General features: G+C 38.5%; 1 protein-coding gene across 1 annotated transcript; it reads right to left on the bottom strand.

Moving 5' to 3' along the window:
• Positions 1–11,155: 11,155 nt before the first annotated feature.
• SERPINB2 (serpin family B member 2) lies at positions 11,156–35,524 on the bottom strand. The gene is made up of 8 exons (XM_020995781.2): positions 35,374–35,524; positions 27,812–27,988; positions 23,999–24,121; positions 19,243–19,371; positions 17,406–17,523; positions 14,906–15,048; positions 12,494–12,658; positions 11,156–12,145 (listed from the first exon to the last, which is right to left on the bottom strand). The coding sequence occupies exons 1-8, from the start codon at positions 35,467–35,469 to the stop codon at positions 11,741–11,743; spliced, it is 1,356 nt and encodes a 451-aa protein (XP_020851440.1). The 5' UTR covers positions 35,470–35,524; the 3' UTR covers positions 11,156–11,740.
• Between the last annotated feature and the right edge of the window lie 36,318 nt (positions 35,525–71,842).

The raw sequence follows: 71,842 nt of genomic DNA, 5'->3' as shown, positions 1-71,842 counted from the left end.
TGGATGGCTGCTCTAGGATACAGAGAACTAATAGCTGATAATTAGATTGTGTTCTCAGGTGTTCAAAGTGCTTTGTGTTATCTAATTTGTATTTCATACAAATGGATGCTGTGAATGGAACACATTCTGACAACAGAAGCCCAGACCGCAGGAAGCAGAGAGCCAATTCTTCTCCATGCCCTCATTCATAAAATTGGACTGGAGGATTTACAGCAGAATTCATAGACACAACCATTGCTAAGTGCAGCCTTCCTAGTCTTCCATCCAAGATGAGAAATCTTAAACTTTTTGTTCTGTATAAAAATATACGAAAGAAAATGAAAAGAATAGGGGTACAAGGAGAAAGCAATCTGTTCAGGTATAAAAATCTTTTATAGATTTCCCCAAAATTCTAGAATATGAGCTTCTTGAAAGTAGGGACTGTCTTACAGTGTTTTGCACATAGTAAGAGCTTAATAAACGCTTCATTCATTCATTCTTTCACTCGTTCATCATCTCCGATTTTCCTCTTGACAGATACTGTCATTCCTTCTGGGAAACCACCCCAGAAGGTGGCTTCTGACTTCTGTTAGCAAATATTTTTAACCCACAGCTTCTTCTGAATCTATTATCAGCCATAAGAATTATATAGAGGCACTAGAGAGAAAGGTAATTCATTCCCACTAAGAGTAGTATATAAGAAGATAACTCATGTGGGCTCTCTGTTTCTAAACTCAGAAAGTATAGTGGATAGTTGAGGCAGTTATCTAATAAAATGGGTTAGTTTTCATTACGAGGCTTTGGCGGGGCAGAGGGGCAGTGCTGAATTATATAAGTAATTGCTTACACTTCTATATTTTTCTTTGTGTCTCATCTTCATATTCAGGTGTTCTTTGCTATCTTCTCCTCCATTTTGTAAAGTCCTGCTCTTTTCTGTCCCTGGAACCTTTCGGGAAGAATCCTAGGATACAACTGTCAGACTTGTGTTGATTAGAGTTCATGGATCAAAACTTTAACTAGGCTTTTTTGAACCTAAGGCAAATGCCACAAACTATGTCTAGGATAAGTTGGTGGAAAATCCGGGGAAGGCAGGCCCTGGGACATCAGTTTAAGGCTGCTATTCACCCAGGGATAGTGGGAAAGGGGAAAGGAGGAATAGTTCACAGAAAACCATGGTGTGGTGACTTTCTATTTTGACAAATTAACTGTCTTAACTAGATGATAAGTTATGTTTCTACACTGCTGAAAGATTACAAATGCTTTTGGTCACACTTTCTAAAGCTGATGGCTAACTAAATTTAGCAACCTTCAGCAAAGTCCCTGTAACTATGCCCTGGTCACAGCTCAGTCTTAGATAAAAATAACTTCTGCTTTCTACAGGTTATAAATTATTGGCCTGACTACTAAAAAATACATGCTAACAGAATGATGTGTGTAGATATTTCTCCTTTCTACTATACAGATAAATCGATAGGTTTATCTATGTTTTTCATTTTTCAGTTCCAAATATTTTTAATGACTCCCCAAAGAAGAATGGGAAAAAGTAGATTTTTTTCCCTAAATGTGTGGTTTTATCAGCACGAAGAGCTTCATGGTATATAAACTCTCTTTACCTTGGATAGATCAGTAATTTATCTGTAACCTATGGTTTTAGTCAGGTGCCTGGGGCATCAAAAAATTAAATGGTTTACCCTGAGTCCCTAAAAATAATGATGATGATGATGGTAACAGTAACAGCTAGCATTTATATAATTTTTAAAATAATTAATCCATCTGAGATTCATTTTTACTCCATTCTATCTATATTGTATGATTTGGGTTTTTCTATTTTATTTTTTATTTTTAGTTCCAAATTCCCTCCATCACTTCAGCCCTTTCCCCACCCATTGATAAGATAGGAAATATGATAGCTATTATACATATGAAGTCATACAAAACATATTTTCACATTAGCTATGTTTGAGGAAAAAAAAAAAAGAAAAATAGTGAAAGTGAGGGAGAACCAAAATGGCAGAGAAAAGCCTGAAAGTTGCCTGAGCTGCCCCTTCAAACAACTTTAAACAGTTCCCTTCAAATCTAGCCTCTAAATGAATCCTGGGGCAATAGAACCCACAAAAAGATTGGGTTAAACAATTTTCCAGCCCAAGATAACTTAGAAAGACTGCAGGAAAGATCTGTCTCACTTGGGTAAAAGGGGAGCACAGTTCAGTGTAGGTAGTGTCTGGGCAAGCCATCAGGAGGCTCTTAGCCACAGTACAGGTCAGCAACATGACCCTACAGTCCTGGCCCAGCAGGTCATTGGCACAGCAGGTCATCTGTGAGGTCTCTAGCCCCAGCACATCAGGCAAAGTGCCAGCCCCAGAACCTCTAGCACAAAAGGCTGGGCAAGGCTGGGCCACCCTAGTGCTGTAAGCAAACCTCCAGCCCCAGAGGCTCTGGCACAGAAAGCAGGTGACCAGGCCCCCAGCTGTCTGCCTAAGAAGCTTGGGACAGTGCCCACTGTACCCCAGGAGCAGAACTCTAATTTAAAACTGATAAAATAGGCTGGAAAACAACAACAACGAAAGCCCTGACTACAGAAGCTACCATGGCAATAGGGAAGATCAAAACACAAACTCAGAATAGGACAACAATATCAAAACACCTACATGTAGAATCTCAAAGAGGAATATGAATTGGTCTCAAGCCCAAAAGTCCTCTTAGAAGGGCTCAAAAAAGATTTTTAAAAATCAAATAAGAAAGGTAGAAGAAAAATTGGGAAAAGAAATGAAAGTGATGCAAGAGAATCATGAAAAAAGAGTCAACAGCTAGGAAAAAGAAAACAACTCCTTAAAAAATAGAAATGGTCAAATGGAAAAGGAGGTACAAAAGCTAACTGAAGAAAATACTTCCTTAAAAATTAGAATTGGGCATGTGGAAGCTAATGACTCTGAGACATCAAGAATCAATCAAACAAAATCAAAAGAATGAAAAAATAGAAGAAAATGTAAAATATTCTTTGGAAAAATTACTGACCTGGAAAGTAGGTCCAGGAAAGAATAAATTAAGAATTACTGGACTACCTGAAAGCTATGATTTAAAAAAAAAAAAGCCTGGACAACATCTTTCAAGAAATTATCAAGGAAAATTGCCTTGATATCCTAGGATCAGAGGGAAAAATAGTAATCATCTCCCAAATCTACCAATCATCTCCTGAAAGATATCCCTAAATGAAAACTCCAAGGAATATTGTGGCCCAGGCCCACACAACATATGACCTATAAGGGCTGCTTGTGACCTGCCAAAGTGTCCCTCAGACAGTATGTTGTGCAGGCTTGTTTATATCCTCTACATTATTTGCTAGCCACCCGAAATCTTTTTGTGGGACAAAGGTTATGCAGGCCTGTGGTAGCCAAATTCCAGAATTATCAGGTCAGGGAGAAAATACTGCAAGCAGCCACAGAGAAGCAATTCAAATATCAAGGAGCCATAGTCAATATTGCACAGAGTTTAGCAGTTTCTACATTAAAGGATTGGAGGACTTGGAATATGATATGCTGGAGGGCAAAGAAGCTTGGATTACAACCAAGAATCAACTAACCAGCAAAACTGAGTATAATCTTTCAGGAGGAAAAAAAGGATATTCAGTGAAATAGGAGAGTTTCAAACTTTTCTGATGAAAAGACGAGAGCTGAATGGGAAATTTGCTCTTCAAATACAAGACTCAAGAGAAGCATAAAAACATAAACAGGAAAGAAAAAAAAATGATTTATCTAATAAGGTTAAACTGTTTACATCCCTACATAGGAAGATGATAGTTGCAACTCTTAAGAACTGTATCTCTATTAGGGCAATTAGAAGGGAGTATATATAGACAGAGGGTGTAGATATAAGTTGACTTTGATGTGATGATATAAAAAAATTAAAAGGTGAAAAATAGGATTGTACTGGTAGGAGAAGGAAGGGGGAGGCAAAATGGGGTAAATTGTAATACATGAAGAGGTGCAAAAGACCTGTTACAGTGGAGAGAAAGAAGGGAAGGGTTGAACATTGTTTGAACCTTACTCTTATTGGATTTGCCTCAAAAAGGGAATAACATATACATTTACTTGTGTATAGAAATCTTATCCTATAGGGAAGTAGGAGTGGAAGGGGAAAACAAAAGGAGAGGGGCTGATAGAAGGGCAGATTGGGAAGGTGGTGGTCAGAAGCAAAACACTGAAAAGGAGGAACAGGGTAAAAGGAGAGAGAGAAAAAAAGTATAAACAAGGGGAAAATAAGATGGAGAGAAATATATAGTTAGTAATCATAACTGTGAATGTTAATTAGATGAGCTCTCCCATAAAACAGAAGAATAAAGTGGATTAAAAACAGAATTCTAGAATAAGTTGTTTACAAGAAACACATTTGAAAAAGAGAGACACACATAGAATAAAGGTAAAAGGCTGGAGCAGAATATATTATACTTCAGCTGAAGTAAAAAAGCAGGAGTAGCAATCATGATCTCAGACAAACCAAAAGCAAAAATAGATCTAATTAAGAGACAAGGAAAGAAACTACATCTTGCTAAAAGGTACCATAGACAATGAAGTAACATCAATACTGAGCATATATGCACCAAATGGCATAGTAACCGAATTTTGAAAGGAGAAGTTAAATGAGTTACCAGAGGAAATAGTAAAGCTGTAATAGTGGAGGGATTCAACTTTCCCCTCTCAGAACTAGATAAATCTAACCAAAAAATAAGAAAGAAGTTAAGGAGATGAATAGAATTTTAGTAAAGTTAGATATGGTAGACTTCTGGAGAAATCTGAATGGGAATGGTAAGGAATATACCTTTTTCTCAATGGTACATGGCACCTACACAAAAATTGGCTATGTATTAGGGCATTAAAAAAAAACAACTCACAACCAAATGCAGAGGAGCAGAAATTTTAAATGCATCCTTTTCAGACAATAAGATGATAAAAATCATATCCAAAAAAGGACTGTGGAAGCATATATTAAAAAGTATTTGGGAACTAAATAATCTAATCCTAAAGAATGAGTGGGTCAAAGAAAAAATCATAGAAACAATCAATAATTTCATCAAAGAAAATGACAATAATGAGACAACATACTAAAATTTATGAGATGTAGCCAAAGTGGTACTTTGGGGGAAATTTATATATTTCTAAATGTTTACATCAATAAAATAGAGAAAGAGCAGATCAATGAACTGGGCATGCAACTAAAGAAGCTAGAAAAAAAAAACAAATTAAAAATCCTTAATTAAATACCAAATTGGAAATCCTGAAAATCAAAGGAGAGATTAATAAAATTGAAAGTAAGAAAATTATTGAACTAATAAATAAAACAAAGAGCTGATTTTATGGAAAAAACAATAAAATAGATAAACCTTTGGTTAATTTGATTAATAAAAAAAAGAAAACCAAATTACCAGCATTAAAAATGAAAAGAGTGAATTCACTACCAGTGATGAGGAAATTAAAGCAATAAATAGGAGCTATTTTGCCCAATTGCATGCCAATAAATCTAACAATCTAAGTGAAATGGATGAATATTTACAAAAAAAATAAGCTGTCCAGATTAACAGAAGAGGAAATAAAATACTTAGCCCCATTTTAGAAAAAAAAATTGAACAAGACATCGATGAACTCCCTAAGAAAAAAATCCCCAGGGCCAAATGGATTTACAAGTGAATTCTACCAAATGTTCTACCAAAATTCTACCAAAAAATCAATTACAATACTATATAGGCTACTTAGGAAAATAGGTGGAGGAGTCCTACCAAGTTCCCTTTATGATATAAATATGGTGCTGATACCTAAAACCAGGAAGGGCCAAAACAGAGAAAGAAAATTATAGACCAATTTCCCTAATGAATATTGATGCAAAAACTTTAAATAAAATATTAGCAGGGAGATTGCAGCAATATCACCAGGATAATATACTATCACCAGGTGAGATTTATACCAGGAATGCAGGGCTGGTTCAATATTAGAAAAATTGTCAATAAAAAAAATCCCAACAGAGATTACATGATTATCTCAGTTGATACAGAAGAATCTTCTGACAAAATACAGCACCTATTCCTATTAAAAATACTAGAGAAGATAAGAATAGATGGAACTTTCCTTAAAATGATAACTAGTATCTATTTAAAACCATCAGCAATCATTATCTATAATGGGGATAAGCTAAAAGCCTTCCCAATGAGATCAGAGGTGAAACAAGAACGCCTAATATCACCACTATTATTCAATAATGTACTAGAAATGCTAGCTGCAGCAGTAAGGGGGAAAAAAAAGAAATTAAAATGATTAGAATAGGCAGTGAGAAAATAAAACTATCACTCTTTGCAGATGATATGACAGTATATTTGGAGGTCAAAACTTTTTATAATATTCTATGTTTTGTATGAGATGAGCAGCTAGGTGGCACAGTGGATAGAGTGCCAGGCCTGCAGTCAGGAAGACTCATCTTGCTAACTTCAAATCCAGGCTTAGGCACTTACTAGCTGTGTGACCCTGGGCAAGTCACTTAACTGTGTTTTGCCTCAGTTCCTCATCTATAAAACGAAGTGAAGGACATGGCAAACCACTCTAGTATCTTTGCCAAGAAAATCCCAAAAGGGGTCACGAAGAGTCAGACACTACTGAACAAGAACAAATTGTGAACTAATTAGTTCCATTGATCAACCATTTTATTTCTTATCCAGTACCCAACTATTTTGATTACTACTTTGTAATGTAATTTGAGATCAGGTACTGCTAGGCCCCCTTACTTTACTTTTTCCCTCCATTGATTCCCTGGATAGTCTTGACCTTTTATTTCTTCATGTGGAGTTGTTTTTTTTTCCCCCTCATACTACAGAGTAACATTTTGATAGTTTGATTGTAATTGTAAATTAATAAATTAATTTAGATAGTTTTGTCATTTTTATTATATTGGCTGAGCCTCCCCATGAGCAATGGATATTTCTCTAATAGTTTAGGTCAGTTTTTATTTGTGTGAAGAGTGTTTTTATAATTACGTTCTATAATTACATTCATATAGTTCCTGTGTGTGTCTTGGCAAGTAGACTCTCAAGCATTTTATACTGTTTGCAGCAATTTTAAATGGAATTTCTTTCTATCTCTTCCTGCTGGGTTTTGTTGGTAATAAATAGAAATGCTGATGATTTGTGTGGGTTTATTTTATATCCTGTAAATTTGCTAAGTTGTTCATTGTTTCAACTAGCTTTTTAGTTGACTCTCTAGGGTTCTGTAAGTATACCATCGTATTATCTGTAAAAAGGGATGATTGTATTTCCTCATTGCCTAAGCTTATTCTTTTAATTGCTTTTTCTTGTCTTATTGCTATAAGTAGACTTTCTCATACAATAATGAATAACAATGTTGATAATGTACAGCCTTACTTTATCCCTGATCTTATTGAAAAGGCTTCTAGTTTATCCCCATTACAGATAATGCTTGCTTTCAGTTTTACATAAATGCTATTTATCATTTTAAGAAAAACTCCCTCTATTCTTATACTTTCTAGTGTTTTAATAGGAATAGGTATTGTATTTTGTCAAATTTTTTCTGCTGATTTTTTTTGTTTTTATAATTGATATAGTCAAATTATGCTTATTGTTTTCCTAATATTGAACCAGCCCTGCATTCCTGATATAATCTAGCCGGGTCATAGTGTGTGATCTTTGTGATTTATGTTTGCAATCTCCTTGCTAGTATTTCATTTAAAATTTTTGCATTAATAGTCATTAGGATGGATCAAGTGAGGGCTTTTTCAGGATAGGGTAGACACGGCCATGTTTGTTGGCAGTAAGGAAACAGCCAGCAGACAGGGAGAGGTTGAAGATAACTGAGAGAATGGTGCTGATCAAAGGGGCAAGCTGCTGGAGAAGACAGGATGGAATGAGATCATTTTTCTGCATGTGCAGTGGTTGGCCTTGTCAAGGATAAGGTCACTTCTTTATGTGAGACAGGGATAAAGGAAGAAATTGTGACACAAGGCATCTGAGTGATGGGACATGAAGAGGAGGAGAAAAGAGGGACAGGCTCAGTGAATGGCCTCAGTTATTTTCAGTAAACTATGAGAAAAGGTTCTAAACTGAGAGAATGAGGGGAAGAGAGAGCAGGAGGTCTGGGGTAAGATGAATAAGTTTGGAAGAGTTGCTGTGGAAAAGGGGATAGTGAGTTGATTAGGAAGGTTAGCAGTACTGAGGGTCCAGTTGAGGTGATGTAAAAGAAATTTGTAGTGGACTTGGTTATAATGGTTACATGATTTTCTCCACTTTATTCAGCAGTGCATGTATAGCAGTGAAAGCAATGGATGATGGGAGAGATCCAAGGCTGAGGTTTGGCAAGGCACAATTGGTGAAATGATAAGAGGACAAGGAGCTCAAGAAGAAGGCAGGGTATAATTGAAATAGGAGAGTGTGGCTAGTACAGGAGTGATGCCCGGGGAGAAGAGTGAAGGGCTGAGGGATTGGAGGTCATAGTGACAACAAATAGCAAGGTATGGTAGGGAAGACAAAGGGAAAGATAAAAAAGCTGAAAGACTGGGATCAAATAAAGGAATTTCAGAGTTCACGAACGTGGAAACGATGCATTTGTGGGAGATGGCAATATCAAGGGTATGACCATCTTTGTGTATGACTGAGGTGGGGTGGAGGAATAGATCACAGGAAATCAGTGGTTGGAAACTGAGAGTTTATGGTGTTGGAGGGAGTATCAATATGTGTTGAAGTCCCCTAGTGTGAGGGCAGAAGTTGGGGAGGAGAGAGAAATTTAAGCCAAATGTTGAACTCATTAAGGAAGGAAGGAGAGTGTCCTATTCACTACAGGCATTAACTACCAAGATTTTGATTGGTGAGATAGACATGGATTATATGGACTTCAAAGGATGAGAGTTACCAACTGAGAGTCATATGGGGGAGGGAGACTGAGAAGTGACAGAGGGAAGTGAGGAGTATTCCAATTCTCCCCCCTTGGCCAGTGAATCAAGGGGAATGAATTGAAGTACAAACAACTCTGGAAAGGGTGACCAGGGAGGTTGTGCCATCAGGGAGGAGGCTAGTCTTTGTGATAGAAGATGGAAGGAATGTGAAAGGAGAAGATTTAAGACAAAAGCAAGTTCATCATGTATGGAGTAGGGATTCCAGAGGGCACAGTGGAAGCAGTGGGTAGCATTTGGTTGAGTCTTTGGAGTGGGTGAATGGAGGAACGGGAATGAGGAATTGGGTAGTGCGGGATGGGGAATGAGGTTTGTATGATGAAGTTCAAAATCACCGATATGGGAGAGTATGATTAGGTGGGAGTTTATTAGTCATAAGTGAAAAGTGCCTCTCCTCCTCCCACTGGATACTGGAGATCAGGCAAATAACCCATGTAATAGGATAGAAGGAGCCAGAATTGTATCTCACACTCTCTTCTCTCCTCCCCTCCCCTTCTCATATGCCATCCTTTCCACCAAGCCATTTCTGAGGTTTCTCCACCACCACCACTATTGTGTAGTTATCTCCTTACATTGTAGTGTGTTTTATGTCTCTTTTTGTATCCTCAGAGCTTGGCACAGTGCCTGACACTTAGTAGGTACTTAGTAAATATTGATTAATTGATTGATTGATCCATTGTAGTTAGGTCACAGTCATCATAAGCTTCTTTGTGATATGAAGTAATTTTCAGTTCTTCAGAGACTGTCTGGTTCCAGATCTCATAGCCATAAGATAATTAAAGTGGAAAAATATGGTAGCCTTTTCTGATCTCCATGGTTCCCCTCAGGTGAATGTGACCTTTTTCTTTTCAGATTCCTCCTAGTACTTTGCCTGGACCTCTCCAAAACCTGTGACAGTGTCAATCATCCTCTTCTCCTGAATACCTTCTCCTCACTAGGTTTTCACGATGCTGCTTTTCTGCTAGTACTCTTCCAACCTGGCTAACTACTCCTTTTCAGTCTCCTTTACTTGATTTTCTCTCAGACATGCCTACTAACTGTGGGCAGCCCCCTCCCAAGGCTTTGTCCTCAGCCCCCTTCTCTTCTCCCTCTATACTATCTTCTTTGGTGATCTCACGAACTCACATAGATTCCATTATTATCACTATTCAGATGATCCTCCAATATCTTATTCTATTATCAGCAGACTTTTGGACAGTTGCAACTAGGTATCACAAACTAAACTTGTCCAAAACAGGACTCCATCTTTCTTCCCAAGACCTAGTTCCTTCCTGGCTTCCCCATCCTTGTCAAGGGCACTGCCACCAAGTGCTGTCCTTCACACATAACACCTTATCTCCCAACTCTATGTCTTAATGATCACCCTCCTCACCTCACCTTCTAGTTTATTTGGCTTACTTCAAGATTCAGATGAAATCCCCACCTTCTGTAAGAGTACTTTCCTGGTCTTTCCCAAATTCTCATGCCTTACCTCTGAGATCACCTGCCATTTATGCTGTGTATGTCTTGTATGCACATAGTCATTTGCATGTTGTCTCCCTTAGGCAAACAGTGGTGCAGTGGACAGAGCATTAGGTCTGGAGTCAAGAAGACCTGAGTTCAAATATGGACTCATACTTAGTAGCTGTGTGACCCTGGGCAAGTCACTTAATCTGTGTGTCTCATTTTCCTTGACTTTAAAATGGAGATAAAAACATCACCTATCTTAAAGGTTATTATGAGCATCAAATATGACAATATTTGTAAAGACACTTAGCAGAGTGCCTGGCACATAATAAGTGCCAACATAAATGCTTATTCCCTTCCCCTATTAGAATGTTTGCTCCCTGAGGGCAGGGACTGCCTTTCTTTTTCGCTTGTTTATATAAACTTACTACTTAGCACAGTGATCAGCATATTTTGTTGTTGGGGTTCAGTCGTTTCAGTCATGTCCGCCCCTTCGTGACCCCATTTGGGGATTTCTTGGCAGAGACACTAGAATAGTTTGCAATTTCCTTCTCCAATGGAGCCATTGGATCTATTTTTTCAGACAATCTGAGGTGAAGTGACTTGCCCAGGGTCATACAGCTAGGAAGTGTCTGAGGCTGGATTTGAACTTGGGTCTTCCTGGCTCCAGGCCCAGTGTTCTATCCACTGAGCCAACAACTACTTATACCTAGTATATAGTAAGGATTTAATAAATGCTTGTTGCCTATTTACTTGAAAAAAAAAAAGTTACATTCTTAATGCCCATGGGTCTAATGGAAATATAACAAATAGCTTTATTGACATTATTTATATTTGCTTTGCCATTTCAGTTACATCTCTGTGCAGATATTAGAAATCTATATGACATATATTAACATATAGTTTAATTTTCCTTCAAAAGTTTTTTCTTTGTACATTTTAGTTACACTAATTGAGTTGATGAGGAAGGATATTTTCCAACCATTAATTGCAGAGAATAATGACTGAATGCATTATTAGCAGCCATTTTTCCTATTGGCAGACTGTGGCTTCATTGGTTTTATACTCATATAAATGGCAGTTAATATGTATAAAATATGATATTATAAAATAATAAATAATGCAGTAAAAACTATATTCTACAATAAAATAACAGTGAACAGTCAAGCCAATGCTCATCCGCTTCAAGTGTTCAAATCATCCTTTCTATTTCTGTTAAAGCAACTAGAGCAGTTAATCATTTCTAATCTACAAAACTTGCTCAAAGAAACAGGAACATGATGAAAAGCCTCTGGGCTTTTGTGCTGCTAGATAACAATTTTGAGGTTTGCTGCTCGTGGTATAAGATCCTGTGCAAAGACAGAATGTTTCCGTTTTAGGGGGAGCAGAATCTGCCAAAGAAAAGAATAGTATTGGTTTTGTTATGCCTGATAAAGAAAAGGAAAGGATGATCAGCCACAAACTGCAGTCCTACGTGGCCAGATCTCCCTGTCATGACACCCCCGGTGCCAGCAGCTGCCTCCGTGCCCTCTTCATTGACATCTACTGCAGCTTGGTGGAACACTTGGGACAGAAAGAGATCATTTCTCTCTGACATTCCTGAAAAATTGGCTTCACTTATGCTAAAGGCATCTTTTATTCCCATGCTCTGCAGGATGGACTTGAGTTCATAATTCTTTTCCAGCTTGAACTTGGGCAGGAAAACGTGAACATCATTACTCTCCATTGTGACTTTTTTGATCCACTCATTAAGTTTTTTGTAGGTTATTTCTCTTTCTAGCTGCAGGAATAAAAATAAACACAAGGCATATCAATTTTTTTTAAGTCATTAAGTTCCAGTGTTTAAAAATGTGTTTTTCTTCTACTTGAAATGATTTTAGCCTAGTCATCATGAGAATGAAAATGAGATTTAGTAGCCTTGTAAAAATATTTGCAGTAAAATGGAATTTGCAGCATTTTTCAAGGCATTTTATTTAATGTTTTGGATAAGAATTTCAGGTAAAAATATTTTTCACGTAGCACTGTTTACACATCTCCATGCGCACATTTCCTAGGAATAGATGTGACCAATCTAATGAAAAATACTTTTAGCATTAGCCACTACTGATTAAAGTCTTCATTTCCTTACCAGTTCCAACCCAGTAGAAGAGTCATTAATTTCATCAGGAAGCAGGACAAACATGCTGACATCACCAGCATATGGGAGTTCTAGAATCTGAGCCTTCAGTTCCTGTATGTAGCCAATGTGCAACTTATCTTGAAGGTACATCATCTGTACAGGTTTACGCTCAGTCTAACGTATGGCAAAGAGAAATAGGATATTTGAGAACTGGCATATAAATTAAACACTTTCTAACATTAGACATCTTTTCATTATACACCTCTGATGAAAGTCCAGAACCTTTAGGGACTTGATACAAGCTTGCAGAGTTAGGAAATATTCTTCCATAGGCAAGTGTCATAGTGGATAGAGTGCTGGACCTGGAGTCAGGACAATCAAAGTTCAAATCTGGCCTCAGACCACATACTTTCTAGTTGTGTGACTCTATGTAAGTCATTTAACTTCTGTGTACATCAGTATCTTTTAAAAAATGTTTTATTTATTTTATTTTTAATTTATGATTGTACATGTAACTGCAAATCTGTTATATACAACTTGCTGTTTCATTTAAATATATAATAAAGATATCATGTAATTTTAAAAAAAATTTCTTCCCCCCTCACCCTACAGATGACTGACTACCATCAACATGAGAATAATAATAGCCTCTACCTCCCCAGGTTACTATGAAGATAAAATGAGATATTTGTAAAATGATCTGTAAACCTTACAGTGCTATATACATGCCAACTATTGAATAGGTTTTGAAAGAAAAATTGCTAATTATCAATGGTCATATGAAGAAATGCAAATTAATGCAACTTTGAAGTATCACTTTGTACCCATAAGTTGGCAAACACAGAAAAATTCAATGTTGGAGGGGCTACAAGAAGACATTTATTCTAATTCATTATTGGTGAAGCTGTGAATCTAACCATTCTGGAAAAAAAAGTTGGAACTATGAAACAAAAGTTATTTAATTGTTCATTTAATCTGACCTAACAATCTCAAAACTGGGTTTGTATCTTGAGGGAAGCTAGTGGCAGTAAGGAAAGACCCATCGGAATATCAAAATATTCACAGCAGTATTATTTGCAATGACAAAAAGCTGAGAAAAAATTGTGGAATGATTAAACAAATTTTAACATATAACCATAATAAAATATTATTTTGCTAGAAGCTCTGAGGGAGTTGAGAAGAATCATAAAATGTAAACAAAATGGGGCAGCTAGGTGGCGCCGCAGATAGAGCACCGGCCCTGGATTCGGGAGGACCTGAGTTCAAATTCGGATTCAGACATATAACACTTACTAGCTGTGTGACCCTGGACAAGACACTTAACCCCAATGCCTAACACCCCCCCCCCCAAAGAGAGAGAACAAAAGAGAGTTAAAAGAATATATGAACAAAGACTACAACTATGTAAACAAAGACAACATATTGATACCACAAAACTCCAGTCAAACACAAGTGACAATGTGGATACCAAATGATTGAGGTCATGGGGCCTTTCTGTTAATAGAGAACTAGAAAATTGAAAAGTGACTTGTACTGTTTGTCATAATGATGAAATGAGTTCTTTGTGGGGGAATCTTTCTGGGTGTTTGTTGAGCAGTATCTGTTGTGTCAAACCAAAATGTATCCAGTTAAAAAACTGATAAAAAGGGATGTGAAATTGGACTGACATGTAAATGAAGCATGTTATTACAGACGTCAAGAAAACTATGATCTAACTAGAGGCAGTCAATTAGAGATGGTAAATTGGGAAGTTTTATGAAGACTCAGATTTAAGAAGGGACAAATTTTTGCTTTTCATAGAATAAACAAAATGTCTTATTTATTACCATTACTTAGTATGTTGATTGACCCTTACTGCACAATACTTGAAAGATTGAAATTAAAATCAATTCAATATGCATAATTAATTGCCTACATTAAAAATACTATATAACAAGTACTAGAAGTACAACATTTTGTTTAGTTTTCTTTTGTTTTTAATGGATACCACCTTGCCTTCAAGGCAGTTATAGTCTTTCTGATAGGAGCAGTGAAATATATACAAATAGCTACAACACGTATCAGGAGGTGTCAAATCTGTAGAAAGAACTAGATGATATCAGAGGCTACTTCTATTTCCAACTCCTGTGAAGCCTGCAAAAGACAGATCAAACAAAATCTCCAAGGAGAGATTGCTTCAAGCTGGAAGGATCCTGAATGGCTTCAAGGAAAATATGGCACCTAACTGGTCCTTGAAGGAAGGGGATTGGGGGATTTCAACAGTCAGAGGGAAGGAGATGGGAATCCCTTTCAGGGATAGGGGTGTGGGGAGGCATGAGTCAAGTCAAGGAAAATCAACAGAGAAGCCAATTTGCCTTAGTCCATTTTCCAATCTGTAGGTTATAATAATGTGATGTGAAATCTTATCATATTTTTCCATACCAAGGTCACTCGGAAAGGCTGTGGTCTCTTTGCTTTATTTTGGAATGGAGTTTTCCATTTTCCTTTGAAGTAAACGGCATTTACCAGGACCAATCTGGTCTCATCATTCACAGATCCTTCAGGTAACAGATCTGGAATTTTACCTGTAGAGAAGGATATACATTTAATGAATTATTATAATCATCATCATCTCATTCTTATCTTTTTTCTAGAGTTCAGATAGAAATGGTTCTAGGACAAATCACTCTTTTGCCATTATTTTTTGCATTTAACATTTTTGGGGACTATCATGAAAGTTATTAAAATGACTGTCTTTTGTAATAAAATAAGAGTATTGGAACACACATTCATCTTACTTAGACTCACTGAAAACAAAGGACAATTCCAGTGGCAGGATTCGGAGGGTGTGCATCCTCTTTCCACATGGTTTTGTTTTCTCTTGCTAGGTCTTCATGGTTTGAAAGAGTTTTACTCCATGCACTTTGGAAATTCTGAGTATTGGGGGTGGCAAACTATTCTTAAATTTTTATGGAGGGACAGCTAGGTGGCTCCTTGGATAGAACATTGACCCTGGAGTCAGGAGGACCTGAGTTCAAATCCGACCTCAGACATAATACTCACTAGCTGTGTGACTCTGGGCAAGTCACTTAACCCCAATTACCTCACCAAAAAAAAAAACAATAAAATAAATTTATGGACCAGCGTTAGCCCTGTACAATTATGGGCAACACCTTTGTATGTAATGATGCCCTCGTTCGAGTATAGTTTATTTGTTGAATTCCCAAAGAAATCTAAGGGCCTGCATTTGTAGTGCAGGGATTTGTTGTCTGTGAGTTTGTAAAGGATAGTGAGCTTCTGGTGTGTAATTCTAGCCACCTCACCTTGTCTTTCTAGGTAACTGGAAGATGCTAAATGTTTGCAGCCTGCAGATGGAGGATAAAGTAGCTGTGTTCGCTTGAGTAGTACCATCAAATTCAAAGAGGCTGTTTAAATCTGGCAAACCTTTTGACATTACCCTTCTCCTACCCCCTGAAACCAAAGACGTTCTCCAGGCTTTGCTTTGTTTTGTTTTTAAGTTTGTTAAATCCCAGATAAAATGAGAAAAAAATATTTTAAGGTTTTATTTCTCCATCCAATTTGGAAAGGCAACTTTAACTACAATGAAGATTGTGTCCCCAGATGTTTGTGGTTGGAACAGGGTACCTAGAAAGGAGGGAGTGAGAATTCATTCAAGAGCACAGCCTTTACCTCCCAAAATTCATCTTTTGTCACCAATGTCAGAGATAGAATATTAGCCATAAAAGATAAAATCCTGGATTAGGGCAGTGAAAGTGGGATTATAATGGGATGAATAAGAGATAGCTCACCAGTATAAATGATTAGGTGACTAATTAGCAGTCATCTAATCAGGAAGCTAAACATCTAGGAAGGGACGAAATTTAAAAAAATGTCTCTAAGCTTATTTCTGCAATTTCCCTTCCTCATATTTCACGTAAGTCACTCAGGGTGTGATTTAAGCCTTTTGCCCCCTTGTTCTAGCCTCAGTGGAAATGGAAAATCATCATTATCATGCCATGTTTGAAAACCTTCAAGTCACCTTTTAACATTCCCTTCTCCAAGCTAAATAATCTCAGTCCTTTATGAATTCCAAAAGCACAGAAGTACTCATTTTAAAATTTCTTCCACAGGGTCAACACTATTTTTATAATAATATTAAGATGTTATTTTTATATTAAAATACTCCTCCCTTTTCTATCTACATATCTGTGTGGGCCACATTTTCTCTTATACTTCAACCAAAACAACATGTTATAACAGTTTAAATGCAGAAGTAAATTTTAAAACGCAACCGTGTTTCTTTTTTGGGCAGCTAAGTGGTACACTGGATAGAGCGCTGGGCTTGGAATCAGGAAGACCTGAGTTCAAATATGTGCTTATACACGTACTAGCTGTATGACCCTAGGCAAGTCACTTAACCCTGTTCGCCTCACTCTCCTCACCTGTAAAATAAACTGGAGAAGGACATGGGAAACCACTCTAGTATCTTTGCTTAGTCTTTGTTTTTCAATTCAACCAATCAACTGAGCATTCATTAAACTCCTAATATATGCCAGATACTAAGCTGGGGGCCAGAAAAACAAATACAAATAACAAGATGATCCTTGCTTGCAAGAAGTTTACTTTCTAAATTCAACAACATCTAAATTATAAATGCACTTTTTTCAATTGTGAAAGTGGTATAGTAGCACTTAGCACAACAGTAAGTATTCAATAAATGTTTGTTTCCTTCTTTGCTTCCTTCCTTTCTATTAAGCCCCTGTTAAGAACAGGACACTGTGCTTGAGTAGATGCAAAAAACAAACTCCCCTTGCTCTAAAGAAATTTACATTTTACTCGGGGAAATCTGTGAGAGTCAACTTCAAGGATGTATAAAAATGTCACTGAGTCATTGAGTCATAGCTTTTTAATTAGAAAGACACCACTGTGAGGATTTTCCTACCTTTTGTCTGAGTTTCAACCCAGGAGTTGATCTCTTGTCTAGCTTCATTCGCGTCTTCCCTGAAGTTAACGGGTTGTGGCTCTGCAAAGTAATATTCCTTACAACGCCTCAGGTATTCCTTAAAAGCAAGAACATCTCAAGGTTCATATGATTTTTACCTGGTCAGGCTAGAGACATAACTGCAAATCCTGGACCTGTCTTCAAGATCAGGAGCTACGAAGATTACATAACAAATATCTGCTAAGGTTGGTTGGAAGTGAGGATGGCAAAGACTGCCTTAAAGCAGGTAGTATGCTGGGAAGGTAGCTACAGAGATCTTTCCCCTAGAAATCGAAATATCTTCTTCCTCTTGCCCCCTTCCCATCTACTCTCCAGTCATTGTTTTTGGCTGTAACATCATCATCATCATTATCATCATCATTATCCTCATCAACAGCAATACCAATATGATTTCTACTATATTCCAGGTACTGTGCTAAGAGCTTTTACATATATTATCTAATTTGATTGTCAGAACAAACTTAGAAGGTAGTTGCTATTATTATCTACATTTTATAATCAAGGAAACTGAGGCAAAGAAGGGGTAAGTGACTTGTCCATGGTCACATAGCTAGCAGGTATCCAAAGCTGGATTTGAACTCAGTTCTTCCTGACTCCAGACCCAGCAGTCTCTCCACTGTACTAGCTGCTTCTCTTGATTGATTGCCTTGGACACAGCATTCAAGAGGGGAAGGGAGACTTTGTGTGTATGGTGGGAGAAAGGATAGCTAGAGCTAAGTGAGAACAATGCCCTTCTGGATCCCTTACTGTTTGCCATGTGTGATGACTACAATCAGAAGGAGCAACGTGGGCACAGGTATCCAATTACCAGCTGCCATTGCCAAGGGGAGTGTGGGGGCATGGGGAGAAGATATCCTTACAGAATCTTGTGGAGCTCTAATCACCTACTTTACAGGCTTAGAAAGCCATGCTTTCTTCAGTCATATTTATTACAATTAAATACATGAGAATGTCAGAGTTTATTTCCTGTAACTGTGATATCAGTAAAAGGCTCTACCATGGCTTACAAAAACAAAGGCAAAATAGAGTCATTCCAAATAAATTACATCTAAGTATGTCTGCCAGGACATTAGTCACTAGATAGCATGGTTACAAAAATTGTTAGTTGTATGAAATGAATTTATTAATCCAAAAGGCCTTTTAATTTTTCTGCAATTTGATGATTTTGATATTTTCCATACCAAAGTACAGAAATAATGAAAATATCAATATGATATGTTAAATATAAAATGAAACTGCTGAATTTACCCATTATTATATGAAAAGGATGGGGACTGAACCTGTGATTTCATTTTTATGGGCAACTGCCCGGTGAGGAAATACCCTCTATAAGGCAGATTAGGACCTTCCCTACAAGTCATAGACTTAGAAAGTAGTATTTTAAAGTTAAGTCCAAGATTTGTCCAAGATTCCACAGCCCATATGTATCAGAAGCAGAAACTGAACCCAGGTCTACTGCGCTTCAAGGCTTCTGGGCTTCTTTACCCATTATATTACACTGTCTAGGATAACCTAGAAATACTCAAGTACAAAAAGTTGGAAAATTATCTGACATATTTGCATTAGTCTAACCTATAGTTGAATGAAAAGACTCTATAGAAAATACTGAGCCAAATAGGTTGAAAGTTTCTCAGGCAAATTCTTGACTAGAACAAAATTTTTGGAGGCCAAAATTATCAATTTTCCCTAAAACATGTCTCATATGGCTCCTTTTTTTTTTTCTTCCTTTTCCTACTCCCAGGGTACCAGGAATCTCTGTTGGATGGATTTCACTTACTTCCTTGAATCCTGAGGACTTCTCTCCAAAGAGCTTATTGGCACTTTCAAGAAGATAATCATCTGAAGGTTGGTTGATAGCAGCGCTGAGAGTTTTGAAAGAGGAGTGGGTATTGTTTCCAGCTTGTGCCTTTCAAAATAAAAGAGAAGGAAGAAGAAGAAGGAAAAGGAAGAAAGAAAGAAAAAGGAAGGAGGGAAAGAAGAAAAGAAGTTCTTTTTAATATATTCCATGCCTTTTCTTCAGTTGAACAGAAAGTTTTAAGTTTAACAATTTTTTCAGAGCTATCTTTCCTTAATATATTTTGCCAAGAATATAAAACAATGAAATAAAGTTTGAAAATATGCTCACTGAAGTTATGGTTCGGGATCTTACTGTATAATATAGGATAAATGTTGAGTCAGATGCAACAAGGACAGATGACACCCATGAAAATAAAAATTAGAACTCTTTCAAAACCACATAAATTATTTTATATCCCTTGGGAGCCTCTAAGTACCCTGAAGCTATACCCCATTGAAGTGCTAAGTAGCCTAAGCAAGCTCTTGCCTTTTCTGATGTGATCCAGTTTCCACTAAGAAATATGCCTGACACAGGAGGATCTACTTATACAATACCAAAGAGCTGCCTATAAATTACAGTTCTCAGATTGAGGTCTCTATAAATAAATAGGATCGATGCCCCAAGCAGTCTATGGGAGGTGAGGGCCATTTCTACCAGTTCTGTGGCAAGCACAGAAAACTCGAGGGTATGAATATATTTCTTTCTTTCCCTTTCTTTTTCTTCTTTCTTTCTTTTCTTCTTTCCCTCCTTCCCTCCTTCCTTCTCTTTCTTTCTTTCTTTCTTTCTTTCTTTCTTTCTTTCTTTCTTTCTTTCTTTCTTTCTTTCTTCCTTCCTTCCTTCCTTCCCTCCGTCCCTCCCTCCCTCCTTCCTTCCTTCCTTCCTTCCCTCCTTCCTTCCTTCCTTCCCTCCTTCCTTCCTTCCTTCCCTCCTTCCTTCCTTCCTTCCCTCCTTCCTTCCTTTCTTTTTTGAATCACAACATTTAAGCTACAAAGAATTACAGATCTAGAGCTGGAAGAGACCTTAGAGGCCATCTAGTCTGCCTTCTTATTTCCTAACTGAGGATATTTAGATCCAGGGAGGTTGTGATTTGCCCAACATTACACAGAGGCAGGATTTGAACCCAGCTCCTTTGACTACAGAATCAGTGTTTTCCCCACTATCTCACGCTGCCTCCTTTTGAAGTCTTTTCATCTAGCCACTTTGTTTTGAAGATGAGGAACCTGAAGCCCGTAGAAGGGAAGTGACTTGCTTAGTGTTGCACAGATGGTAAATTGCAAAATTGGGATTGGAGTCCAGGTCCTCTGATTCCAAATCTAGGGCTCTCCCCACTGCCTGAAGCAATGCATTACAGAGCACACTCTGCTGCCTCAAAAAGCCTAGCATTCCCAGAGATGGGTCAGCGGCAACATGTTAAGGCTCTCAGGAAGGTGATGATGGCTAAGGATTCCTAAGGAGGCCCACAGGAGTTGGTTATAATCATCAAAATGCTTATAAGAGCACCTCCACCTTGTCCTTATGCCTAATCTGTCTAGCCAAGACCAAGCATTGGAGAAAGACAGGGACTGTAAACATCTTTTAGCCAGCTGAAATATTGACATAAAAAATGGGAGAGGGAATTTGATGCTGCCTTTGCATCCAGAACACCTGGGCTCTACACTTACTAAAATCCCACCTTCTACCTGAAACCTTTCCCAATCTCTGTCTTTCTAGTGCCTTCCCTATGTTAATTATTTCCCATTTATCCTGTATATAGCTTGTTTGCATATAGTTGTTTGAAAGTTATCTCGTTTATTAGACTATGATGTCCTCAAGGGCAGAGATTATCTTTTCAAAAAATATTTTATTTTTCCCCAATTACATGCTAACACAATTTTAAACATCAATTTCTTTATAAGATTTTGAGTTCCAAATTATCTCTCTCCCTTCCTCATCCCCCCAAGACAGTAAGCAATTTGACAAAAGTCGTACATGTTCAATCATGCAAAACATATTACCATATTAGTCATGTTGTGAAAGAAGACACAGACCCAAAGGGGGAAAAAAACATGAAAAAAAATACAGAAAGTGAGTAGTATGCTTTGATATGCGTTCAGACTTCATCAGTTCTTTCTCTGAAGGTGGAAAACATTTTTCATCACTAGTCCTTTGGAATTGTCTTAGATCATTTCATTGCTAAGAACAGCTAAGTCATTCACAGCTGACCATGGTACAGTATTACTATGTACAATGTTCTCCTGGTTCCACTTACTTCACTTTGCATCAGTTCATATAAGTCTTTCCAGGTTTTTCTGAAATTCTCTTTTTCATCATTTCTTATAGCACAGTAACCCAGGGAATATCTTTTGCCTTTCTTTGTATCCACAGTGCCTGGCACATAAACAGGCACTTAATAAATGCTAATTGTCTGATTGAATGTTATCCATGTGACCTTGGAAAAGATACTTATTCTCACTGGGCCTCAGTTTCCTGATCTACATAGATCAGGAAATGAGGACATGAGACTGTCAGATCTCTAAGACTCCTTGTTCTAAGTCTATGATTCTAGGACATAAGATTCAGAAAACAAGGACATTTTGTGCAGAGAGGGCCCCTTTCCTCTCCCCCATGTCTAAGGCACCCTGACTTTCTAGATTTCCGTAAGAATCTCAACTTCTTTTACCAATCCCTGAGCTACAAAATACTCTGGGACCCACAAAGACTTAACTATCAGAGTATGTTAACAGTCCTAGCCTTCTACTCTCCCAAAAGCCATTGTTTTCAAAACAAGCCACCTCATCTGACTAGGAATCAGTGGAATATCGGATTGAAAGAGTATAGCATTAGAATCTGGGTCTGGCTCCTGGCTATGCTACTTGTTGCCTATGTGACCCTGTAAAAGCCACTTTGCCTCTTGTCCATCAGTTTCTTCATCTCTAAAATGAGAGATATGAGTGCTATGGTCTCTTCCAGCTTTTAGAATCTAAGACCACAGTCAACATAGTAGAAAGATCTAGAGGAATCAGGAGACATGCATGGGTTTTAACCCAGGCTGTGTCACAAACTAGCAATAGCTTTTCTAGGATTCCAATTCTTCATCTATGAAATGAAGAGTAGATGATCCTCATTTGTATTATTTAGATTGAAAGACTCTTCCAGGTCTAACTTTCTATGAGTTCTAAGATGAATCACATTCAGTGAAATGTGAATAGTTATCTCTTGGCCTTTCTTTTTCTTTCCAAAGAATGAGTTACCTTTGGGCATATGTGCATTAAAATATTTCATCAAAATGTCATTGGATATGTGAGTAAAAATATTTCTTGGCCTTTCCTATTTTAAACAAAATGCAACATTTTAGATGTAATTCGGCAAGTGCACAAGTGTTTTGTTTCCTAATTCGAACCTCGTATTACAAAATAACGTCTGTTAATTTTTATCTACCACAAAAACACACAACCCTTAAGGCAATGGGGCCAACGTCCTGCTTGTCTATCAGTAATTGTATTGAACATATATTAAGTGCTTTACTACGTGCAAAGCAATATTCTGAGGACTACAGGAAATACATACGTAAAGAAAACAGGACTCCAGTCCTTCTGGAGCTTTTATGTAAATATTAATTACAGAAACTGACTCTAGAGTCCTGTAGCTTCTATGAAGTTGCCGTGTATCCTGAGCAAGTCAGGTAAGGCCAAAGGACATTTATATTCTGCTTGAACACAGGGATTATCACTGGGGTTTTCATCAGTATTTACAGTGAACTCCTCAATGAGGAGACTCACACTGATGTAAGTTAGTTATCTTCTCCTAACTTTATCATTCTAAAAGTTGCCTAGAACTTTTTTTTTCAACTTTTTTTTTTGGAGGCAATTGGGGTTGAGTGACTTACCTAGGGTCACACAGCTAGTAAGAGTCTAAGGCCAGATCTGAATTCAGGTTCTCTTGACTCCAGGGCTGTGGCACCACCTAGCTGCCCTTAAATTGCCTAGAACTCTTTTTTTTTGGGGGGGGCAGTTGGGGTTAAGTGACTTGTCCAGGGTCACACAGCTAGTAAGTATCAAGTGTTTGGTCTGAGGCAGAATTTGAACTCAGATCCTCCTGACGTCAGGGCCAGTGCTCTATCCACTGTGCCACCTAACTGCCCCTAGAACTCTTAAAAGGTTAAGTGACTTGCCCAGGGTCATGTAACCAGTATGTGTCAGAGGCAGGACTTGAACCCACATCTTTCTGGCTCTCAGACAGTTCTCTATACACTAAGCCACAGTTCCTCTCACCTTCATGGTTTGTTGCTTACGTTGTCACGTTTGATCGACAAGACAACATCGTAGAAGCAAGTAGCATAATTTTGTTATTTCCCTTTTTACAGTCCCAAATTACACAGCTAGGGAATAAGTGGCAGAAATGGAAAGTAAATCCAGGTCCTCTAACCCCAAATCTAATTCTCTGTTTTATGCTACCACACCGCTTCCTTGTATCCTACTTTACTTCTTGGGGCCTTTGTTTGCCCAGCTATAAAATGAGGACATCAGACAACATGATGTGTAAGGTTTCTTCGTTCTAGCATTTTCTGTGATCCTTTTGTGCCAGTGGGTGGATGGGATATGGATAGGGAAGGGGAACGGTAAGGAAGAAGAAGGAAGAAAGAGAATCACGGGCAGGAAAAGGGAGAATTAGGGTTGGAGAGACAAACAAGATGTGGCATGGCTAGAACTCAAAGTACCTTTTGAATGGCCAGAGGGTAGTGTTTCCTCTGGATCTGCTGCATCATCCCACAGTCTATATCCTTGCGTATGGCATGAGGCACGTCAACTTCATCTCCTCCAGCATTATTAAACTGAAGTACCTGGGATCAGAATTAGAAGAGAGATGGAGCCAGAGAAAAAGAAGCACATTGTGTATTAGGCACCAACAGGACTGTCTTTTTAGACAATCTGCTTAATGGTATCCTCCTCTGTAACTTAATGTTTACTCCTCTCTTTTTAAACCTAATATTGTATTAGGAAAATAATCACAGACATCTAACACTCATTTTCCTTTTGTACTCCTGGGAGGTCCTAAGAAAAGTAGACAAAGCTTATGTTTAGGGCTGCCTCCTATAAGCTGAAACCAGCTGTCCAATCCCTAGAGGTTTGCTCATTCTGGCCAGCCCCCTCCTCTCACATCTCACCCAGGTCCCACTGAAGCACTTGAACCCTCAGCATTCACAACTGTCCAGGGAAACCTATACGTCTTGCTGTTCTTCCTGATAGGGACCCAGAGGTCAAGTAACTAATTTGAAAAATTCATTCATTGGCACAATGAATAAATGACTGATAGTTTAACCACAGCCTTTTTTGGTGGGGAGAGCAGGGCTACTTTAGTTATCTAACACACTTGTGTAACTTCGATAATGAGAATTTCCAGGCTCTGGAAGACAGGGGCATGGAGCTTTTTCATGTCAAGGGGAGACATTTGATGGACCTCCAACAAGAATGTGCTGGAGCCAACTTTAACTGGGGAGAGACAATTGTTAAATTTTCAGTGCGAGCATTTACGCCATAGAAATTAGCAAATGCTACAAATCAGGGCTTGGTTTATTCTGTTGATTGTTGAAATTTAAAGAAGCCATGAAAAAATATTAATAAGGCAAATTAAACTTAAAAGTGTGCTGTGGGTACATTTTGTTTTTCCTGGAGAGATAATTGTTAAACATTTATCTTGCACACCCTTGTGCTCAAATCACACTTTATAGACTTTGGCCCACCGCTTTTTGCATTGGGACTGGTCCTATTCCCCTCTCCTCTTGGGTTCCTTTTCCTGGTTCAACAAAAGAAACACTCCCCCAGAAGAGCAACTGCTCCTGACTGGAATCAGAATTCTCTTGGGCCACATGGAAAGTATATTAAGAAAAGTCCCTGGATGCTCAGAAGAATAATAAGTCAACAGTAGCTGAGTTGGCCCCTAGCCCATCACAGGACAAAATCTTCTCTAAGTCTGCGAGGCCCCAAACCTAAGAATAGAGCAAACTTTTCTTGCCCCTTCTCCTCCTCTGCTGCTTCCATAAAGTTATATACTCAGTGGGCTTTTTAAAAAAAAACTCCCTTTCTCTCTTTTGTAAGGAATAAATGAGACCAATGATGTTCAAATGTAAAAATAACTCTTTTCTGGAAATTAAAAAATGCCTCTCTCCCAGAGTTTGTCCCAAAGATCTCGAACCCTTTTTGTAATCACTGACTAACTGTAAGACAGAGGTTGTGGCATGTCCAAGTTGAGCCAATGCTTAAGGCTAACTTAGTTACAGAACCTTATTTTCCTTTTAATCATTAGATTGTTTCATTCAGTACTTTCTCTGCCCTTCTTAAAACTTGTTCTGATTGAGTAAAGACAGCAGAACCAAGAAAAAGATGCATGAATACAATAATGTAAATGATAACACTAAAAAGCATGCAAACATTGATAAATTATAACAAACAATATGAGACTTAAGAAGGAAATTCACTTTTTTTTCTCAAATAGAAAGATAGTGGCTATGAATGTGGAGAAGGTTATACAATGCACTAAAAAACACTTAAGCAAACAAAACAGTTTACACAACTGACTCACTTGTGTGCCGTAGAGGTTAAGGAAAAAAATGAATGGTTAAAAAAAGGTAACAATAATATTTTTTCGAGATTTTAAAATTGTACATATTTTACTCTGACTGATTTTAACATTGAAAATGAAGACCCTGATATTACTTAAACCTACATTATTTTCTGTTGAATTTCTTTATTTTTTTTATGGGCAAAAAAGGGCAAAAGGGAAGAGACATTACACAATGTTAGTAGTGTAGGGATATTGCGCAAGTGATCTTTTTTGCAATTCCCTATATTTAACCTATAGCAAACGCAAAAAAAGGATTAAGTTTCAACACAATGAGATGGGTAGGGTCCATTCTAAATGGGTCACTGTATACCAGGGGGAAATTATTTTTCAGGAGCAGTATGTTATATTCTAGGAAAGAAACAGGGCTGAATTGGAAATGTATCTGGTGTAGATGGAAAATCTATTCCTTCAGTTGAAAGAGTGAAATAGGTAAGTTTCATGGTGCATCTGCAATTATTAATGTGTTAATTAGGTAATCCATATGGGATAACGAAGTTAGATATGACTAAAAATGGCCGATAAACTATTAATGAGGTAATGTTTGTGCTTGGGTCACTAATGCAGAAAATAGTAGTGTTGATTCTAAACTTGTCCAAGTCATCCAAACCATGCCCTACAACATGTGGTAGTTAAGCTGATCATGCCCCTGTTCTCTGTGCATAGGCCAAGTTTGCTACCTAAGTCTGTATCCACTCACCAAGACAAAGAAACAATGAGCCTGAAACAAAATTGTCAGAATTTTGCTTAGAGTTCACCCTAGCTTCCTTCTCAGTAAAGAGGATGTAAAGCTACATTCCTTCCCTGCTTCTTAAGGTGGTGAGAAGGGTCAAATAATGGAATCAAAGAGGAATCTTTGAGAAGTCATCTGTATACCAACTCCTTTCACCAATGAGGACGTTTAGGTCCAGGGAGGTTGTGATTTGCCTATGGTCACATCATTAGCTGCAGAATTGGTACCTTGTCTCCTGACTCAATATCTTGGGCACTTTTCATGACAATATAACATTAACAAATAATAAAAGAAATTTACCCAAAATAAAGTGCTATAAAATGAAAAATATTATTATATTCATGGACCCAAGCAACAGGATGAAAAGACATGGATGAAATGGCTTTCCTCATCATTGCATGCAGCTTTGAATGGAGTGCCTGAACTGAGGAGATCAGAGGATCATAGGCTTAGAACTGGAAGAAACCCTCTACGCCCCTTCATTTTACAGAGGAGGCAACTGCAGACCAGAGAAGTGGACAAACTTGTCCAAGGTCACACTGAGAGTAAACAGCAGTTCTGGAATTTGAAATTTGGTCCTCTGACTCCAAATAGAGCATTCTTGACATTGTAGCATTCTGTTTCTCAATGCATCTCACATTAGTTAAAACACTTAATTATTAAAGAAATTTTTTAAAAAGTTATTCATGGGCTAACTATTCAACGTCAGGCTTTTCTTGTATTAGTTGACATGTTTCAGGGCACATGGCTATAGCTGGGGATGTATTGGTAAATGTTTGACAACTAGCTCTTTGAGAAAAAAAAGTTCCAGATGACATACTTCTTAAGTTTAATCTGCATTATTAACATTTTCTTCCTCTCCTTCTAAAGTACAAAGAATCAACGACACAAGAAATCAGGCCCCAATTTACAGTGTTTGACAAAATCTGAGGTATAAACACTCACACTGAAAATTTAACAACTGGCTCTCATAAGCAGGTTAAAGCTGGCCCCAGCACATCCCTGGATGTAGCTGAATGTTTGTAATCATAGGGTAAGCAACAATAGGGTTCTACTTTATCAGTATTTTATGATCACTGGCTTTATTTCATTGAGCTTAACCTTCTTACAAGGTGATAGTGGCTTTGTCACTGTATGTAAATCCTACAGCCCTGAGAAAACACCAGAAGCCAAACCTACCTCTGCCATCTGGTCAGCTGTATTACCCTCAGCACCCATATAGATCATGGCTAGGGTGGACGAGATGCTCCAAGGGCAAAAGAAGACATTCTGACTATTGTTTGTTTGATTCAGGTGCTTGAAAAAGTTGAGGGCAAATTCTGTGTTTGCTGACTGCACATTCTCCATTGTTGCAACCTGGGAAGGAAATGAGAGAGAAAGAAAACTCAAAAGGTGATTTTTTTCATTGTTGGTGTTGGTGATATCAACGTACTACATGTACCAGACAGAGTCATGATGCCTTCTTGACCGCTCGTGGGGTCATAGGATTAGCACTATAAGGGGCTTTGGGGTTCATTTAGTTTAGCCCCCCCAATTTAGTAGGTTAGAAAACTGCGTTCCAGAGAAATGAAATGAGGTCACAATGGTAGTAAATACTAGCAGAGCCAGGATTTGGATCCTCTCTGACTCCAACTTCTCTTTCCAGCTTCATCACACACGACTCCCCTCATGAGCTCTGAAATCCAGTCAAACTGGCCTATTTGCTGATCCCCTGATTGAAATATCTTCCCTTCTTACATTCCTTTCTTAGAACCCTGCTCTCCCTTCAGGGATCTTTTCAAGTGCTACCTTCTATAAGAGGCCTTTCCTGATTCTTCCCAGTTACTAATCTATCTCCTCCAAATTGCTTCCTATTTACTTTGTATAAATCCTATATTTACTTAGATGCACACATGTCAACTGTATATGTGAAAACTCTGACCCTGAATGATAGCCTATAAAGGATGGTCCTTTGATTCCAAAGTCAGTACTTTTCCCATCCCACCTCAGTGGGTAAGATTGTCAAGGTTGGACGTGCGTCACCTATGCTACTTTGGGATCAGAAGAGGCACCATTGCTTGCAAGGGTGAGCAATGGGCTCACCCTTTTTTTTTTTTGTATTCTACAAATATTTATCAAGTGTCTTCTATAGGCCTGGTCCTATGCTAAGTGCCAGAGACACAATGACAAAATGGAAACAATATATGCCAAAGAGAAACTTAGACGTTCACCCAGGTAGTCACTAGTGGCATTGGAATTTGGAATCAGATCCTCTGACTGAATTGTGCACTCTTGGCAAGGTACCATGGGGCCTTTCAACAGGTCTCACATTCATTGAAGTGTTCAAGTATTAAAGGAATATTACCAAAAATCACTCTTTATAGATTTACCATCATTCAGGGTCAGGATTTTCATGCATAGAGCTGACATGTATGTATCAAAGAAAGTACAAAATATATACAAAATAAATTGTAAGAAAAAAAATTGTGGGGGGGGGCAGAGTGCCCTAGGAAATGGAGAATCAAGAAAGGCCTCATAGGAGGTAGCATTTGAGCTGAACCCTCAAGGGAGCTCAGGGTTCCAAGACAGGAAGGTGAGGAGGGAGGGCATTTCAATCATGGGGGTCAGCAAATAGGTCCAGCTGACCAGATTATGATAGTGTGTGACAATGCTTGAGGGGAAGCCATGTGTAATGAATCTGGAAAGAGACGCTGGATTCAGATAGTGAAGGGCTTTAAATGCTCAGCGGAGGAGATGGTATTTTCCCCTAGTAGCCCTGGAGAAACACCAACATTTCTTGATCATATGAGCAGCATGGCCAATAAAAAACAATAGTATATGCACACCTGAAGTAGAACTGAAGCAGTCAGTAAATCAAGGGAACCTGGGAAAACATACATCCATTACCAGATGTAGAAGTTAACACAAGAACATTGGACATAATGGCCTCCCTGGAACCTGTATCCTCCCCATCAACCCCCATGGCTTGGTGTTCCCTCAATGATCTCCTGTCTACATAGAGTGCAGATAATGATTCAATACTACTCCAGTTGGCCCTTAGTCATCACCCTCCATGAAGAGAGGTCCCTGGGGGAGGCGTGGCCTTCATTTCACAGGATTATGTAGTTAACAGGCATCTAATGTTTACATGGAACATGCTCTGATCAGACATATGATAATAGTCATACTCCATTATAACTACAGAACATTTCTTAGTAAATGATTTCTTAATAAATGCTTACATATGCAATTTCTCCATCATTATGAAACCTCATGGAGATTGTTTCAAATACATAATACTCCCTCCTCTCAATGTACCCTTCACTTTCAAAGAAATTGAAGACTGGATTTATGATTTCATTGATTTTGGGGAACTCCTTTGGGAGGAAATTCCCTTCAGCAATACAAATCATACAAGTTAACTCTTTCTCTGAAGCTGATAGTCTTAGAGTTGCCAAGATGGGTTCAGTGACTTGCCTAGGGTCATACAGCCAGTATGGGTGGGATATGAACCCAGCTCTTCATGGCTTTATAGATAACTCTAATCTCTCATGTCACACCTCCTGTCTTTTACCTTCAAATTCAAACTCAATGTTTTCATTCTCTTTCCTCTTTTTTTTGAAATTATGTCTTATCCCAGTTTTCCAGGCAAGTGGAACGCAACACAACACTGGACTTGGAGTCAGGAAGAACTGAGTTCAAATCCTCCTTCAGACACTAGCTGTGTGACCCTGGGCAAGTCACTTAAACCTCTTTCATTCTCATTTTTCTCATCTGCAAAATCTACATCTTTGGGTTGTTGTAAATATCTGAGATAACTGAGATAACAGATACAAAATACTTTTCAGACCTTAAAGTGCTATATGTGAGTTCTCATTCTTGTTGTTAATATGTTAGCTTACTTAGTCTTGATTAAAGGTACTGACTGCTTGCATTTGATTTCCTCTTGATTCCCATCCACCCATTTGCCTGCTATCTCTCCTTTTCTCACTGAGTCAAACCTGCTCCCGGAGCTGCCCTCAGACTGACCCTTCACCCGCTTCAGCATTGTCTCAGACGCCTTCTCTGAGGTTGCTTCCATATCAAACTGAATGCTCTCCAGTGGATAAAGCACTCCTCTTCCTGAGTTCAAATCCAGCTTTAGACACTTCCCAGTTGTGTGACCCTGAGCAAGCCACTTAACCCTTTTTGCCTCAGTTTCTTCACCTGTAAAATGAACTGGAGAAGGAAATGGTAAACCATTTCAGTGTCTCAGCCAAGAAAACCCCAAATGGGGTCACAGAGAGTCAGACATGGTGAAACAGACTCAACAGCACATGTGACAGCTGCTGAGCTAAGCCCTGGAAGTGCTAAAAAGTTTCCTTTCTCACATTATTTCAGCTGTAGCCTCGTTCCACAGCATGGACCCCAAGGCCAGCCCTGCAGAGGGCATCCGGTGGCTAGACACATACCTACTCACACTTAGCAAGCTTACAAATGTGACAGACAATTCATTCACCAGCTGACACAGACACACCTTAGGTGTGTCTATGGTGCAAGGTGTGGCTGAATGCTTCCACATGCCCAAGGAGTGTGTCTCTATATTGGCTGGTGAACATATCTATACCAACTATATGGCTAATGTGCTTACATGATGGCTTTTGCAAAAAGCCACCCTACAATTACTAAAGAATACAAATACACCAAGTGAAATGGACACTGATCTTCCAAAAGAAATATTTCTCCAGTGACAAGTTTCACAAAACTTGGGTGAGGTATGGGGGAAAATGTCCCAGGAATGCAGAAGATCTTGCAAATATCCCAGCCTGACAGTTGCTAGGTGTGTGACTGTGACCTCAACCTCTTAAGCTTAAGCTTCCAGGTCTATAAAATTGGCTTACTAGGGAGAAAATGTGATGTAAACTTTCAAGCAATAAATAAAAGTGAATTGTCATCATTTAAGCTCTCTGCTAGGAGGCAACATGCAGATCATACTGATTCAGTCGTGTCCTACTCTCTGTGACCCCATTAGGGGTTTTCTTGGCAAAGACACTGGAGCGGTTTGCCATTTCCTTCTCCAGCTCATTTTACTGATGAGAAAACTGAGGCAAACAGAGCTGGAAAGCTGGCCAGGAAGCCAGGCAGACCTGGATTCATGTAAGGCTGGTGACTTTGCACAGCCCTCTCTCACATAAATCCAATCCACTTGCAAATCATGACACCACCTTCCCAATATCATGGTCCTCTTCGAGAATGAAGGACAAACAATAACCACAATAATATACCCTGGTGGTGTGCATTTCTCAGTGTTCTAGGCAGCTCTAAGGAAGTGCTATGGGGCAGCTAGGTGGTGCAGTGAATAGAGCACTGGCCCTGGAGTCAGGAGGACCTGAGTTCAAATCAGGCATCAGACACATAACACTTACTAGCTGTGTGACTCTGGACAAGTCATTTAACCCCAATCGCTTCACCAAAAAAAAAAAAAAAAAAGTGCTGACCTGGATTGGTAAAGGGAATTTCCTTATCCAGGAGTACCTTATACCAAGGAAATCATGCATCTAGTTCCTATCCCTATGGCTTCACTAACGTTATGTTTCTATTACTCTTTTCTGTAATCAGCAAGTAATGTCTCTAATCTCCTTTTAATTTCCAACATGGGAAGTTATTTCTGATTCTCAATAAGGAATGAAATCCTCACAAGGAGAGTTGTTCCCTCATGTGGGAGTGAGTCCCTTGACTGAGGAGTTCAACAGAAGCTAGATGTTGCTGTTGGTGGTGGTGGTGGTGGTCCTTTGTTCTTGAAGAGGACCAGTTACCCATTGGATGAGATCTTGTACTAGAAGATGACTCAGGTTCATTTCAACCCTAAGTCCTGTGATTCTTTAAATTCTTCTTTGTGTGTCTCTATTTCCCACAAATTAAAAAAAAATTATAAAATCTCTGTTTAAGAAGAATTTCTTACAAATCTTGTTCACAGGGTTATTTTTGGAGCAAGGTCTATGCTCCCTTTTGTAGAGATAGGGACAATAGAGGGCACTCTCAGAATCATAGAATCTGAGTTGGAAGGGACCTCAGAGGTCACTTGGCCCAGCTCTTACCTTTACAGAATCTGTTCCACATTAGACTACAAAGCAGCTAGGTGGTACTGAAGAAAAAGTGCTAATCCTGAAGGAAGGTAGACCTGAGTTTAAATCCTGTCTCAGATACTTGCTAGCTTTGTGACTCCCAGGAAATTATTTAAACTGCACCTCAGTTTTCCCATTTGTAAGCTGGGAATGAAGCACCTACTTGCCAGGATTGTTTGTGAGAATAAAATGAGACAATTTTTGTAAAATGTTTTGTAAACCTTAAATGCCATATAAATACTAGGTATTAATAACCTGGACAAGTGACCACACAGGCCCCACTTGAAGAATGGGAAATACTGAGCCTAGAGTCAGGAAGAGGTGAGCTCATATTTGACCTCAGAAATTTACCAGTTGTGTGACCTTAGGCAAGACACTTAATTAACTTCTGTCTGCCTCAGTTTCTTCAACCTTCAAATGGAGGCAATAACAGCGTCTACCTCTTGGGGTTATTGTGAGCATCAAATGAGGTAATAGTAAAGGGCTTAGGACAGTGCCTGGCACACAGTAGGCATTTTGTAAATGCTTATTTCCTCTTTTCCTCCTTCCTGCAGCTGCCCAATTTCACTTTGGGACAGCTCTCCTTGTCAAGAGTTTTTTGTTATATTAAGCCAAGAAATACAGGTAATTCATATTACGTACTCTAGGCCTCAGTTTGCTCATCTATAAAAAAGATTGGACTGAATGTTCTCTAATGTCTTTTCTGGCTATAAACCCTACCACTTCCTATGATCTAAAGTCTTAATACAAAGATTTATTTTGCATAAATAAAGTGTGGAAACCTAATAACTACAAACTTTTAGGAGCTTGAGCACAGAGGTCCCTTGTAATCCCACACAAAGTATACCCTTCCTCGGTCAGGACCACATGTCCAAGTCACTACTGCCATTGTAAGCCCAGAATGTGGACGCTTTGTTTGCTTTTTGTGGGAGTTTTCGACTTAAGTGCTAGTACCAGTGAAGTTAGTTACCGAGGGACCACAAATGGTATTGAAGCAGAAAACACCTGTTGTTAATTTCTCAATGGTGTAATAAATGATAATACTTTCATCCTTAGATGATAAACACTTGGCTGGTAATTAATGTTGTCCTTGGAAAAGACATCATTATAGAATAAATATTATCCTTGGAAATAATGAGAAGAAATAGGTTTCATATAGCTTCAATTTGTTGCCGCTCCTGCCAGTTCTCACACATGATAAAAGATCCCTTAAGCCTTGGCAAAGCTATCAGATATCAGGATCTGATCAAACCCTAAAAGCTACAAACTCTGCTCAGTGCTCCACTCCCTTTAACCTAGATCCATATTGGTCGTGGGAAGGCTTCTGTATTTTTTGTTGCTGTATGATAGCAACACGTGGAGAATGAAGTCAAAATAAAGTACTGGAGAACAAGATGAACAGGCTTTTTTTTTTTTCCAAATAAATCTTCTCCCAAATAATCACCACATTTCATCCACACCCAAAAGGAAGAAAGAGACTCAGTTATGTCTGTTTGGTACTTTGCATGATGGAGAATAATTGATGGATCAATATGGAGCCATAGTTTGGAAGCAAATGGTCCGTTCAATCAGTCAAATAACTGGTCAGTGCTGTCAAATGACTAGTAAGAATATTTCTCCCCTTATATGATGAATCCAGTTCCTTGAATGAATCAACATATTTGGGAATCTCATTGACACCACCATTTCTAAAGAAAATTCCCTAACTCCTCCACATTGCAGTCACCAGTTAATGATGAAAGTTAAAAACTAATGAAGCTTCACTGATGAAAGTTACTGATGGAAGTTCATTCTCTCTATTCAAAGCACCTTCAGCTATTCAAATTTGTTTAAAAGTGAAGTCAAATGAAAACAAAAATTTCCTTATTCTCAGTTTTGTTGCTTTATCCTAGGATATATCTTCTCAAGAAAAGATACAGTTTTATTTGGGTAGCATTCATAAGAACATGGAGTCACATCTAGATGGGATTTTAAATATTGTCAAATCCAACTCTCTCATTTTACAGAAAGAGAAATCGAGGCCCAGGGAGGTTAAATAACGTGTGCAAAGCCACACAGGCAGTAAATGCCTGAGTAAAGACTCGAACCCAAGTCCTGTGACTTGAGATTTAGCACTTTTCCTCTCATTCCATATTATTTATAGTTATTAGATAGAGAACCATAAGCAGATGCTATTTCAAGATAAACTCCTAATTTGTCCCATGGAATTAACTGAACATCTTAAATATAAATTTGATTTAAAAATTCATAGGAATGCATTCTGGCTCTTAATGATTTAGTGGGAAAAGTCCTAATGTGGAGTTTATGGATTTAGGACTTTTTTTAAAATTGATAATTTAATTTTAATATAGTTTATTCTCTTTGAAATCCTATGTGCTATATTTCATATATATGAAAATATTATTCTAAGAATAGGTTTCTCCAGACTGCCAAAGGGGTCTGTGACACAAAAAAGTGAAGAACTGACCCTAAAAACTGTTCAAATATTAAACTAAAACATTTTCCTTTCCTTTCAAAAGCCTTTTAACTCTCATTTGATTTCTCACTAAATGTTCCCCTACATTTCTATTTTCAAAATATTAGTAATACTAGTAAGAAACCATAGTGAAAACGAAGCCCCACTTCCCATAAAAATAGTCACAGGAAAAGTTACCATACCTTTGAGACTGAGGTCTTGTTTGCTTGACAGCTAAGGTTTCTCTCTGGCTTACTCCAGTATACATGCAGAGATGACTGACTGGTTTTATAGTTCATTCTTGCCCCTCCCAAATTGTTTTTCCATTTTTTTTCTTTATCATTCAGAGTGATTCAACATTTTACTCAGAAGGTCATCAGTAGAATAGTAATGCTTATCTATATAGAAGTAGAAACTTGAGAAATCTATTGGGAAAGTGACATCATGCAGAAACTTTGAAGTTTGGCAATAACTATACAAGTTAATCAAAAGAGGCTGGAACTTTTCAGCAGCTGAGGCTTTCTCATTCCAGGACACCCCTTTCAACCTCTCCTCCCTTATCAGAGGGACACCACAGTAAACATGTGGTTATTCTGTACTTTTTAGAAACAATGGTCTCATTTCTCTCTTATTTGGAGGTGGGAAGGAGCCTAACCAGCCTTATAAACTGTAAATAGAAGGGGAGACAGTCTGTCTCATTTCTTATCTTGAGTCAGAACACTGTGTGAAACTCCCAAAGACTCAAGTAAAATTATTTTAATTCATAGTTTTATCTTAAGCTTAGTTTACATCTTCTCAACTAAAAATACATCTAAGGCCAAGCAGTGTTTCAGGGACATCACTCACTGGCCTCTTATGTAGGTAGACCTTGAATGCTTTTTTTAAATTGTTTCTCACTGAAGCTTAGACTTTAATTACTAATAAACTGCTGTTCAAGAGCTAATTTGTAGTCCTAGACAACTTGAGGAAGAATTTAAGAAGCACTTCATATTAACCGGAAATTAACATTTCAAAATTTGACTCAATTCCCTAGATATGTGGTCATTTAAGGTATTTTAAAGCAAACAAAATTAGCCAGATATGGCAAAAATGCAACAGGAAACTTTAGAATTTCTCTTCACTTAAGGACACCATTGTTTGGTTATTTTTGTCAGGCTCCCCTTTATTCCACAGACCAGCTTTCTTTTGTCTTCACTAACTGATGGCCAGGATCAATACGGTAGTGACAGAAGGGATATCTCAAAAGCCAAGAAACAGAGTGAGAAATGAACATAGAGGGCTTGAGACATAATGGACATCAATTTGACTGGAACAGGGTGTACCCATGTTGAGGAGTAATAGGAGGTTAAGGTTGCATAAGTAAAGCAAAGCTTAGTACAGAGGTCCATGAATGCCAGGATTTAGAACCTGGGGTGACTCTATAGGTTCTTGAACAAAAGAGTGTCATTAGGGAAATGATGTTTTAGGAAATTAATCTAGCAAATTCCTTAAGGGAAATGATTCTAGTCTTCATTTGCTTCTTCTCCCTACTCCCTACCTAGGACAATGTCTTATAGACCTTAAGTGCTTAAAATGTTTGTTGACTAAATGAATAAATTCAGTTCAGTTTGATTATAGCATTAAACACCTACTATATGCAATGAACTATGTTAGGTAGGTCCTGAAGATAAAAAGAGAAAAAACAACAATCCCGGCCCTCAAAGACTCTTACATTTCATTGGAGGATTCACCTGTACAGTGAGAAGTAAATGTAGGAGAATTTGATAGAAAATGGAGCACAAATGGGGAAGGGGGTATGAATCAGAAAAGGCTTCACAGAGAAAGAGATTCCCAACTACTGCCTGGAAGGAAGATAAGGATTCTGAGTGAGGAAAAAAACAAGGAAAGAGTTCATTACAAACACGCAGGTCAACCTTTATGAGGGACTTGGAATGCTGAGGTTAGGGAAAAGCTTTACTGGACAGTCAAATACATGAAGGGGAGTAATGTGAGATAAGACCAAAAAAGAAGGATGAAGCCAGAATATGGAGGGCCTCAAATGTCAGTGGAGGGAATTTGTATTTCCTCCACTCAAAAAGTTTTTTTTTTTAATCAGGGGAATGACAGAGAGAATTTTTGGTTTTGTTTTGGGTTTTTGTTTGTTCTTTTTGTGTTTTTGTTTTTGTTTTGGGGGTTTTTGGGGGGATGTTTTTTGAAACTGTTTGGAGGGTAGATTAGAGATAGGCAGCATGAAAACAGTGAAAATAATTAGGAAGTTATCATAGTAGGTTAGGCAAGAAGACATGGAGGCTTGATCTAGGCTGATGGTTGTAAAAGTAGAAATAAGGGGGTTTTAAAGAAGTATAACTGGAGGTGTTTACCAGGTGATTGGATATAGGGGGTGAAGGAGGGAGAAGAGTCACAGTTGACTCTGAGATCACTAACCTGGGTGACTTGGAAGATAGTGGGACACTCAACAGAAATAAGTATAGAGGAGTTTTAGGAGGAAAGTTGATACGCTCTGTTTTGGATGTGTTACGTTTGCAGGTAAGATATTCTCATGGGATGTATAGTTGCAGCTATTTTACAGGCAGTTTATCATTGTAGGATTGGAGTTCAGGAGAGAGATTAAGGTTCAATATCTAGATTTGGGAGTCATTTGCATAGAGATAATACTTGGGCCCTTTGGAATAAATAAGCTCACCAAAGGAGAGAGCATGGAGAAGGAAGAAAACAGAGCTCATGGCATAGTCATAGGGGACACTTACTTTTAGGGCATGGTGATAGCAGAGGAACTGGTAAAGGAGACTGAGAATGAGCCATTTGACAGTTAAAAGAAGAGAGCAGTGTCATGGAAATCAAGTAAAGGTAAAGCATCCAGAACAAAGCTGAAGAAAGTTCAAGGTGAAGGAGGACTGAGGAAAAGGCAACAAATTTATCAATGAAGGGAACATTGGTACCCTTTAAGATTTTCAGCAGAGTAATGAACTTGGAAGCTAGATTGCAAGAGTTGAAGAGCAGATGGTGAGGAAGTAGAAGTACCAGGTGACTTTTTCTAAGAGTTTGAAAGTAAAAGAGATCAGAGTTATAGGAAAATAATTTGAGGGGATGACAATGTCAAGTGAAGTTTTTTATGTATAAATGTGCTTCCCTTAGACCTCAGCAAAGCTAAAAGTCAAAAGAAGTGAAAGCAGAGAAATTAAATTCTTAAGGAAAAGCCCTTTTAGAGGCAAATGGCAGCTAGGTGGTACAGTGTATAGAGCACTGAGCCTGAAATCAGGAAGACTCATCTTGCTGAGCTCAAATCTGATTTCAGACACTTACTAACTCTGTGACCCTGGGCAAATCGCTTAACCCGGTTTGCCTCAGTTTCCTCAGCTGTGAAATAAGCTGGAGAAGGAAATGGCAAATCACTCCAGCCAAGAAAATCCCCAGTGGGGTCAAGAAGAGTCCTGCTGAAATGACTGATGAACAACAACAATCTTTCAAATATAAAGGAAGCACTTTGCCTCTTGGAAAGAGCCAGAAATTTGAATAGCTCACCTGCATATGAAAAGACTATCGGAGACAACAAACTAGGGCAAAGATAGCCATTATTCCCAATCACCCATCAACATGAGACCCCAGTAGGAATAAGGAAAAGTGTAACTGGTGGGTCACCAGAATCAGAGTACGTCACTGAGAGAATTCTCTATGAACCAGCAAAGAATTGTCAAAGATTAGAAACTAGACCTCTCTCATCACCTGCTTGGAGATGAAAAATCTTACAATCTTACTGCTGATGTTAAAAAAAAAAAGGGGGAAAGGTCAATCACATACACACATATATGCATAAATATACACACATGGGTATATGGATATATATGTATACACACATTTATATCCTCAAAAGTAGAATAGGATAAAGATGTAAGAGTGCGTGTGTTTTTTTTTTAATTTACTAGAGTACAAAACTTTGAGAAAAGCAACAAGATTGAGCTATTAGAAATCTAAGAACTAGGATGTATATAAATGAACAGCATCCAAAATGTTTTAAAATGGGACATACCAGTTTTGAGTATGCTTCAGAAATGAGGTCTCAAAATATTTGAATTAAGGGTTTTACATGTAAAATTGCATTAATGATTGTGAAGAATTTTAAAATCATGTCTCTTTTCCTGTTTTGAAGTATCTGTATGATAATATTAAGAGACAGAAGTACTCATTTCCCATGTAAGGACTTCATGAATCCCTTTCAGAAATAGGATTAGATCCATAAAGTCTGAACAGGTTTTTAACCACAAGAACTAGTTATTGAAAGACCAATCTGATTAGATTTTGTCCCGGTTTACTAAATTATACAGTCTTATCACTAGCAGGACTTAGCAGCATTATCTAAAGAATCTCCACAAGGGACCTGGAACTTGGAAATGTTTGAGGAAATGCCTTCCCAGACCTGCCCTGATCCATTCTGAGAGATGTACAGTAAGTACCTGCCAGACTCCTGAAGATCATGAATCCTGCAAAAGGACTCAGCCCCGCTGTGGCTACTGCTGTATTGGGTTTGTCTATTCACCTGTTGTAACTTTGCTCCTTATGTCAGTCTTGTGTGTTTTACGGACATGTAAACTGCTTATCATGCCAATGTAGGGACTGAAGGCCTTGTACTGAACATTTGCCAGTCATCATGGTTTGCCCATGGTGTTTATGCAGAGGCCCTTCGTTAAGAGCCAGTGAAGTTTGATGGGATGAGCTCAGTGGCATGCAATATTAAAGTTAGAGAATATTTGAGTTTGCAGACAGCACAGAAGGAAAAATAGAACAATACAATCAGAACAGAACAAATGAAGTTGAGGGAGTGAATCATTAATGAGAAAGGTTAGAGGAAGCTGAGCAAAGGATGAGATCAGGGGCATCAGTAGAGGGGTTGAATAACAATCCAATGTGGCCATTAGAAAAGATGACTTGTCCTTATTATAAAAATTAATGGGGGCTGGGGGGTGGGGAGGGAAGAGTCAAGGATGACAGTGAGGTCACAAATCTGTGTGTCTGGATGGATGGTGGTGCCCTTAGCAGAAACAGGAGAGATCGAAGAGAAGTGGGTTTAGGGGGAGAACAATGAATTTGATTAAGACCCATTTATTTTGATGTGCCTATGGGATATCTAGTTTGATTTGTCCAACAGGCATTCGGTTGTATGTTACTACAGCTCAGGAAAGAGAGTGGGGGTGAATAAAGATCTGGGAGTCATCTGTGTAGAGATGACAATTAAACTCATGGGAGCTGATAAGTTCACTATGTGCTGAAGTGTAGAAATTTGGGAAGGCCTGGGATAGCTGCAAGGTACCCCTTCAAGGGAGCATGATGATAAAACAGAGATGTAGACTGAGAGGGAACTGTGAGACAGGTTAAGAGGTGAGTCTCAGAAGGAGCAGTGTAATGAAAACCCAAAGAGAAGAAAATATTCAGGAGAAATGATTGGTCCACGGTTCCAAATGCTGAACAGAGCTTAAGAAGGATGAAGACTGAGAAAAAGACCACTCACTTTCGCCAGACTCTAGTGACGGGGATTAAGTAAATCACTTCAAGCTAACCTCAGGACTTTATTACTTGCTTCGCTATGGGCATGACAAGACAATGGACACATTTTCAATTCAGGGTCTTGGTCATGCTCAGCACTTGCCAGGAGCATGATATGCTGCAAACGTTTTGATGATATTGGATAAGAACTTCCCTATTGATTCATCTCGTGTGTGGTAGTTCAAAGAATGCCCAGGAAGTGCTGTAGCAATCCCTGCTTAGTGAAAAGAGAAGTCCCCTACATTAGCATATACATCATCATTGAAATAATCCGCACATAATACACTTATCTGTGGGCTGATAACCACATCCTGCCTTTGCTTGCCTGTAAGGAAATTATTTTTCTTCCCAGTTTTCTACCCCCGAAAGCAAATGCCTATACTACAGTACTTTGGAAATCAGTTTTTCAATATAATTATTTATTAAGTAAGCTCTGCGCTAAGCCCTGGAGATACAAATCTGTCGAAAGTTCACAATCCAATGAATGAGACAGCATGCTAACAAGTACGTACACAGAAGCTATACACAAGATAAACTGGAGATACCTAAGAAATGGAAGGCATTAAAGAAAGGCTAACTGTAGAAGGTGGAATTTTAGCTGAGAACTGTGGGAAACCAGGAGGTAGAGATGGGGATGGAGAAAATTCCAGGCATGAGGGATAACCAGAGAGAATGCCTGGAATCAGGAGATGGAAGATCCTGTTTGTGGAAAAGTCAGGAGGCCAGGATCACTGGATTGAAGAATATGGGAGGGAATTGTAACAAGACTGGAAAGGGGGTCAACTAACCATTGTTATCACAGGTGTAACAGATAGAATTTACACCATCCCACCTTCTCCGCCAGACTTGTCTGTGAGGGATAGCAAGAAAGGAGACTGAAGAGAGGAGCTTTGGGGTGAACCCCTCAAAGGGTTAGCCTGGAAGCTGTCACTCTACCTGTGATCTACATTTTAACAATTCTACACTTACTTTGCTTCAATGCATTTTCCCCTTACCTTCTTACCTTCATTTTTAAAAATCTTAACTTTTCTTTCGAATAAAGGGAAAGATGTTCACCAGCACTCACCTACCTTTCAGAATCAGATGACTTTTTTTTTTTGTTCCTGGCTGTAACATTTAAAAATTATAATTCTATAGAGAGAACAGGCTGGGCTTGGTTTTAAGCTGATAGTAGTGGGTGCTTCAGGTTTAGTTGTGAAAGTCATTCCAATACTCATATGGTTTTTTTCATTCCGCATTTCTCTTCTCCCCCACCCCAAAAAAAAACCCCTCACTCCTGCCTGATTTTTCTGTTTCTGTGAATGGGACCAACTTTATACTGAGTACCCAGGCTCAAAATATCAATCGTGTTTGATTCTCTCTCTCCTCCCTACAGCCAATTACTCACCAAATTCTATTGATTATACCTCCAAAAATATCCCTCATTTCCATTCTCAGGGCTACCACTGTCATGATCTCAGGCCTTCAATACCTCACCTGGATAACAATGAAAACCTTTTAGCTGTTATCTCTACCCCAGGCTTTCCTGCCTCCCCTTATACCTACATATTTCTGTTAGAATATATACATAACACACAACTCTGATCATGACCCATATCTACTAAAAAAGTCAGTGGTTCCCATTTGGTTGGTGGATAAAGTCCAAATACCTTAACTTGACATTCAAAGCCCTCCACAATCTGCTTTGAACCAACCTTTCCAGTCCTATTGATATTGTAATATTTCACTTACCCTAAGGTCCAGACAAACTAACCTATGGTCTCCAAATGTGACTTTATTATTTCTCAGATACGTCCCATACTTTCCCACCTCTTTGCCTTTGCTAAAAACCACCTCCTGCAATACGTAATTTTATCTCCACCCCACCCCACCCTCACACAATACATATCTTCACCTGGTATATTTATTATCCACCTTTCCAGACATAACTCAAAAAAAGTCTTTTCTAATGCACTGAGCTGGAAGTAATCTTGCTTTATTCTAAACATTCCTAGAATTTCATACCTTTATCATGACCTTATTAAATTTAATCCTAGTATTATTTCTGAACATATAGTTTCTTCTCTACTAAACTTATTGAAAATGGAAAATAACTTATTCATTTTTCTATCCCCCACACTATCTGGCATATAGTAGGACTTTAATAAATGCTTATTAAAATGTTCCACAAATGATTTATTATTTCAAAATGAAAGAGTCCTTATTTGATTAAGGATTTTAACTAATATGATGAATAAGAGAGTTAATGATTCTTTGTGTTTATATGGTATTTTTTACTCAAGAAATATTACGTGGGAGGCATCTAGGTGACACAGTATATAGAGCACTGGCCCTGGAGTCAGGAGGACCTGAGTTCAAATCTGACCTCAGACACTTGACACTTACTAGCTGTGTGACCCCGGCAAGTCACTTAACCCCATTGCCTAGCAAAAAGAAAGAAAGAAATATAACATGGTATGTTTTTCAGGGGGAACAAAAAGGCCTTCCCAAAATATTTTCCCCACATGCTCAATAACACTTTGAAAAATTAGTTTCCTGGGGGCGTTATAAGACAAGATGTTAATAACTCCAGAGTGTGTGACATACTGATTTAAGTAAGGTATAAACTACTCATCTCAGAGCTTTTTGGAGGAATAAGTTTTCATAGAAGCAGTATTGGGTCCTTGAAAGTGTGAGAAGAGGCAAAAGAAGAAAACTAGGATAGTCACACAAGAAGACATGGATCTAATTGAATTTTATTTGCTTTAGAATTTTGCCCTAGAATATTCATAGCTATGTGAAAGTTTGCAAGTGAAAAAAAGAGCATTGTCAGGGAGAGTCAAAACCTCATCTGTGTTGTATTTATCCTGTTGCCAAGTCAAAAGACTAACATAGATCCCACACCCTGTTTTCTGGAGGGACAAAGATTCAGTGTTCTATGATTCAGGTTTTTGGGAGAGCCTATATATTCACACTAAGACCTTTCATGCCAAAAATCTCACTATGAGAAACCTGCATGTTCCCAGTGACATCAGGATGCTGGTGAGTCATGGAATGTAGTCTATATATAGCCTACATAATCTCTAGGTGTCTTTATCCCAACTCTCACTCTCACTGGCAAGTCAGACCGTTCTACTCCCTACCCCCAGCTCAGTCAGGTTAAGTCTCCTTACTCATAGTTTTAGGGGTAACCCTAAGGGCCTGAAGTGATTTTTTTGGTGTGCTCCTAATCTGGTGTTCCTCCCCCCACCAATATCGTTCACCAGTGTCAATTAGTATCACCTGTATATAAAAGGTTGCCCCAGTGATTAGCAACCTCATTATCAATTTAACCAATTAACACCAATTAGTACAGGGATACTTACTGAGGAGGTAAGGAACAGAAGTACAAACACAACTCCTTAAACCAAGGGAGCAGTCTTCTGTCTGTGGGGAGAGTGAGTTCAAAATTAAAGTAGCCACCAAAAAAGCCCATCAGGTTCATTTCTGAATGTGCGAAGTTATGAAGTGGTGAGGGCTCTGGCACCTCAAATACTGCCTGGAAGAGGTCTAATGGAAGAATGTTGGTTTCATAGGGACTCAGTTGCCTCTATCTTCCAAGTGTCGGTTGTCTATTATATGCTTTTGAATTCTCTAAAACCATTAAAAAATCATAGTTCATTTTCTTTCTATGGCCTAGTATGTTCCCACAATATGCTTAAAAGTTCTTGGTTAGTGTGACTCTGGAGAATACAAACTCTCTTATTAGTAAGCTCCGTAAAAACATCCTGTAAAGCTAACGTCCAGCAAACGTAGTTATAGAAATCTCCCCAAAGCCAAATGTAAATTTACTTTGAACTCTCCAGTTTTCCGGGTACCTCTCATCCCTTCTTACATGGAGCATCAGAGAAACCATTGTTTGTTGTTCTTCATTCTCAAAGAGGACCAAAATGACATCACTATACTAAAGTCAAGTTTCAGATAACTGAGAAGAGGAGAGAACTCTCCGTGACAGCAAGTGGTATTGAGACTTCATGATGTTTGGGAGTGTTCATGGAGACAAGGAGAGATTCAATGCAAAAAAAAGCACAACTCTTTCCAATGCCAAAAAGCACCTAGAAACTTGGAACTCTGGATAATGAGTGCATACCAGTGTCCAGACACTCCCAACTTCACCAAGCCTCCACTACAATGGCTACAAGATGAGTGAGGTGAGTACCGATTAGGTGGAGAACTACAAAGTAAATAATAGTATTGGGACTAAAGTAGTCACGAATCTCAGGGACTGGGAAATACTTTTATGGGGTTATCCACAACACAGAAGTAAACCATGAATTCATCCTCAGATTTCATTAGTAGATTCATTGCTACTTTACCTTCATAGACATGGGCATTCACTAGCTATGCGGAGACATAAAGACTCATCACAGATAGTCCTATTCTAACTCTATTATCTTGGGATCCAGCTGTGAGAAAAAAATTAATAAATCCAATTTGGATACATACATTATATGATGGACTCTGCTTTCCTTTTTGAGTGCCACAGTGGTAATTATATGTTTACCACATTACCATCCATTTAGAAAGAATATGTTGTTAACTGTTAGATAATGAGCAGGGAATACAGCATATTGATCACCCCTCCAACCTCTGTATTACCACTAATACATAAGCCAAGAGGAGAAATTAATGACAGAAAATAGTTGTAGAGATGAACAATTGAAATGACAAATTTAATTAAAATGCTTTCTTAAAACACCAATAAAATTAATGAGCCATTAGCAAATTTAATCAAAAGAAACAGAAAGGTCAAGTCATTTTACTAAAATCAGAAATGAGAAGTGGAGTGGGATTGGATCTATTTACTATAGAAATAAATTTTAAAACTGCCAGAGACTACTACGTACAACTGTATTACAATAAATTGAGAATTTAAAAGAAATGGGATAATTATAAAAATATGAAAAACTCGGGCAGATAAAATAGAAAAGCAAAATAAACCAATCTCAAGAAAAAAGCAAAACAGGACACTAATGGACTGCCATATAAAATTGAACCGGGGCCAGATAGATTCACAAGTGAACGTACAAAGGATGAGTAATCCTTAACTACATAAATTAAATTCAGATACAGAGATGTTCTGCATATGAGTTGAACACAATTTTGATATATAAACTTAACAAAATAAAACAGGAAAAGAACACCAAAGCAAAAGTAAAAAATAAAATATTGGTAAACAAAGAATACATAACAATTTACTCATTACAATCTACTAGGATTTATACTAGGAACACAAGGATTGTTTATTAAATTATACATCAATTACTAGGATTTCAACATGGTGGCAACTCCCTCTACCTGTCAAATCACAATTCATGAATAATTTAACATTATAGAGAGTTTCTGATTGTAGAGAGTTTTTTTGAGGCTCAGTGAAGTTAAGTGGTGGGTTCATAGTCACACAGCTACAAAGTGTGCAAAGAGAGATTTGAACCTAATGGTTCCTTGAACTTTAAGTCCTGCACTCTGTCCATTCCGTCATAGTCCATGCCCCACCACGTATTTCTCAGTAAGGGGATGAATGGGATGATGTGTGATGTGCCATCCTGCAGCCTCATTCTGGCTCCACCGCATCCTGCCTGTCCCTTCGCTCAGCCTGCCCCACAGTTCTGCTGTTCACATCACTCCGCTGCCGCGAAGTCCCCTTCCCAGGCTCTTTCCTTGTTTGCTGTCTCTTTCCGCTGTTCCACTGTGCCCTTTGGAAATACACCCTCTACTATTAAACTTTTTCTCTCATATTCCTTCCATCTTCTGATTCTCACTGAAATCTGCCATTTGGCTTTGAGACCTCACATCTGTCCGTACCCTCTCCAAGGCTGGTTACTTCTTAACCCCTGACATATAGGGTCAAGAAGGGGTTTGCCATATTCCTTGCTTCCCACTGCTACTGTCAGACCCTCCTTCTGATGGCATCACTCAACAGCCACTTCTAGTTCCTTTAAAATTCAGTCTCTCCTGTCTGATTCAACTCAATTCATCAAGAATTCATTTATCTTCTAGATGCTATTGTTCTCACCTTGGGCCCTCCAGATCTGCTGTCCCTTTTCTCCAATAAGTTGAGTACTTGACTCAGCCTCTCAGCCCCAACTGCTACTACCTTTGAACACCCTTTTCTCCTGTTTCTCAGCTTCTTCAATTCTCATGGCTTCTATCTTCAGGCCACCACCTGTGACTCGGCACAGGAGTACATACCTTAAGTTTGCCTTCCCCACCACCACCCAGTAGAATGAATTTGTCTCAGGTGTTAGAGTTCTTCATTTTGGCTTTGGTTAGACTAGAGCAGATATTCTTAAACTGGGATTCACAGGGGGCCTGTGGATAGGTTTTTTGGGTTCTGTGAAATTGGATGGGAAAAATTACATCTCTATTTTTACTATTTTCTAGATTACATTTAGCATTTCCTTCAATTATTTCAAAACACTATTCTGAAGAGTATATAGGTTCACCAGACTGCCAAACAGGTCTGTCACACACACACACACACACACACACACACACACTGGTTAAGAATCCCTTGACTAGAAGATTTCTATAGTCATTTTTAGCTTTAAAAGGTTACATTAAATAAATTGGCTTTTAACACTTTCCCATCCTATTCCCGTGGTCTTCACCCTGCCAGCTTGCCCCATTGCCCTTGGCCTTCCTTTCCAAGCCTCTGACTCTCAACACAACATTATCGTGGCCATTGGAACAATCAGACAAGTATTAAGTGAGTACTTCCTCTCTGCTCATCAGCATCAAGGAAATGACAAAAGAATATTTGCTATCTCATCCCCCTGTCTTCCAGGCCATACCCCAGTTCCGTGTCTGACTCTGCCTACTCCTGTATTCACCCCTTAAATTCCCTCTTGTTTAGTCGTTTCAGTCCTGTCTGATTTTTCATGACTCCATTTGGAGTTTTCTTGGCAAAGATTCCAGAGTAGTTTGTCATTTCCTTCTCCCGTTCATTTTACAGATGAGAAAACTAAGACAAACAAGGTTAAGTGACTTGGACAGAGTCACACACCTAGTAAGTGTCTGGGGTTAGATTTGAACTCAGGACTTCCTGACTTCAGGCAGGCCCAGTGATCTATCCACTGTGCCACCTAGCAGCCCCAAAATTCCCTCAGACCCTTCCAGAGGGGTCCCTTATTCATCTAACTCCAGAGAAGGAATATTTAGGTGACCCCAGGTCCCTTGAAGAGAAGGGCAAATAATAATTTTCCTAGTTTTCCTAACATGTTAAAGAAACTGAGCACCTATAGCCCATCTATGTTGGTTCAGCAACATGCAGCTTGTGGGACCAATGTGTCCTGCTGAGCCATTAGGGGTACAATCCACTTCATGCTTTTAACCTGCCTCCAAAAAAGAAAGTTTTGTGACGTTTGGCAGCATGTCATAAGCTAGTAAGTCCAAAGGTATATAGTCCAAATGACTATAATTTGCAGATATGGTGGCCAAACTGGATACTGTTTGCATCTGGCTGGTTCTGTGAAAAAGTATTCGTTTCCATGAAACCACTGAAATTAAAGCTGAGTGCCACCATTGGGCAATGTAAGCCTGGAGTCAGAATTAATGTAGACCTTGACCAGAAATCTGTTCTAAAGCATAATTCGGTCTGTTAAACGCTGACATTCTCATTGATGATCAAGATTTATCAATAGCAAGCGCTACACCTCTAACATTGTACTTTCATAGGAATAAAGTTGGCGGTTGTTTTTCAGATGGCTTTTGCATTACTTTGTTACTATTTTGTATTACTTAGCACGGTTTCTGGCACCTGATAAGCACTTACTACATTTTTTTTCCATTCAGTCATGTTGCTAAAATAAATACTTCAGTATTTGAATAGAGAATGGTTTTACTATTGTAACTTTTTAAATTGGGCAGTTCATATATATGCATGTCTGATCACGTCACACCTATCTCCACTCCTCCCTCAATGGAATAAACTTGGATGCCCTTAGCTTAGTGGTTTTGACATCACAATGCTACCCCAAAACACATGGAACCCTACCTGCTTCTAAGAAAAGACAGGGAGATCTATTCCTTCAACCTTGGCTTTTCCATTTCCCAGATATTTCCAGTGAAAGTTCATTGTCCATCAGTACATGACTTCTTGCAACATGCGGCAAGTCAGCAGAGTAATCATCCTTGCAACATTTCAGGAATGCAGCCAAAAGCAGAAGCTTAGTGATGCCATACTTTGTCTCTCTAAGGGGAGATTTTTTTTTAAGTAGCATGATTTAGAGAAAATGCTAATAAAACTTTATTTTTATTGTATTTATTAAACTTTTATAAATTTTCTTATTTATTTTTATTTTATTTGACCAAGACATCCTATGACAGCATGATATGGAACAGAGACCCGCAGTATCATGGATTTAGGATTGGGAAGGACCACAGAAGTCACTGACTTCAACTCTCTTATTTTACACATGAGGAAACTGAGATTTAGAGAATGGAAGTGGCTTCACATATCACACTGTTATTGAGGGAATTGCAGTCTGTACCTAAGTTTCCTAATCCAGGGCTAATTCCAACAAATCATTACTGGTTATCAACCTCATGGAATGAGCAGTAATTCTCAAGAAAGAATTTTTTCATCTATGGTGAAATAAATAGATAAAAAAGGGGAAATTTCTGGGAAAGATTTCCAATAAAGACACAAATGTGAGTAACACAGAATATATTATCCCCTGGGCAAGAACTTAAGGGCATTCTGGGAATAATTTTACATACACATACATACACACACACACACACACACACATACATATATGTGTATGTATGTATGTATATATACCTATTCGTGTCTAATGGTAGCCCCTCTGGGGAGGGGGGAAGGAAGAAAAGAAAAGAAATTTACATAATAACTTTCTTGTATATTTGGAGGGAATAGTAAATTATATATGGTGGATTTGTAGTTTTATTTGCAATCTTTTTTTTGTAATGTGTTATGGAAATGCTTGTTATGTTCCATGAATTGGAAATAAAGTAAATTATATTTCCTCATCAGTGTAAAAAAAAAGAATTAAGGAGCTTGATGTCTCATTATTGAGTTAAGAGACGAATCATTACTGTTTATTCAAAATATCTTCCCCCTGTATTCTGCCATAGTAAATGGGATGCTTTCTTTTCTGCCTTGCCTATTAGGCCTCCATCACTTCTTACCATAGCCCATTCTTCCATCTGATTAGTTTGGGGAAATATTTGACCCCCTCAAGTTTGGCTGATTGAACTTATTGAATGGATGAATGAAAAAAAAATTTATTGAAAGGTTACTAGGTGCCAAGAAGTGTGCTAATGTTGGGGATAGAAATAGAAAACTAAGACTGCCTCTGCTCTCAAGGAGCTCCCATTCTAGTGCGGGGAATAACACAGATGGAAGGTTTCAGCTACAAGTCAGATACCATGGCCTTTGGGGTGCCAGAGAAGGTCGATAATGTCTCTTTTCAATGTCATTTGCACTGATAAAATCATATCCATTTTGATGTTCAACCATTAGAGAGTGCCAAGGATTTTGGTGGCAAGAAATTTCTGAGCCACTGAATTTTCAATGGCTTTGCGTATAGCACCTTCAGGAGCAATTGTCAGGCTACAGGTATTGCTTCCCAGACTGATGGCTGTGGGCACTGGATTGGAAGCATCACTGTTCCAAAGGCTTCTGGACCCCAGGTCCTGGACCATCTCCATCAGGCTCTGTGGGGAGATGCTAGTCAGGGTGGTGGCAGTTAGTCTGATTTGCTTGCACATGCCTTCTATCTCTCCCCCAGAGGGCTTTGCTGCTTCAGCTAAACTGGCTTGCTGGTCCATGTATAGCAAGTTGGTTGGCAGTTGGTGGGGATGGCTAGACTCTTCTTCCCAAGAGATAGTTCCCTGGATGATGGCTGGGGAGGAAAGGGTGGCCTGGAAACAGGACTGATGATCGGGGGGATGCTGCCACTCCCAGGGCTCCTGCACTTACTGTGCTCCATATTCATATTAGACTTTAAAATATAGGCTCCCCCATATAGAAGCAGTATCATAGGATGTGGTGCTCAAGGGAAGCTCACAAGTCAACTAGTCCCACCCACTCATTTTATAGATGAGGACAATAAGTTTGAGAGGCAGTAATTTGCCCAGGATTACACAGATGCCAATCACCAGAGTTAGGTTTCAAACTCTCAGAAACACAGAATCTCAGAAATGGAAGGGTCCTGTAGCAATACCTTCCAATTCATGGCCACACCAGCCTTCCTTCACTTGAAGATTTCTAGTGAATGAAATAGTTATAGAAGTATTACCTCCCTAGGCAGCCCATTCCAATTTGGGATAGCTATAATTGTTAGGAAGTTGTTTTAGGGTTTTCCCCCCCTTTACTTCAAGTCTCAACGATAGTCATCCCTTCTGCAGGAAGCCTTCCCTGTCCTCCTTAATCTTACTGCCTTCGCACTGAGATTACCTCCCCCCAAAAAAAAATTCTCTTGCACATATCTTGTTTAAATGGAATTGTTTGCATATTGTGTTCCCCTTAAACTGTGAGCTCCTTGAGGGCAGCTAATGTTTTTTGCCTTTCTTTGTTTCCTCAGCACTTAGCACATTGCCTCATGGCCAATAAGTGCTTAATAACTGATAGTTAGCTGACATTAAGCCTAAATAGGACTCTACAATTTTCACCTGTTTCTCTTAGTTCTGGCCTGAGAATTTACAGAATACATTTAAGTGTCTCCTCTACATAAACAAACTTTGAATACTTGAAGATATCATTTGCTACCTAAGCTTTCTCCAAAGTAGAAATTCCAAATTGCTTTGATTACTACTGATGTGACCTGGTTTCCATTTCCCTTGGCATCACATTCACCCTCTCCTCCATGCTCTCCAGATTGGCCAGTGTCCTTCCCAAATTGTGGCATCCACAGCTGGATCTGAGATTGCAGACGTTTTCTGATTAGGACTAAAGGGAAATATGAAGGTGAATATCATGGTACCTTTCTTCAGAGATTACAATATAGAAGAGATAAACTCTATACCCAAAGATCCAACAATAATTCAAAGCAGAATGTAATGAATGGGAGAATAAAATGTATAGGAGAAATATGAAGTGGATTACACAGTGGATCCACAGACGGAAAGATTCCACAGACACATACTGTGTGTGCTATAGTGAAAAGCACATTTGGTCTGGAGCCATAGGACAAAAGTCTTCTAAATACAAAAGGTACAACAGAAAAAGTAAAATAAATCTAAATTATTTTTGGCAAAGAGAAAGATCAAGGGAAGGCTAGGACACCCCCTTGACATGAATAGCACAATGGTAATGGAAGAAGAAAGGAAGGGCAAACCATTCAATTCTTATTTTAATTATGCTTTCTTGGCCAAGTGGAATAATCTTCAGATTGGAAGGATAGGAAAAAGTGGTTATCGGGGACTTGAAACCCATGGTGAGTGGGGAGATATGAAGATATAGCTGATCTTGGTGGAATCAGTTTAGCAGATTCAAGGGCAATACATCTTTGGGGTCTAAAAGAACTAAGGGTATGTTTGCTGATTTTTAAAAGAGTACAGAGCATATCCTGCAGGAATGGTGCTGCAGGACTAGAAAAACTGACAAAATTCTTAATTTATCAGCAGCCTGATCCCTAACTTGTAGAGAAAGGCAAATGATCCCCATATTTTCAAAAAGGAATGGCACCTTCAAATTACATACTGCTAAACTTGACTTTGATTCCTGTCATATCTAGATATACTGCAAAAGGATGGTCTCTGGGTACATAGAATGGGAAGCAATGATGACAAAAAGTCAAGATAGCTTCATCAAGAATGGATCAAGCTAGACTAATTTCATTTCCTTTGTTGAATGACCTGATCGCTTGGTAAATCAGGAGAATGATTTAGACATTGTATGCCTAGATTTTAGCAAAGTTTTTGATGACATTCTCATGATAATCTTGTGAACAAGATGTATAGATACAAGCTATGATAGAGCAGTTAGATGAATTTGAACTGATGAAATGAGTGAACCCAGAAGACTATCATTAATGGGTCTCTAACAATCTGCAGAGAATTCTTTGTTTCCAAAACAGCCTCAGAGAAAGAGCTGTAACAAAAATGGCTAGTGATCTGAGAAATACAACTAGTATTGTTATGTTATTGACACTCAATTCAATTCAATAAGCATTTATTAAGCACCTGCTTTGTGACAAGCACCATGCTAGACACTCTGGATACAAAGGCAAAAACAAAATATCCCTTTCTTCAAAATGTTTACATGCTACCGAAAATGCTTACATTCTTCCACATGAAAAGCAGAACTTAATGTTGGGAAAGAGATAGCAAGAGCACAAAGAGCTGCTTCCCTTCTCATCATTATTTAACCATCACAACGTTCAACATAGCACTTAAGTATTATCAGAGCAGTGGATAGCTGCAGGACATGGAGTCAGGAAGACTCCTCATCCTGAGTTCAAATCTATGCTCTAACATTTACTAGCTATGTAATCCCGGCCATGTCACTTAACCCTGTTTGCCTCAGTTTCCTCCTCTATAAAATGAGTTAGAAAAGGAAATGGCAAACCACTCCAGTATCTTTGGTGGTTAGATGTCACAGTGAATAAAGTACTGGACCTGGGGTCAGGAAGACTCATCCTGAGTTCAGATTCTGCCTCATTCACTTATGAGCTGTGTGATCCTGGGCAAGTCACTGTCTGTAAAATGAGCTGGAGAAGGAAATGGTGAACCACTCCAGTATTTTTGCTAAGAAAACCCCAAATGGGGCCACAAAGATTTTGACAGGACTGAACAACAACAACAACAAAGTGTTACCAGTTAACCGTGAGGATTCTAGGATGATGGTGGTGGTGGTAATAATAATAATAATAACAACTAGTAATTACATAGGGCGTACTATTTGCCAGGCACTCTGCTAAAGTGCTTTATGAGTATTATCTCCTTTGATTCTTTTAGACAAACTGAGTCTCATCTTAGGGGCCTTATCCCAATGGGCGAGTTTCTCTATTTGGCCAGTTGCCACAGAGTAAAACTCCAGGGAAATCTAGGTAAACCTTAGGAATGGCTCATTTCTAGGTTTCCTCAAATATAAATAAATGGGTCCCCAACTTCTTCAGCAGAACTCAATGTACAATATAGGTACTGGGTACGGGTAGCCTTTACTTCACCCACCACGGGAAAATACTTAAAGCCCAAAGATCTCCCTGACCAATTGTAGATACATAAAGTACTCAAAGTATTAGGCTGTCCCTAAAATAAGAAAAACACTTTGTGGGGTTAGACTTTTGAACAAATATTCCCCATTCACCTAGACCTGTATCATCTGAGCGACTGACAGCAGTATCATGGAAAGTTAGCAAGGTCAAGATCTCCTGACTCCTCACGGCATAGTTTTAGTCTTTCAGTTGCCAGGCAACCTTTTCTGGAAGATTCTCTTTTTCTCCAGGCAGTACACCTTTCAAAAAATCTTTCTCCAGGAGTCCAAAGCCTGACTTTTATGCTCAGAAACTATCACTGTCCTGGGAATCAGGATGATCCAAGAGGCCATCTCAAGGCTAGAAATATCCCCTTGTCAGAATCACAAGTGTGGGATTTGTGCCAACAAAAGAAAATAGAACAGCAGAAAAGGGCAACTAGGCACCCAGGAGCTTTCAGACTTATTTGGGCAAGCACGGACCTCTGAACGCTTCTTGTATAAGCCACCATTTTCTTTTTTTAAAAATTAATTTATTTTGATTTATCAACAATCACTTCCATAAGCTTTTGAGTTTTAAATTTTTCTCCCCCTCCCTCCCCACCTTCCTCCCCAAGATGGTGTGCAATTTGATATAGGTTATACATATACATTCCTATTAAACATATTTTCATATTAGTGATGTTGTAAGTAAGAATTAGAGCCAATAAGAGGAATCACCTGAAAGAGGAAACAAAACATAGCAGAAGAAAAAAAGTAGCAAATAGTATGCTTTCATCTGCATTCAAACTCCATAGTTCTTTCTTCTTTGTAGATAGCATTTTCCGTCATGAGGCCTTTGACGATGTCTTGGATCCTTGTATTGCTGAGAAGGGTTAAGTTTATCAATATTAGTCATCACACAACGAAGCCACCATTTTCTTGCTTGGGTGGGGTTGAGGGAGAAATCTCTGCCTTTCAGTAACTTCTTTCCACAATGAAGTAGGGGTAGGAGTATGGGAAGAATTCTTTCTCCTTCTACTTCCTACTACCTCACTACACAGGTACATGCAAACATACACATGCACACTCACACAAACACACATGGGGACACACACATATATACTCACAGGTTCATATTCGTACACATAAAGTCACACATACACACACAAATGCACTCATACATACATGAACAGGGGATTGGGGGTGAGGGAAGAAGGAGATAGGGAAAAGCCACACGAATAGTTTGTGGAGGCAGAGGATCCTAATTGTAGGACTAAAATGAGTTAAAAAGGATTTTTCCTAACCCTAATTCAGGTAACTGTCTGATACTAGGGACTTTAAATCTGCATAGCCAGTCTATACAGCAGACAATAAGCCTAGAGCTGGCTCATGTTAATTCCCTGCCTTCCTTTGGTGGATAGTAGCTTAAGCTATGCATCAAAAAGGCATCAGTTTGTCTGTCATAGAGAGACTTTCTAATCACTATACCTTAGCAGATGGGAGCAGAGAGTAGTTCAGTAGTCATAATACCAGTGTAGATTTACAATGCAGATGATGTCAGTCAATAAATAAACATTTGTTAAGCTTCTATTATATGCCAGGCACTGTGCTAAGTTTCTGGAAATACAGAGAGAGGTAAAAGTCAGGCCTGGCCCTGAAGTAGCTCACGATCTAATGACGGAGACAATAAATAAACATGTACAAAGAAGCTATGTGGTTTTTCATTCTTTCCAGTCGTATCCGACTCTTTGTGTTACAGAGGTAAAATCAACAGGCCTTGACAACAGATTGGATATTGGGGGCAGGGTGAGAGAAAGTGGGGAGTCAAGAGTAATACTAGGTTTGGAGCCTATGGGAATGGTGTTTGTTGAGGTCAGATTCGGGAGAGTGGTTCAAGTGTGAAAGAATTCGCTTAGACTATGTTCTCTTAGCCATTGGTGATGAGTTCAGGGCGGACCACAAGAATGTTAGGGCTACCTGAAATGATGAGGAATAGACATGCAGGTCCTAGTGTCCTGAAAGAATTCACACAGACAGTCTCCGAGTTAAAGAAAGGCATTTATTTTCACCCAAGCAGGCCTGCTTCCTGTGAGGCAGAGGCCAATGGGTTCTACTCCACGTGGGAGGCAGAGAATAGGCCATAGGCCCTGTTCCCTCAAGAGAGCAGAGAGGCCCCTGCTTCCTGTAGGAGGCAAAGGTGGTTAGCCAGGTCAAAGGTATGGTTTAAATACAATTTTATGGAATAAGGGGAAGGGGACAAGAGAATGGGAGGAGTAAGCATGGCTCCAAAAAGCCTGGGATATTAGGTAGTCTGGATGTGCTTTTATCATGCAGATAAGCAAAGAGAACAGGAAAGGGGAGGGGAAGAGTTGCTCTGGAATTGAAGGTACTTTTCAAAAGCACACAAGTAAGTCCACAGTGGGGGGTGGGGCCTCAATCCATAGTCTTCTCTGATCACTTCTTTGATCATGCTGGTCACATCCTGCATCTTATCTCCTATCTTACATCTTGCCTCCTTCTTGCTTCATCTGCCTTGAGCACTCCTTTCTACTCATCAGTGTTGACCACTACAATAATGAGGAAGTTGAGGAGTGGGATATAGAAGGAAAGACAATGCTTTACATTTTGAATATGTTGATTTTAATATGTCTGCTAGATATCCAGTTCAAGATGTCCGACATGCATCTGGAGATGCAAGACTGGAAGTTGGCAGTGAGGTTAAGTCTGAATAAGTACATTTATGAATCATCAGCATGGAAATAGTAATTAAGTCCTTGGTAGTTTAGAGATCACCAAATGAAGTAGTAAAGAGGCAGAAGAGAAAAGGGCCCGGGAGAGAGCCCTGTGAGACACCTTTGAGTTAGAAAGTGTGATCTGGTTGAAGATCCAACTAAGGAGACTGAGAAGTGCTCTGAGAGGTAGGAGGAGAAGCAGGAGAGAATGGTGTCCCAAAAATCTAAAAATAAGAGAGTGTAAAGAGGGTGATCAACAGTGTCAAAAGATCAAGGATATGACCATCTTTGTGTCTGGCTGAGGTGGGGTGGAAAAATAGGTCATGAGAAATGAGTAGGTTGAGAAACTGAGTGGTTAAGATGTTTGAGGGTCTGTGTGACTCTGAGCAAGTCACTTAACCCCACTGCCTAGTTAAAAAAAAAAAAGATGAGGGAAAGTCGATGTGTATGTTGAAGGCCTTTAACATGAAGGCAGGAGTTGGGGAAGAAATTGTGAGCTAGGTACCTAACTCATTGAGGAAGGAAGGGAAGTGCCCTGGTGGTCTGGGGACAACAGCTACCAGAATTTTGATTGAGTGCCTGCCAAGAGAGACATAATGCCCAGTAAAGAAATGAGGCACCTCAACAGGGATGATATATGCGATGAAGAGCATAGATAAGATGTTTGCACAGGGTAGCAAAGAGCAGCGTGGTGGGATCACTCCAGAATGTTAGCCTCTCTGTAGTGTTAGAGGTGTGTGACTCCAGCCCTTTTTGTATACCAGCGACATATATCCCTAAGTCTGTGTCCTTCGTTGCTGCTGGTCATGTATGTGTACTCCATGCGTACTTTCTTCACTGAGGATATGATAGTCTGTGGGAGGGCATACCTCATGTGCATGAGAGATATTTTCTTATTATTTAATTTGCTATGTCATTTAATTAAATTACCAGGCAGCATGGCACAGTAAATAAAACAATGGACTAGGAATTAAGAAGACCTGGCTTTAAATCCCATTTTGCATACTTTCTTTGTAACCTTTGGGGGTCACTTAACTTCCATGGGGCTCACTTTCCTCATCTCTAAAATTAAGGGATCGGAATCAATGGCCTCTAAGGTCCCTTCCAACTATAAATCTATTATGCTATGAAATGTCTTGAATTTTAAATTAGTATGTCCTCTGTTTGGCAGTAAAAAGTGAGCACATTGATGAGGGCTCATGAGTTTTAAGTGAGAGCTGACCCATACAGTACTTCAAATTTAGGGTAGCTTTTCTGGGGTTCATGGTTAAGGGAAATCTCAAGAGCTACAAGTAGTTTTAATACTGTTAAAATTCCAGACGCAGGCAACAAATATAGTTTGCTGTTCAAACACCAGACTGGTGAATTTAAAACATTCATTTTCTATAGCGTAACAAGTAGGAGATGAGTTCTTTGGCCATCATGACCCATGAAAGAAAAATACAAAATGATTAATATACTTACTTTGTCCCTCTCAAGGGAGAATGACAGCGGAGTTACATAAAGAAGAGCAATGGACGCTAGTAAAGCAGGGCTTTAAAGTGCTTTAAATGTCAGGTGAAAGACATACATATTATTACTGAAGTTTCTTGCTTAGAAGTGTGATCTTGTCAAATGTGCTTTAGGAAAATTATTTGAATAGCTTATGTGGAGGATGGAATGGGGAATGCAAAGACTGAAAGTCAGAAGTTCAATTAGGAAGCTGTTGCAATAGTCCAGGAGAGATGCAATGAGGACTAAGGTGGTGATCTAGAAACAGAGTTAGGGGTAGATAAAGGAAAGGGTGGAGGAAAGGAAGGAGAATAAGCATTTACATAGCACGTACTATGTGCCAGGCATTGTGCTAAGCACTTCACAAATATTGTCTCACTTAATCCTCACAGCTCTGTGAGATAGGTACTGTTATTATTCCCATTTTACCATTGAGAAAACTAAGGCAAACAGGTTAAGTGACTTGCCCAGGCTCATATAGCTACTGTGTTCCAGATTTGAACTCAGGTCTTCCTGACTCCAGGCCTAGTGCTCTATCCACTGTGCCACCTAGCTGCTTATAAGAGAAAAGGGGGCTGATCAAAGAGATTTTTGTGGAGGTAGAATTGACAAGACTTGGCAAATCAGACAAGGGGCTTGAGGAGAGATGAGATTATGTCGAATATTCTAAATAACAGATCAGGTTATGGAGACCTTGTTTGAGAGTCAATCAGAATAGAATAAAAAGATTGTCATACAGTTGTGAGGCCTGTTTGAGATCAGATAACATGAATTTGTAGTGTACTCAATAAATTTAGTGATGGATCTTTACTCCTGGCTTTCCCTCAATACCTAGCCCAGAATTTTTCACATAAAAAGCACATGTCGTAGAACAGGGAGGTTGGTATAGTAGAAAGAGCAATGGATTTAGAATCAAGAGCCTGGGATTCAAATCCTGACTTTTCTACTTTCTAGCTGTATGACCTTGGGCAAGTTACTTCCTCTCTTTGGCCTCAGTTTCCTCATCTGTAAAACAAGAAGTTTCTGATAGGTGATCTCTATTGACATGCTACTTTTTAATTATTGTTATTCTATTTATTATTTTTTGTTATTGTTATTCTGATAACATTATCTTGTTCTTATTCCAATAAATGTTCGATGAACTATTTATTCAACATTCAATAATAAAAGCTCATGAATGATGAAATGTAAAGCCTGAAGGTCTGAGAACCACTGAAGCCTGTTCTTTGACAGATGGAAAGATGTAAAATTTAGTGTTTAAATGGTATGCTGTAGAATGATTGCTTGCGTGAGAAGGTCAGGAAGTGCACTTCCCATAAGCTGGCCATTATCGTTAATCATCCTACAAACTGTAGGAAAGTCACATATCCAGGATGAGGCAAGAAGACAAAGAGTGATGAAAAGCTTACACTGAATTTTTTAGTTATCTATAGGCACGTGTATATACACTTTAAAAAGGCTTGGGGGCATTACTCATACTAGTACATGTTAAATTCAAAACTAGATATGGATATCTAATGAACTTCCCTTACCAGGGATGATTGAAGCAATAACTGCAGACATAATGCCCATATTTAGCAATCATTAAATAACGGTTCAATTCAGTTCAACAGGCATTTATTAATCACCTACTCTCTTCAAAGAACTGCCCCTTCTGGGACTTATACCCTACTAAACTAATAGTTCTTCTCTTGTGTAAAATGAGACTGTTGAATTCAACAGCCTCTAAGATCACCTTCATCTGTGGCTCCACAATCTCGTGAAACATTTGGGGGAATTGTAGGAACTGAGTGAACCACACTGACTCCATCTTGTGACTCAATTCTTCATCTAGCTCAGTTCTCTTTCTGTTCAATTTTAGGTCTAGTCCAATTTCTATCTTGTGAGAAAACTTTATTATGGGAATTGCGAGAAAACTTTATTGTATTGTTTGAACCTACCCCTGGGGTTTGGGAAGCTGGATCATCTCTACCTGTTGCTTAGAGGCCCTTAGCTAAGGACCTAGGTTATGCTGACCAGAAATCCAGTCAGATTTGAAGATTGATGCAAGTTTTCTCACAATTATACATCTCAAGCAACCCATATGTCATATCTGAAAACCGGCCCTGTACTGGTCAATCAGTTACTATTTCCATGTGCCTTTGACTGAATACAATTGAATTCAGATACTTGGAGTGGGGAGGAACACCTCTTTTTCTGATTTCAGGTAATTGAACCTGTTTGTTCTCCCCCTCCCAAGTTGGAAAGCCTCTAATCTTTCCTCCAATTAGAAATCCAGTTACCTAATTATACATCCTGTTTTGTGTCCTGTTTATTGTTATATTTTAATGCATAAAAATATGTCTCTCCCTATATTCAGAGTCCAGTGCCAAGCTGAGGTCTGATTTCTCATGTAATTGGCATGCATTGCCTACTAAATTGATATGCTTGGGAGCTTACACCTTTATGTACTCAGTCATTTCAATCAATCCTCATGTTCCACACAGTTCAATGCCAGGTCAGAAGCATTTTAATCAGAGGTCATAGGTTATAGGATCATAGACCTAGAAACAGCAAACATTTAGGATTTTTAACATGGTAAAATAATTTTACAAATGGCACATCCTTTAATCTTCAGAATAACTCTGTGAGGGAAGAGGTATAGGTATGATTATTCTTTTACAGATGAGACAACTAAGGTTCAGAAAGTTTAATGACTTACCCAGGGTCATGTATCTAGTAAGTGGCGGAGCTAGAACTCAAACTCAGGTCCTCTGAATCCAAATGCCATATATTCTCAAACACACCAAGCTGTGCCTCTAGTACTATTATGTTTCAAGTCACCCAGGCTTGCAACTTCCAGGTCATCTTTAAGACTGGACTCCACCTCACTTTCTACTTCCAATCAGCTGTCCAGGCTTACTAATTTTACCTCTCTCATCCATCACTTGATCTCCACTCACAGAGCTACCTCCTTCATTTAGGCCTTCATAATTAATACTTAATACTTAATGCCTAGATTATTGTTCATTGGTATCCTAATTGTTTTTTTCCCCCTAACTTAAGTTTCTTTCCCTCTCCAATCCCTCTTCTGGATAGCTTCTAATGATCTTTTCTCAATCTTTATCCTACTTGGCCTCTCATGATATTCTTATGACTATGTTTCTCCTCCAATATAATAGCCTCTGGTGGCTTCATATTGCCTCTAGGATCAAATGAGAGGTTTTTGGTTTTTTTTAATATTTGGTCTTTAAACCCATCACAGTATGCTTCCAACCCTATCTTTCCAGTCTTGTCTTCACACACACTATAGTCCACCCAAAGCAGCCTTATTGCTATTCCTTACATAAAACATTCCATCTTCCATTTCATGTCTACAGTGTCCAACTTATTCACCTTCACCTCCCAAAATACCTAGCTTCTTTCAAAATTCAGCTCCATTTCCTATATGAGATCTTTCCTGATTCTTTCAGTTACTAGTGCCTACTCCTGAAATTACTTTGTATTTAATAAAATGTTTAAATGCATCAGACATTCCTTCCAGTGATATAGATTGCAACTTATCACTGCCTGCCCATCCTGTGGTACCTTTGTTCAGGGTTGTTCAGGGTTGTATTGGTAAATACTTAACAGCTGTCTCTTTGACAATATACAATATGCTTTTAAGTTAAATCTACATTATTTGTATTTTTTCCATCACTTTCTAATCCTAGACAATCAACAAAATAATAAATCAAGCTCTGATTTCTAGCATTTGACAATTTCTGAGGTATAAATGCTTACACCGAAAATTGAAAAATCAGCTCTTTCATGCTAATACCAACTAGCACCAGCACAACTCTGCCCTGGTCTAGGTTCTCCCATAAGCTGAACATATCAGGTCATCCAGTGATCTGGACACATTCCTTGCTTTCTCCTGATCTTGAGATGTTCCCATGGAGCACTATGGCTGTCCCATCTGTCATACCTCAGTCTTCCCATCACATAATTCCTTGATGACATCCTTTCTTCCTCTTCCTCTTTGGATACATGTGGTATCCTGCTCACACCCACTGTAAGCCTTTCTGTTGCTCTCTGTAGGATACTAGTTTTAAAATCTCCAGACACAATGGCATCATACGCGTCCTTGATACATGGCAATACTAGTATAATGTTAGAATTTAATAGATGGTTAAAGTGCTTTTATAGGAAGCTTAGAGTGATTAAAGGAATTTTGCAGTTTCCTTAAGGTAATCCAGCCTGCTTTTTTCCTCTTCAGCTCTGTCCACAACTCATTATCCATCTGTCCTGTCTGTCCCATATAAACATGTTGAAGGACAAACTTCGAGGATTTAAATCCAAATGCATGTTAACATTTGAGCAATAGATATTTTTTATCCCCTTGTTCTTTCATTGCGGATGGACAGGTCAAACTCCCGTGAAGAATTTATATTTCTTTCTGGAGGTTCTGCAATGGGAGTGATGTAATGAACACAATATAATTCATGAACAGGAGCACCTGGAGAATTCCATCTGTAGAAAATTACTCTTTGACTTGAACTCTGCGCCATTTATCCTCTGTCCTAGAGGCAAGCCTTCTGGTGAGTGTATATCTCCCTGTTTTCTGCCTCTCCTTGTTCTGATTATCAGAAAGTTAATGAACAATGAATTCTATTATTATATCTTCTAAGGAATCATAATTGACATTGATGCATAGATAGGAGACACCTTGTAAAAGATCCTGTAAAGCAGTTTTGCTCTATAAGCCGAATGACTTCCAATAATCACCAAATAATGACAACCAGATTGTGTATTCTCCACATCTTTTAAGCAAATGTGAAAGGGTAAACATTGTCACTTATTGAATATTACTTGTCATCATCTACCTATTTCCTTCTATCCTCATCAAGGATGCCCTTGTTTCATATAGAGATGAATCTCATGAAGCTTTTGTATGTGTAGAAGAGGAGGCATGTAAGAAGGTGTTGTTTAGATTAGTAAGTACTATGTGAATGTCATCTGTTACTGTTGTTAGAAACCAAGATTGTTTCTCATTTATTATCTTTGCTCCTTCAGATAATTCTTGATAATCTATACCTCAGTGCCCTCAAATGTTTTATCACTCTTCCATGCATACTTTGTCTAGTCAGGCTGCTTTTCATCTTTGTTTTCTCCAGTGACATTCCCACTTCTTCTATAGGAATATTTAATATTATGATGTTAGAGTATAAATGTAAAGTAATACTGTTCGTAATGTTGAAAAGTGTTTCTTATAAAAATAAATCTTTGCAAATTTTGTCTTTTTTGTCTTTCACCTATTGTTATTTGCCTTCTAGTTTCATTCTTACAATTAGGTGGCACAGTGGATAGAGTGCTGGGCCAGCAGCCAGGAAGATTTGAGTTCAAATCTAGCCCCAGACACTAGCTTTGTGACCCTGGACAAGACATTTATCTTCTTTTTGCCTCAGTTTCCTCAACTGTAAAATGGGATAATAATAGTACCTTACTCAAAAGATTATTGTGAGGATCAAATTAGATAATATTTGTAAAGTGCTTAGCATAGTACCTAGTACATAATAGGTGCTACATAATGCTAGTTAATATCATAATTATTATCAGTATTATCATTCATTATTAATGGTATTATCCTTAAATGCTCTCAGGATGACTTTGTACAGTGGTGCTTCTTGCCAATCTTCTTTTAATCCAGTTTTCCTGTCTTCATTACCTCTTATTATTTTATGAGAATATATCCCTAATATTCTGCCATCATTCCTCCCCACAAGCTTTAGAAATATGGCTGTGTTCTAAATGTTACCCTAATTTTATATATTTCTCTATTTGGCAGGTGGGTGAGATGTTTTCTGACTAAGGCAGATTTTAGGTTCTATTTGTCTGCTTACTGTCAATTGATTTATATACGTTAGAATTCTGTATGGGATTATTAAAAATCAGTGTCAATATCTATTCCTCCATTTATTTCCAATTTTTACCACCAGTTACTTACTTAACTTGATCAGGTTGGAATTGATTTAATTACATGCCCTTTCTTTTTTCTTATCTTTTTTCTCTATTTTAGATTTGCATAAATTTTCAGAAAACGCAATGATTTTCTCTTAAACACTTACTTCCCAGTTCATTGACTTTCTCAACTTCCTTGACCTATACCTTAACTCTACCTTAGCCACACATAGGGATGACCACATCATTGACCTCACCATCACTTGAACTTATTCCACTTCCATGATCAAGAATTCTGCAATTCTTCTGACTATAAATAACTTTCCTTCCAATACCCTGTGCTCTATTCCTCTTAAAACTTTTCTTTATCCTTAGCAAGATCTCCTATTCTTCCATCTATCAGTGGTCTCTAAGGTCATCAACTCTGTTCTGATTTCACTCTTCTCCCTTCCTATTTTTGACTCTATAATTATTTAGAATGTATATGAACTGTCCTTTACCCTGTAATCACTTCCTTGACCTCATGTCTTGCAAAACAACAACCCTAGGTTACTCCCATCATCCACTTCCTTCACTCCCACCCACGTGCGACTGAACACAGCTAAAGGAAATTACCCAATCATATTAAATGGATTCATTACAAAGTTATGTAATTTTATCTCAAATAGGCCATTATGGCCACAAGGAAATATTTTTACTCTTCCCTAAATGCCTATTTATCACACTGTTCTGTTTTCTTTCTCTTCAAGCATTCTACACCTCCACCCTTCTACTCAATGGAGGACTTCACTGAGAAATTATGGACCATTCACTATGAACTCCCTTTTCTCCCCTACTCTACATCTCAAAACACCTTGTCATCATCCTCCACATTCTTCCCCTTTACTTCAATCTCTCTTAAAGAGATTGCCTTTTTTTATTGCAAAGGCCAACCCTTATACTCATTGAATTTCATATGATTAGATTTAACTCAATACCTTTTGTATACCAACTTTGCAATCTACCTTGTTAACTATTCCTTCCAAGTATTATGTCATCTACAAATTTTGATGATTATTCCATCTATTTTCAGTCATGTCCAACTCTTCATGATCCCATTTGGAGTTTTCTTGATAAAAATACTGGAGAGGTTTGCCATTTCCTTCTCCAGCTCATATTACAGATGAGAAAATTAAGGCAAACAAGGTTAAGTGACTTGCCTAGGGTCACATAACTAATAAATGCCTAAGACAAGATTTGAGGTCAAAAAGATGAGTCTTCCTGACTCCAGAACTGATACTCTATCTACTTTGTATCGTCTGCAAATTTGATGGACGTTCTATCTATGCCTTTGTCCAAGTTAATATCCAAAAATGTTTAACAGCCCCAAACCAAGCATAGATACCTAGGATCCCCCAGTTGAGGCTTCCTATCATGCTGACATTAAAATATTAACAATTACTCTTTGAGTCTAGTCATCCAATCAGTTCTGTGTTTTCTTTTAATTTAAATCTCTTCATCTTCCCACCAGAATAACATGAAATTCTTTATAAAAAAAACTTTGCTAAAATATATGTAAACCTTAACCATAACATTCCTCTCATCTACTATTTGACTAACCTTGTTGAAAAACAAAATAAAGCTGAACTGGCATGACCTATTCTTTTTTTTTAAATATAAATTTATTTATTTTTAGTTTTCAACATTTACTTCCACAAGATTTTGAGTTCCAAATTTTCTCCCCATCTCATTTCCCCCCCCCAAGATGGCATGCATTCTGACTACCCCTTACCCTAGTCTGCCCTCTCTTCTATCTCTCCCCCTCTTCTCTTATTCCTTTCCCCTTCTATTTTCCTGTAGGGCAGGATAGACTTCTGTACCTCATTTCCTGTATTTCTTATTTCCCAGTTGCATGCGAAAACATTTTTTTAAACATGTGTTTTTAAAACTTTGGGTTCAAAATTTTCTCCCTTCCTGCCCCCCCCATTGAAAAGGCAAGAGTAGACACGTTGCAAAAAACTAACTCTATTTCCCTTAATCCTATCCTGCTCCCCATTTATTCTATTCTTTCTTTTGACCCTGTCCCTCCTCAGAAGTATTTGCTTCTGATTACCCCCTTTCCCAATCTGCCCTCCTCTCTATCATCCCCCTGCTCTCTTGTCCCCTTCTCCCCCATTTTCCTGTATGGTAAGACAGATTTCCATAACCAATTGAATGTGTATATTATTCCCTCCTTAAGCCAAATCTGATGCGAATTAGATTCACTCATTTCTTCTCACCTTCCCCCGTTTCCCCTCCACTTTAAGAGCCTTTTCTGTTTTTTTGTGAGAAATTTACCCCATTCTACCTCTCCCTTTCTTCTCCTAGTACAATCCTCTCTCATCCCTTAATTTTATTCTCCACATATGCCCACACCACACTGTGCTCCTCTCCCAGCCCAGTGCGATACACCTTTCTGATCAATCATCCAGGCTGTCTTGGGCTGGAAATTTGTTTCACTCTGTCTTTTTGTGGGTTCTGCTGCTTTAGAATTTGTTTAGAGACATTTTTTACAGGTATTTGGAGGGGTTTGGGGGAGAGCTCAAGCAAGTCATTGCTTTCACTCTGCCATCTTGGCTCTGAACCCTGGCATGATCTATTCTTAATGAATCCATGCTGGCTCTTTATAATCATCATTTTTTTTTCTAGATGCTCATTAACCATCTCTTTAATATAATCCATCCTAAAATTTTCCCAACAATCAAACTCAAGATCAGCAGTCTAAACTTAGCAGCTACCATAGTTTCCTTTGTTTTTAAGATGGTACAATATTTTCCCTACCTCAATCTCATGAGATAACTTCCATACTTTCCAAAGGAGAGGTAGGCCAAATAAGTTTGGGAACCTTGGGACTAGATGAAGTCCATTCTCCTTCAATACTGAAAGCATGGGAAGATGTAATTGTAGAAGCATGGCCAGGGCTATTTGAAAGGTCATAGAAAGTAGTACATCTTAAATTTAATAATTTACTGTAAATTTATGGGTTATTTTCCATCATATTGTTGTCTTTGGAAAAATTGTACTTTTACTCTTATTGGAATAGTATCCCTTTGTGTCTTCAGAATTTTATCCCTGAGTATCTCTCATACTTCCTAGTCTGACTTCCTTTGAAGCATTTTATGTCTGTGGATATCCTATTTATCTTTATTCTGAGCCAATTAAATTCTGCTTTACAAAAATCTAAGATGTATATGAGACTATGCCCAGATTTAATCTCTTTTATTACAAACTGTAAGAAGTGTTCACTTCTTCCAAACAGTCCCATCATTTTGATCCCAGAAACCAGTTTTTTCCTCTTTAGTGAGAATCATCTCCAGAATAGAATTTCTCCCTTGTGGTATCCTCCATCTTTAGAAGGATTGAAGTATCAGTAAGGCAAGTCAAGAAGTCATTTCTTATTCTGCTTATGGCAGTTTGAAAGCTCCAGAAGATGTCAGGATGATTGAAGTCCCTCAACACTCTTATATCTCACTCAGTGCCAGAACTATGATCTTTTCCCTAAACTCTTCATCTATTTCCTCTTTTTGCCCAAAGTGTTCTGTTCAGTGACAACAATCATTTCTGTTTCACCCTCTTTTGACCTTCACCCAAGTTCTTCCTATCATGTTTCCCTCCTCTGGCTACTGTATTTTCTCACATGAGTACATCTTCCTAAGATACAATGTTACTTCATCCTATATGTATGTACACGTATATAGATATACCATATATACATTGAGATACAGATAAACACACATACCTTATTCAAAAGAAACAGGATAAGTAAAAGTAGTGGAAACAGGGTGAAGTAGCCTTATAGATATATATGCATATATGTATATATACATACATCTATATGTATATACATATGTGTATAATAGATATATACGTGTATGTGCATATACATGTATGTATATGTGTATATACATATATGTGTATATACATATATGTATATGTGCATATACATATATGTATATGTGTATGTGTGCATGTGTATATATAGACACATATGTGTGAGTATACATGCAAACACACACACAGCCTAGTCATGGCTATCCCATCAAGGTTCAGTGATACCAAGAGGTAAAATTTGTTTCATATATTAGGACTCTTGTTTACTTTAATTTGTTGGGAAATTATATATAGATACCTAAGGCCATAGGTTTTGCTACCAGTCCTTTTTCTATAGTTTGTCTCTTCTAAATTGTTGTATGTCTTAGATCACATTCTTTTGCATCTTTCTTTGTGGCTACCCTCTATAATATCTAACTTTGGAGTTACACATGTCACCCCTTCCAAAGCTCATTGGTATGGGACTCCATCCTTATTGGTGGTGATCAATGTCCCGTGTCTCTGTGAGAAGTCGGGTAGAGTGAGTCAAATTGGGAGTTCTTTAGACTTCTTTGAGTCTTTGCAAATCACTGAGTCTTGTTAGACTTTGGCCACTTCAGCTTCCAGAAAGAAGATGAAAGATGCCAACCAAACTTCAGACTGCTGAAGGAAAGACTTCCAGAAGATAAGAGAGGAGTGGGCAGTCTCTATTATGTCCTATCCCCAGCTTGCTACATCAGTGACCTCAGAGAACTTCCCTTTGTGTGAAGTCTAGGACGCTCTCTCTTGGTTAAGCTGTTACTTCAATCTTGAGAGAGCTCCATCACTCTGTACTGTCTAGTATACACACACACATAGATATATTTCTATATATATATATAATCTACATATGTATGTATCATATATATATGTGTGTATGCATGTGTGCATATACATATGTGTGTATGTATATATATGTATGTGTGTATATATGTATGTATGTATGTATGTATGTATGTATGTATGTATGTATGTATGTATAATTTCTCTGATTTCTGTTTTGCTACGAATTTGGATAAATGGGTTGGTTTTTTGGCCAAGTGCTATATGTGTTCATTGTGGAACTGGTATTTGGTAGGAAAGGGGTCAAGCTTTGGATATAGAATTTGGGGTCCTGCTACCCCCTATAAGGAACATTGATCGCAACTTTGATTAAACCCCAAAATCATACCCCTTAGACTAACACTATTTAAGAGAGCACATAGTTATTATTCTAGCCTGGTACCCTCTCTCCCTCCTCTGGCCCTTTCCCTCCTACTTGCCCTCCTGTGAGGAATTAAAGTTTCTCCTAGAGAAAGGGGAGAGTGAAGAGGCTAGAGATGTCTATTCTGCTTCCTTTTGAGCTACACAATGACACATACCCCTCCCATGCTACATGTGGGGGACAGTCCTCTCAACACATGCTCTCAGCACCTATGGGGGCTCTCTGTAAGACAGACATAATTTGTGGTCGCTTATTTTTGTGAGAAATTATGAGTTTTGGTAGATTCTTCTAAAAACCTTAGACAATTTTCTTTCTCTCCCCATTCTGTGGTTCTTCAATAAATTTTCTCATGCTCAGCAAGCCCGTTGTATTCTGAATGGAGTTGCTTAAATCCAAATTGCCTCAGGTTTTTATTGAATAGCCAGCTTAGCCCTTGCAAACATCACTAAAGGAAGCTCAACCTTTGTGGAGAAGAGACCCACCATTGCCATCACTGCCAACACCAACCATCAACCAATTTTCACCTATGAATAAGTAAATCCAAGAGTCCCAGGTATAACAATACCCCTCAAACCACTGATGCTGCTTCCATCCTGGTACCAGAATCCATCTCTAAGGGGAACAACCCTTGTGGAAGTTTACTATCTCCATGTTAAGAAGCCCCCTGAAATTTTCTTGAGTGACTATATTTTCCAGAGACACTGGACCTGAGGTATGCAGGAGGCCCGGAATGTGTCAAGGACAGAGTCGCTCCTGGACTGATATAATTTGTTATTTGCACCTCAGCCTGGACTCCCTGTGTGTCTGTGGGAGTCAAGACTTGTGCCAATCAATCTGTACCAGACTGAGAAACTGCTTGTGCAGCAGAGACCCTTGCGGATAAACAGACCATCATAGCTTCAGTCTAGCAGTTTCCAAGGAAGGCTACTTTTGCCATCCTACTTTCTTATGCTCCCCATCCCTTCTTTTGTCTTTCTCCTCTCCTTTGGGAGAGGATTAATCCTTTCCCTATCCCTATTGTTCTTTTTTTCCTCCCATGCCACTCCCATTTGGGAATGGGTTGATATCCGCTCCTCCCCACTTTGTTACAATTTCATAAATATGTAATCTTCTGTTTGGATTGGAATTGGATTAGATTATGAACTCCTTTCACCTGTACAGGAGTTCCACATGTGTATTCATTTCTCTTGTAGTAAATCCAGTTGCAATGTATGTGTCATGGACTCCTGATTTTTTTTTTTTTTGGTTAACACCCATCACAATAAAATGCCACTAATGTGCAGATAAGCTTAAAAGCCCTGGGAATAGCAGCACGACTGGCTTCTAGCATGTCAAATGATTCAGCTTTAGAAACCTACATGGCTTTATTATTAGAAATGGCATTAATTAAGAAGCATTACCATTTACTTTGCTGATGTACCATAAGAACCAGGGGACTTTCCAATATTACTTATAGCTGAAGTATCCTGTGTGAGTTGGCTTTTTCTATTACAGTGTAAGTTCCTTCAGAACAGAGACTGTTTTGCTTCTCTCTATATATCCCCGTCATTGAGCACAATGCTTTGCAATTATTAAACATTTAGTAAGTTCTTTTTCATTCATTCATTCATTCATTCATTCATTCATTCATTCATTCATTCATCAGCATGGGTAAGTCTTAGAAGATTCTGTTATGGCTTTAATATATGCCCTAAAAGACAACAGACCTCTCCATATTGTTTTCAGCCTGACAAATAACTGCCTCAATATCCCCAAAGAAGGAATCAACAGCCATAATAATACTCCTCTCTTCCACCTCAGACCCTTATTAGATGATTTCCACTTTGATGTCTTTTGTGACTCTGTCATGTTATTCTTGGAAGGACAAGCAGTTTCTTCCTCCTCAGAAAATGCTCTTCTGGAAGAGATTCACATCTGGTTTTTTTCCCCTTTTTTTTATTACTTTATTTTAAATTTAAATACTAAAACCTAAATACAAAATAAGAAAATAAAAAGAAACATTTTAAACTTAAATACAAAATAAGAAAGAAAAAAAGGGATTGCATAAGAAAGGATTCAAAGTATAAAGCAATACATTTCCATTTCAAGAAAGCCTATGTAATAAATACTACATTGTGTTCAGAGCTGTCCATATTTTCTTTGCTTCCTTGTAGGTTTTCTTTTGTTCTCTGCTGTGCACTTTTTACTTTGTTCTTTTTTCCCTCTTCCTCCCCTCCTCTCCCAAGAAGGCTACAATTAAGTGAGGATATATGTATGTATATATGTATACATGCATGTGTGTATTATATACATACACATACATATCTACACTCAAACATATATACATGCACAGGCATATACACATACATGTAGATAACCATACACATATGAGTTCATATGCATTTATGTAAGACTGCACTATGCTTATTTGTTCTCATCCACCAACTCATCATTTCCTGCACCACAGCAATATTCCAACCTTACACTGTCTAGATATTTTAAATAACGTAAAACAATATGGCTGGCATATAGTGTAGTTTGCCTATTTTCCTCTTTTGATCAAATCTATTTTAGCTTTAACTTTGTCTGAGATCATAATTACTACCCCTGTTTTTTTTTACCTAACAAATTCTACTCTTGATCTTTATTTTATGTTTTTGTGTATCTCATTTCCTATCCCTCCTAACTCTTCTGCTTTATTTCTACCTGCTACCTTGGCTCTCCTATTACTTAACCTACCCCACCTCCAAGGATCCCTCCCTTATCCTCTCCCCTCACCC

The sequence above is a fragment of the Phascolarctos cinereus genome, unplaced genomic scaffold (genome assembly GCF_003287225.1).
Source record: "Phascolarctos cinereus isolate Bilbo 61053 unplaced genomic scaffold, phaCin_HiC Scaffold_4;HRSCAF=312, whole genome shotgun sequence".
Lineage (NCBI taxonomy): Eukaryota > Metazoa > Chordata > Mammalia > Diprotodontia > Phascolarctidae > Phascolarctos > Phascolarctos cinereus.
This window is presented reverse-complemented; position numbering and strand designations above follow the sequence as displayed.

Coding starts and splice junctions, on each gene's coding strand:
- SERPINB2 (XM_020995781.2), bottom strand. CDS start 35,469: ATGAACTATAAAACCAGTCAGTCATCTCTGCATGTATACTGGAGTAAG. Junction 24,122..27,811: donor CAGCTGACCAGATGGCAGAG/GTAGGTTTGGCT, acceptor TTCTGATCCCAG/GTACTTCAGTTTAATAATGC. Junction 17,524..19,242: donor AGTCCTCAGGATTCAAGGAA/GTAAGTGAAATC, acceptor CTTGCTTTTAAG/GAATACCTGAGGCGTTGTAA.